General features: G+C 36.5%; 4 protein-coding genes and 1 pseudogene across 4 annotated transcripts in view; 3 read left to right on the top strand and 2 right to left on the bottom strand.

Moving 5' to 3' along the window:
• Window positions 1–3,053: 3,053 nt before the first annotated feature.
• On the top strand, window positions 3,054–12,839 carry LOC110715077 (alcohol-forming fatty acyl-CoA reductase-like). The gene is made up of 10 exons (XM_021893656.1): window positions 3,054–3,187; window positions 3,287–3,390; window positions 3,477–3,676; window positions 4,932–5,032; window positions 6,634–6,826; window positions 7,489–7,650; window positions 7,723–7,804; window positions 11,581–11,847; window positions 11,968–12,095; window positions 12,437–12,839. The coding sequence occupies exons 1-10, from the start codon at window positions 3,109–3,111 to the stop codon at window positions 12,585–12,587; spliced, it is 1,467 nt and encodes a 488-aa protein (XP_021749348.1). The 5' UTR covers window positions 3,054–3,108; the 3' UTR covers window positions 12,588–12,839.
• A 28,966-nt stretch (window positions 12,840–41,805) lies between these two features.
• On the bottom strand, window positions 41,806–42,309 carry LOC110715715 (protein FAR-RED IMPAIRED RESPONSE 1-like). The gene has a single exon (XM_021894318.1). The coding sequence runs from the start codon at window positions 42,307–42,309 to the stop codon at window positions 41,806–41,808; it is 504 nt and encodes a 167-aa protein (XP_021750010.1).
• A 1,111-nt stretch (window positions 42,310–43,420) lies between these two features.
• Window positions 43,421–44,011, bottom strand: LOC110715707 (protein FAR1-RELATED SEQUENCE 5-like). The gene is made up of 2 exons (XM_021894305.1): window positions 43,924–44,011; window positions 43,421–43,827 (listed from the first exon to the last, which is right to left on the bottom strand). The coding sequence occupies exons 1-2, from the start codon at window positions 44,009–44,011 to the stop codon at window positions 43,421–43,423; spliced, it is 495 nt and encodes a 164-aa protein (XP_021749997.1).
• A 34-nt stretch (window positions 44,012–44,045) lies between these two features.
• LOC110715695 lies at window positions 44,046–46,176 on the top strand (annotated as a pseudogene).
• Window positions 46,177–57,810: 11,634 nt separating this feature from the next.
• LOC110715071 overlaps window positions 57,811–60,948 on the top strand; it is a 9,230-nt gene continuing 6,092 nt past the window's right edge. The window contains exons 1-2 of the mRNA XM_021893649.1: window positions 57,811–58,198; window positions 59,562–59,628. The gene's annotated coding sequence lies outside the window, so the exon portion shown is untranslated. The remainder of the gene's footprint in view (window positions 58,199–59,561; window positions 59,629–60,948) is intronic.

Genomic DNA, 60,948 nt, shown 5'->3' with positions numbered 1-60,948 from the left:
AATGCACTAGATTGGTTGTTAACATTTTGATACCAAAAAAAAAAAAATTGATAAAAAAAAATAAAAAAAAAATTAATAAATAAAAAGATTGGTTGTTAACATTCTATGATAAACTAATAATTAAAAGCTTTAAGGCCTTAAGGTTGCCGTGAAGAAAGTGTGAAACTTGATGACTTGATCCGTTGTTAAAAATCTTTTTTTTTTTTGCAACAGTGTAAAAAATCATGGAGTATACTAGAACGAAAAAACTAAATCTGGGGATATGTCAAATTGTCAATGAGATGGTGGTCTTCAATGAATATTCATCTGGCGTCTGTCTTAATTAGGTTATGTTATTGGATCAACTCAACCAGAAGTTTAAGGTGATGGTTGAAACCCGTAAGTATGTATTATAATATAACGCGCCCCCTTACACGAGAGCTCGTTGGGCTTGAAGTGTGGATGTAGTATGGGTCATCCGCATACCCAGCGCGAAATATTCCACTTGAAAGTGATGGGTGGCCTAATGAGATTTGAGCCCGTGATCTTTGCGTCACGTTGGCTCTGAAACCATATTAGTGGACCAATTCAGCCAAAAAATTAAGCTGATGGTTGAAACTCGTAAGTATATTTTATACTATGACAGGTTAAAATCGATAAGTAAAGGTTTACTCCCTCCGTGTTTAAATAAAATGTTTCCCTTGTGCACATATGTCAATGGAATACTTTGATTGGTAATATCTTTAATTATCAATAAGTAAAAAAATATAACAATTAAATATGATTCATTCATTGGCGCAATTCCAACAAGTATTTACAAGACTATATTAATTCTTATATATAAATCGCAAACATTAGTCAAAGTGAATTAGATGAATCCGATCCCTACCTTTTAAAAAGTATGAGATAACTCTTATGAATAGTGTTTGGACAATTATACCCACTAAAATGTTTATTTAATTATTTATCCTCATTAAAGTTAATTGTCTTGTTTTGAAATTTTAAGAATAGTGTGCAGACATTTTTGCCCCTAAAAATATTTATTTACATATTTTCCCTCATTAATGTTACTAACTAAAGTTCTAAATTAAGGCAAACCGAAAGAGCTCCCCGAACATAGCCAGCCCCTCCCCCCTGACGGCGACCGGCGCCCAATGTTTTGGCCGGCGCCGGCGACCCCACCCCAATCTCTTTCCCCTACCAACGCAACCCACCCCCCCTATCCCTTTCTCGCTGCCCCAACCACCATCCCGAAACCGGAAAACAACCCTCCCTCCCCTTCCCCCCCACCGGAATCGGCCCCCCTCCCCTTCCCCCATCCTGAATCGACCCCACCATCCCTTCCCCCACCCAAAAACCGACACCCCTAACCTTAAACCAGAATTGCGAAGAAGCGTAGCCTGAAGACCAAAAACTGCAAACGTGACGTAGGGAAAGCATTGCCGAACATCACTATTATTATTATTATTATTATTATTATTATTATTATTATTATTATTATTAATAAATGATTATTAATATTATCAAAAGATGGAATCATACGAGTAATCTAGTACTCGCTCCATATTTAAAAAAAAAATGTTCCATTAGTTTGACTATTTTTTCTCTACAACGAGAATCCAAATGGGAGTAACATGAGTAATCTAGTACTCGCTCCATATTTTTTTGGTTTTTATTTTAATCCTAGATCATCAACCTAATATGATCATATGACAGTGGTGATATATATTTTTTATTTTACTGATATAATTATTAAGTTCATTAACTCATTGCATGAGAACTAGATTGAGATAATTTAACATAGATACTATTATACAAATAAAACTATATATAGAAAGTACAACTTTGTTTCTCAAATGCGGAGTATATTTCTATTATATATATACTTCTTATAATGTTTTTGTAATAAATCAATGATATCCTATGTCAAATGATCTTACATTTAAAGTAATTCAATTCGGGTGAAAAATATTTATCCTATAATAATTCAGTCGGTCGATCAACAATTTGATATTATTCAATTACACGGTTTGTACTATGGAGTATAGATATTTTGAACAAATTGTTTACATGTATACTTAATTGGATGCCAATTTAATTAGATGGCAAATGTTTTGAAATGCAATACTCACAATTTGATACATACCAAATATAACTTGTTTGCATTTTACAATCACGAGGTTGAAGAATCAAGCTTCACTAGATGGGGGACTTCGAACTGAGGATTATTTTACACTTCTCTTCACCTCATAATGTATATGTATGACTTAGCTTGCTAACTTAGAACAAAGTGCATTGACATAATGACATGTGAGATGTTTTGCGTCGGTATTACCCTATTCCTTAGCTTTTAAAAAAATAGTCACTATTTAAGACTTCATATTAGATTTCATCTATACATTTGTGTCTTTGAATGAAGCATAACTTAAAACATATTGAACTTTTTGACAAAAGTTGAGGTAATTTTTTTATTTTTTATTTTATTCCAAATGGGCAACATAGTGAAATTAATTAAGAAAATATTACGTTACTTTTTAACGAGTTTGATGAGAAATTGTTGAGCCCATAAGAAACCCACATGTGAGTGAAAGTGTTGTTTCACAGTGAAAGAGTATAAAAGTGAAAGTGAAGAGAAATATTGGGATGTGTATCCCACATTGAAGAAAAGATAAAGTCGTGTCCACTTTATAAGGCTAAGGGGCTACTCCCTTCATTGCCATATAATTTTGAGGTGAAACCTCTTTGGTCGTATAAAGTGGACACTAATAACGGGTGGGGCCAAACCCGTTTATCAGAAATCTATCAAAAACAGACGGATGTGACTATTCCTAACGATTTGGAACGTGGCATATCATCATATTAATATATACAATGTTTCAGCTAATAAAAAGTTTGGTCGTCACTGGTTTTGCTAGTTTATACTTTATATTGTTACTAAAATAAATGACCCTTTAAATAATTGTATTACGTGTTACTCCCTATTTTTATAATTGAAGAGTATGACCACTATTATACAGATGTAACACGTATTGTATAGGTTGAGCCATTTCAGCTAATTTTATAACTTCATTTGTAAATCAAACTTTAATTTTCTACTTTACTACTAATATCTGCATTGTTAGGTTGATCATGGATTTTGGGAGCATAACTGAGTTTTTAGCAAACAAAACTATTTTAATTACTGGTGCTACTGGCTTCATTGCTAAGAGTACGCACTCTTACTCCTGCTCTTTTAATAGCTACTCGTATTGATTGATCTATTTCTCTTTATTAAATAACGTGTTTGCACGACGATTTATTTATGTAGTTCTTTTGGAGAAGATACTTCGGGTTCAACCAAATGTGAATAAACTATACCTTCTTATAAGGGTTAGTGATGCTCAAGCACTCGAAGCTCGGCTTCAAGATGAGGTATGCCTATTACATACAAAGTTACATAATTAGTAGGTTATGTAACAACGTAGCTCATCATCATAACAATGTTGTTGTGGATGTAGGTGTTAGGAAAGGAGTTGTTCAAAGTACTAAGAGAAAAATGGGGATCAAGTTTCGAGTCTTTCGTGTCGGACAAAATAAGTGCAGTCGCCGGTGATACTTCGTACGAGAACTTAGGACTTACTGATGATCAAGTGAAAGAAATGTACAATGATATAGATATTGTTATCAACGTAGCTGCAACCACAAGATTTGACGAAAGGTAACACTCTACAATACTAAGACCATGCTCTTTTGTTTATTTATTATATCGTAAATTCCAATAGTTAGGAAATGTGCATGATAAAGCTGATAGATTTTCGTTATATTGCTCATGAACTAGTAGGGTTCGAGTAGCTCGTGAATAAGCTAAGGTCGTATACTATGTCTCGTCAAAAAAAAAAAAAAAAAAAAAAAAAAGTCGTATACTATGTTCATGGTACAAAAGTACGTAGTTATTGAATTTAATTAGAAGGAAACTGGAAAATTCATTTTTCATGAAAACGTTTTACATCATGTAAAATGGTGTATTAAAGGTTGGCAAAAATTTAATAATAAAAGTATTATTATTCTATAATAAGCTAATTACCTATTAAGTTATCTTTCTTAGCTTATTTATGTACGAAGTATGTACTAGTATTCCTTTTCATTGGCAAATGGAAAGTTAGCTCACCTCATGGTACAAAAGTACTTCGTTGTAGAATTTAGAAGGAGAGAAATTAAAGAGGATTGAAGGAATAATGCAAAAAAAAACGAAATACGTACTATATTATCTTTGAAAATATAAAATACTTCGTACATGGCATAAACAAGTTTGATAATTAACGAACTAAAATACATTTTGTATCCAACTACGTATTTTTCGTATTAGCAACATTTAGAATGATGACCTTAAACTATGGTTACAAAGTTATATTATTATATGAATATTGTAAAAGGTACAAGATACTAAACTTATTTTGGGATGGGAGAGAGTATTTTTTTTCTGAATAAATACTCCATAGGATTTTAGGGATAGAAATTTAACTACCGAACAATAATCATGCATATATAGGTTAATACTTAATTAATTAAATCTTACGAAAGATTAAGAAGTTTGAAGGCCCAAATGAAAAACGATGCCAACACTATACTCTAATAGTCTAAATAAGCCTTAGCCTTGGAACGAAATTCTTTATCTCTAAAAATGCTCGTTGTTCTATATTGTGCTTAGTATTATTCTTAATATCAACAAAAGTTATAGTAAACTCAAGTTATTAGAGACCGGGATTATCACCTTAACCTTGCGAATGTGTGACAAGCAATTGACAAAGCGTCAAAGCCATGCCAGCTGAGATGCTTTTACAAATATAGAAATTTCAAAAATTTCATGTTACATTTTTATGGACGACCTACTTAATATTTAAATATCTTGAGCTCGTGGGTCAGCTTGTCTAATCATCAACGCTATGATATATTATTGCTTTAAATTATTATAGGTACGACACTGCATTGGGTGTGAATACCCTTGGACCTAAGCATGTTATCAACTTTGCAAAGAATTGTATTAACATAAAGTTGCTCATCCATGTATCAACTGGTAAGACATTAAGTTTCTATCTTTGTACTGTATATAATTGTTCTAAGATTGAGTTCAAAGTCTATCTCAATCTCTAAACATGAATTTTATACCTAATGTTAACTATTCTATCTATGACTTGTAACACTACTACATTTTTGCTCTAATATAATGGTATAGAATTAGCTAATATAACAACTAATTTCCTACCGTTGTATTAGACTAGGCTAATACAACGGCTTATGCATCAAACAGGTCTAATACAACGGTTTTAGAAAACTGTGGCATTAGATGAGCTAATCAAACGGCTTGGGTAGCTAATCCAACGGATCCGCTTAGCTAATCCAACGGATCCAATTGTTGGGTAGCTAATCCAACGGATTCCCTAAGCTAATCCAACGGAGCACTTAAAAAAAAATATATATCTAATCCAACAGATCACTTATGTTTTGGGTCATATAAACCCTAAAACTAACACAACTCTCCTCACTCTCTCACTCTCTCTCTCTCTCGTATCTCTCCCATCTCTCTCCTCACTCTCTCAGTCTCATTTTCTCTCTCTCAGTCTCATTTTCTCTCTCGCCGCAACCCCAATATTCTCTCTCATTCTCTGCCTCGCCTCAACCCTCTCGTCTCTCTCGTTCTCTCTCTCGCCTCAACCCTCTCATCTCTCTCATTCTCTGCCTCTCCTCAAGCCTTGCTGCGCAAATCGACGACGTCTCTCTCTCCTCTATCTCTTGCTGCGCTGCTGCTGCTGTTGTTGGATTGTTTCGAGTTTATAAGGTATTTTCGGTTTTATTTTTGGATTGTTTCTTGTTTTCGTTTTTCAGATCTATTTTTTTTTATTGTTTCTTGTTTTTTTTTTCATTTTTCTGTTCTTTTTTTCAGATCTATTTTTCAGATTTTGTTTTTCATTTTTCTTGTGATCGTTTTTCAGATCTTTTTTTCTGATCTATTTTTTTTCGTTTTTCAGATTTTTATTTTCTGATCTATTTTTTTCGTTTTTCAGATCTTGTTTTCATTTATTCATTTATGGATTAATTTTTCATTCTAAATTTTAATTGTTGAATATACTGCTTTTGTTCCAAAAAATAAGTAACTAGTATATATATATATATATATATATATATATATATATATATATATATATATATATATATATAATGGCTAATACAATGGTAAAATAGTCTAATACAACGGTATGGACACTAATGCCGTTGGATTAGGTCCAATTTTAAAAAAACGGAGGTAACCTAATCCAACGGATTGTGCAATCCGTTGGATTAGGTTCCTTTTACCGTTGTATTAGACCTAATCCAACTCTAGCAAATGTGACGGTTGCTAACCGTTGTATTAGGTCTAATACAACCCTTTTAGGCACCTAATACAACGGATTGAGGGGTTGAATTAGATGTAAAATGCAGTAGTGTAAGTAATATTTGAAACTTTGATGACATTCTTGTCACACTGACTCTGACATTATGTCAAAAGTTCAACGTAGCTAAAAGTCTAAGCTGATGATTGTTTTTAGTTTAAAAATATATATTGACGAGTAGTAAGAAATTAGAATTATATTTATTTATTTATTTATTTATTTATTTCTTTATTTATTTATTTTTCAGCATATGTGTGTGGAGAGAAAGCGGGTATAATATCTGAAAAAGCACATGCCATGGGTGAAGCTTTAAATGGTGTGGTTGGTTTGGATATTGAAAATGAGAAGAAGATTGTTGCGAAAACTTTAAGCAATCTTAAAGCCAATGATGTTCCTGAGAAGGTTATTAGACAAACTATGAAGAACTTGGGAAGTCAAAGGTAAGAATTCTTTGAAATTAGTTCCTATGAACTAAAAACTTAAATTATAACCTTAAGGTCATAGGTTCGTATTAGATTGTGAAATCACATATAGAGAAGTGAAGTGAGTAGTTTTCTAATAATTTGTCTCCTAAGAAATCAACATGTATGATTGGACCAATAAGATGTTTGATTGTAATATTTTGTCATATAATTTAATATTTGTGGAACAACATTGGTTACAAATTTACTTTTGGTATGGTATTTTATTTTCGTTATTAGGTAGCTTGTAGATGGAAAAAATTATTTGAATATGGATTTTATATGTCATGCTTGAGTGTTAGAAAGGGAAACTAGAGATAAGCAAAATTGAGCAATTATATATGAGTAACAATTTAGTTGTAAGACCTTGTAACACGGCAAATCATATTCTTTTTTACAATTGGATTATTATATGTTATTTCCTTAGATTTTCATATAAACAAACTAAACATTTAAAGAAAAATGCAGAATTTGCATTTTTATTTCTTTACATCTCGACAGTGGTACTTTTATCCGCATTTAATTTCAATATAATGTTTGATTTACTAATTGAGAAAAATTAATAATATATAATTAATGCTTATTTAATGATTGCAGACTTCAGTCTAATATCGATACAGTACTAATTAATTCATTAATAGGGCAAAGTTGTATGGATGGCCAAATGCTTACGTATTTACAAAAGCAATGGGAGAGATGCTTGTCGGGCAGCTTAGAGGCAGCTTATCCGTGGTTATCATGAGGCCTACCATTGTGTGTAGCACATTAAAAGAACCATTCTCGGGTTGGGTTGAAGGTTGCAGGTATGCGTTAGCTTTCTAGTACAAGTAGATTATCAATGTGACATTTAAACTAAACCATTTAATGGCATGCAGGACTATTGATAGTATTGCTGTTATGTATGGAAAAGGATACCTAAGTTTGTTTTCCGGTGATGGTAGCTCGGTCTTGGACTTGGTTAGTGTTCATTAACTTGTCGAATTTGTACTTTACTTGCAAATTTCTTATACTTAAAAGTAGCATTTGAAATATTTTATTTTATTTAATTTGATGCATTATAAGCTATTTCATACAATGTGTTACGGAGTATATATAAATGTATCCTAATACAAATTCAAAATATTACTCCTTCCGTTTCATAATGTTAGTCCGGTAGTCCCATATACTATTTTGGACGTTTTAAAAAGATCTACCCATATTGAATATGTTCTATTTTTAACTTAATTTTTTTTTGGAATTAATTATTTGTGGATTGATGACATGACTCTAAGTAAGGAAATCTCTACCTTTAATTATGCAATTATGACTTATGTTTTCCCAAAAAAATATCAAAAAACTTAAATAAGGTAAACTAATTATGAATTATTTTGTACTTTACTGTTAGATTATAAATATTCTTCTTTTCTTATTTCATGTGATTGATTCCATATGAGACTAACATTATAAAACGGAGATAATATCAAATTTATATTACAACCAGTGGCGGATGCAAGCCATTTGAGTGGGGTCCCTTGACCCCACTTGAGCATAAAAAAAGATTATTTTATTTAATAAAATTATTATTTTATATATATATATATATATATATATATATATATATATATATATATATATATATATATATATATATATATATATATATCAAATGACCCCATTAAAATTAACCAAATGCATTTTGACCCCGTTAAATATTTTTTCAGGATCCGCCGCTAATTACAACAGTACTATCCATGTACTGAGCAATACTTTTTGAACAAAATTCAACTACTAATTCAAGTCATCATACAATATGTGGTCTACAAGAGATCATTTTTGTTGCTATAAATGCTTTAATTAAGCCTTTTCTTGTAATAGGAGTAGATTTGAAAAACTGCTTCTATGTGGAAGCTAACTAGACCTGGTCATCCGTAGGAAATAGTCTAACCACTAAGTGCGCGACCTGATTTCTATTTAATTTTAATCCCCACGTTTCGTTCAAAAAAAAAAACCAAAACAAAAAAACAAAAAAAAAACAAAACAAACTAGACCTAGCATAACCGGGCTTCGGAGAAAAAAAAAGTTGGCCCATCACGGGCCACGGGCCAAGCTCAAGTTATGATAAAAAAACTACTGACATAACTTGCATTTGGTCCAAAAATAGCGAGTTTATTAAATTTTGGACAGACCTAAATTATATTATAACATTAACTAAAAAAGAAAATTTTGATTGCCCAAAACAACCCAAAAAACAAGGCCTAGCCTAGAGTTCGAGCCCGGGTCGGGTAGGGTAATGGGCTTTGTTACTTGTGATCAGCTATAAGCTAAATTCTTGTCGTCTAGCACTCGAAACACGTTTACTAAAAGCGACTTCTATCTTACTCAAATTCACTTTTTGCCAAGATGCTCGTTCATATTTTCTGATTATATCGGCAAAAAGAATATTGTCATCAGCAAAAAATAGATGGGATACTCTTGGCGCCCCAACACAGACCCGCGCCCCACTAATCTTCTTCTCAAGGGCTGCTTTAGATAAAATAGTAGAGAAAGCATCAGCACATAGCAAAAATAAGAATGGGGATATTGGATCACCTTGTTGAAGCCCCTTAGGTGGAGTTATAGAGCCCAAAATTTCACCATTCACCTTAAAAGAGAATGAGACACTCCGAATACAATTCATAATTCTGCTAATCCACACATCACAAAAACCCAATCCAGAAAACACCACTCAACTCTACCGTATGCCTTACTCATGTCTAATTTTAGTGCCACTGAACCATCCCTTCCTTCCCCCTTTCTTTTCATAGAATGAAAAATTTCGAACACAATAAGAGCATTATCCGTTATCAATCGACCCAGCACAAAAGCACTCTGATTTACAGAGATAATAATATCATTCAGAAGTGGCTTTAACTTATTAGCCGAGACCTTAGATATAATTTTATAAATCACATTCCAACAACTAATTAATCGGCCTAAACTCTGTGATATCTGTAATTTTGGGTCATTATATTTTCGGAATCAAGACAATGCACGTTCTATTATTTTATCTATATATATATTAACATTCCCCTTCCACCAATTTTTCACAAGGGTAATAATATCGGGACCAACGATATGTCTAAATTTCTGAAAAAATAAAGCATGCATACCGTCAACACCAGAAGCCTTAAGTAAAATCTTTATTAAAAAAAAAAGAAAAGCAATTTTTTATTGGAAAATCATATCCATTCAAAAACTTTATGAATGTGTCCCATTTTTCTACGCAAGATCTACCTTAACTTTATTTGATTTTTGTGAATTTCTTTTCATCGTTTTAATATAATGAATTGATTTCACAACTATATCCAAGGTCATCCTACCAAGCTTAGGCCGACCAGATACTATCTTAAGATTTGGGCTAACAAAAATAAATAATGTGTGATTGCAATATGGATAATGATGAGGGTGAAGCATAGCCTAAATGGTTAAAGCTTCCTTCTTGGTTTCAAGCAATTCTGGGATCAATTCTCATTATCCGTTTTTGTGGCTCTCTAAACACCAAAACAACAGTATGAATAATGATATGTAGTCTTATATTTAAATATATATATTTTTTTTAATATAATGCTCTGTCAATAAAATACTGTGAATTGGTGTACTTCTTTATTAGCTTCTTATATATCCACTCTTTACTCCTTGGGACCATGTTCATCATTTTCCTTTTAATATTTAGAATTTATTTTCGAGATATCATTATATAATGATATTTTCTTTACTAGAACCAAAACTAAACCTAACTACTTTGTTTAAATTGTATTAAACATATTAGGGGTGGTTCTGAGCATGTGTAGGGTGGTCAATCGCATAAGGCCCCCTAAGTGAAACTACTATAAAAGGGCCCCGGTTTTTGAAACTTACTTATACAAAATAAAGAGAAAACTTGTTAATCAATAATTTATTCTTCAATTGTATCATTAAATTTATAAATTAGTAAAATATTTTTCCTCAAAGAAATGATTTTAAGGCCCAATTTAACAAATTTACACCAGACCTCTTTTAGTGTTAGCATTTATAGCCCCGCCTCTAAAACATATATCCTAATACAGCTTCAAATAAACTGATATCATCCTTTTGTTTAAATAGTGATGTCCTTATACTTATTAAGTTATTATTATAAACCAAATACATCAACAAAATCATCGTCATTATAAAGTTGGTATATACGCCAAATTTTTTTTTTAAAAAAAAAATCATTTTCAATTGATATAAATGGTAATTTATTCAGCCTTTTTATTGTAACATTGTGGAACACAAATAGCACTGTCCTTTAACAACCAAATGTGTTGGTCGAAGCATGAATTATTAATACAATTAAATTGTATTTGGAAAAAAAATAATCACATCTTTTCAAAAACATTAATACTCCATATATGATAGGCCCCATTTTTCTAAGCAAATATCTCTCAGTAACTTGAACTCCACAAACATTCCTACTACCTTTTCAAATTATTAATATATCAATTTAAGACTACAAACTCGTATTATTTAATCATTTAAAGTTTTAACTTATGTGAGAAGTAAACAAGGAATCACTTACTTGAAACATTTTCTTACTTTTACCTTCTCTTAAACTTTTAATTGAGTTAATCCTCTAATAAAAATCGATTTCCTTAATCTGATACTTCAACTAAAGCTCGTGTTATTTTTAGCTTTTATTACAAATAAAACTCGATAATATAGTGATAAGGATAATGACCCTAGCCTGTATTATGCAGATACCGGCAGATATGTTTGTGAATTCGATTATTGTGGCAATGAAGACTCACATAAATCAATCAAATTTGACTGTATACCAAGTTGGAAGCTCGTATAGGAATCCAATATCTTTTGATGAAGTGCATGATATTCTTTTTCGCTACTTCACTAAAAATCCATGGACAAACCGTGATGGTAACCTTGTCAAGATTAGGAGAAGTTTCGTGCTGAGCAACATATTCATATTTGAAATCATCTTCTCCTTATTGCACTTTATTGTGCAAATGGTTAGTTATTTTTCCCGTATGTTCCAATGTTTAAATCTATTAAGTAATTTTAATCATTTATACTTACCAAGCTACATTATGTTTAACTTTATTATATTGTTTATTAATATGTTTTTGTAGGCTTTAATTTTGGCTAGTCGAATGGGTGGTAGTAGCTTGCAACGTAGTTTGCTTAACTTCGACAAAGAGCTAAAAATAGCAATGAGGCTAGTGGAATTATACAAACCCTATGTATTTTTCAAGGGCATGTAAGTTGAACTCTGGCTCAACATATATTATATTACGTGTTACGCACAAATTACCAAAGACGTTAAAATTCATAATGAGTAATTTCCGCATAATAAGTAAAGGAAAATATTGGAAGGTTTAAAAAAATGGAAAAAAATGTTTTCCTCCGTTTCTATTAGACATTTTGGAGGGAAAATTACACTGAATTCGCTACATATCACTAGGGTTTTAAGTTTTTTGGTCTTTTGATTTCAAAAGACATGACATATTTCATAAAAAAGAATTTAAAAATTAATTTAAATACATTAGAATCATAAAATTATTTTAAAAGCTGACAACAAATAGGTTTTTTAATTTACAGTTTTGCAGATACAAATACGGAAAAGTTGCTTATTACTGCCCGGGAAAATGGTTTGGATGAAGATGCCTTCAACTTTGATCCCTTAAGCGTCAACTGGAAAGATTATTTCTTCAATATCCACCTCCCATCAATTGTTAAGAGCTTATTTTAGAACTACGTACGTTACGTTTGCAAGGCTATCTTCTTATTCTCGTTCGAATTGAACAAACTCGTTACATAATTTTTAGTTGTTACATGCTAATTATGTATTTGATTAATTATAATTTCTATTATAGATGTCATAATGGTTCAATAATGATGTCTATTTGTTTTTCAACGAAAAAGTGTGATGTTTATTCTTTTAGATTTGATCACTTGAAAATTTAAACTCATTCCACAAACATATTGGAACTACGTTTAGTAGTTTAAAGGTTATGAAAATGACTCGTGTTATTATGTAAAATGTTGTTAGATCACTCATATTTTGAGCATGTTTCATAAGGCCCACAAGGGTATTATTTTGCCTTAAAATAGATTCAACAAACCATTATCCCATCATCTAGTGTTTAATAAGAATGTCTAGGTAACAATAACATTTACTTGAGGGTAATGTTTTTCAATCACCCTCTTAGATCCAAACCTCCCCTTGTTTCGCAAAGAGGGTGATTTTGGGAACGCCCCAAGTCCCCGTATTAACTTTTTTGTATTAGATTTGTAAAACAATAAAAAAAAAAAAAAAAAAAAAATTCACCCTCTTAGCTTAAAATCAAGCATGGCAACTTCAAAAAATTTACCTCTTTGTTTTAAATTAAGCACGGCAATATAAAATAAACTCGCCTTGTTTGTTCAATTTGTTTTTTAAACACTAAATCAGAAACAGAAACAAATTAATCATATTTGTAGCCATTGATGTTAATACGTATTCAAAAGTATTATAATTTCTTGAAACCCAAAAATACTAAATACTAATATAGCTACGAAACCATTCATAAAATTCTAGCAAACCCAAAAGTATAACAATGTGTTGATTCCTTTGCATTCGTACGATTCTGGCAAATCTTATAGATTTGGGCTTAATCCATGTTCTAAGGCCAATATTGTTCAATGATGAAAATTGTTTAGGGTAAAAATACCCCTAAGACATGTGACCCTATAAAGGTTTGCCATGTGTCAAGCTTGCAACGATCGGCAAAGGCCCAATCCCTTTGCGACACGTGTCATTGGACCCTAATTGAGGTACATCTCTCCCTTACTATAAATAGTAAAGGCAGACCTCATTAATCAGGATCGAATCATTTTTCCACCAACCAACCAAACACAAATCCCCTTGCAAACACTCTCAAATCGAGAAGCATTTATTGTCTTATTTCCTCATTAAGAAAGAGACTAACTTAATCTTCGGAGGCGGAGCACCCCAGCCGGAGTATTCCGTTATTTGTGCAGGTACAGGCGAAGGAAGGAGCATACTAGGAAATTGTAACTCTTCCGTAGGACACATTAAAAACCCCCAAACATCTGGCGCCGTCTGTGGGGAGAGTACTTTCCAGATGACTTCAGAACCGGTACCGCCGGGTAAAGGTAGTCAACCTGCTGATGAGGCTGAGGTCCACTCGGACCAAGATACAGCCGACAATCATGAGATTGAGACTTACACAGCTGCTGATGGTTCTTTTAGAACCAAGCATACTCGTTCCAAAGACAAAAGGGAAAGGGCAGAGCAGCAGGCAAGGCCAAACCATCCCACCAGGGGACCGCTTGGGTTAACTCCTGCTTCAGAAGGGGCCACCCTAGTCTCCAGGGATCAACTCATGAACATGATGATGAGTTTCAAAGGGGAGATTAAAGGCCTTCTAGATAACACAACCGGCCCCTGTAAGGGTCAGACGGAAGAAAGGCGTCTTGGAAAAAAGACGGCCAGAACAGTAAAGGGTAGAGCATCTACCCCGCATCCGAAGTCAAATGTGTCGGCTAGGCCCATTGATTTCACAAAGATACACACTCCCATGGATGGAGTCAGAAAGCCCGTCCGGCACATACAGCCGGATGGAACAAAGAAAGTCTACTCTGATGCTCGGACGCTCATTCAGGATAAAAAGACTCAGCAGCGCTCCGAGTCGGCATCAACGTCGACCTTTCGAGACAGCTTCAATGCCACATCAGGGAGGCACTCGAGAACACACAATGACAGCCGGACGAGCGAGGTTTCTGCTCGATTCGGCCCTCATATCATCCAACCGGCATTGCATGGGACACCATACACGCCCTTTGGATCTTCCTATGCACAACCAGGTGTTTTTGGGGGGCAGCAGCAGTCGCCTGTCCAGCCTATGGACTGGAAGCTTCGGCTGCTCAACCTTGGGGAATAACCAACGACGTTTTCCAGGGAAATCACCAAGATGACCCAGCCGGCAAAAATTAAAAACGTGTTGGTAGGTGCCTATGATGGTACCACCAACCCGGAAGATCACCTCATGGCATACACCAACCTGATGTATTTGCAGGGTTTGGATGACGCCTCATGGTGTAGGTGCTTCCTGGCAACGTTGAAAGGGATTGCTCAACGTTGGTTTAGCAACCTCCCAGCCGGATGCATCAATAATTTCAGGACGTTGGCCTACTGGTTTACATCCAACTTTTCTATGAATATCCCTGCCAAGAAAACAAGCCTTGATCTAGGGAAAATCCAGCAGGGAGATAAGGAAGGGCTCCGGTCATATGTCAGGCGGTTTAACCTGATGAGGATCCAAATCCATGGATTGTCTGATGACGTTGCCTACACCGATTTCTTTAAAGGCTTAAAAGACGGATCAACTTTTAAGTTTGACTTGGTTAGGAAGAGGGTCTCTACTCTTCACGAGGCGCTTATGAAGGCGGAGGCTTACATTCAGGCAATGGAATTATGTGCTGTGAAACTTCTAACGGATTACAAAAGACCCGACAAAAAAGAGAATCGGCCTACCCAGTCGGCCAAAAAGGAAGAAAATAAGAGAAAGGGGGTATGGGCAGTAGACTCATCCGGACAACCTTTCCAGAAAAGAAAGAGGTCGGATCCGTATGTGCCAAAGTACGAATTCAACAAGGATTGTGCCTCCATTCTCAAAGAAGTAAAGGACCGGTTGAATCTTGAAAAACCGGCTCCCATGAAGAGTCCTGTAAGCGCCCGGGATAAGAGCAAATATTGCCTTTTTCATGAAGAAATTGTCCATGACACTGAGGGTTGCTTTAGCCTCAGGCGGCTCTTTGACCGGTTTGCTAACGAGGGGGCTCTCAAGTCCTATCTATCCAAGTAAAAGGGTGCTCCCAAACAAGTAAAAGGACCACCCCCGAAGACGCCGGCTACTCAATCGGATACGGATGAGGATACCATCCTGACCATAGCCGGTGGATTTGCGGGAGGTGGGCCTACCATCCGGGGCACAAAGGATAACATTCGGAAACTGGTCAACTCAGTGGATGAGGGCCAGTCGTCTGGATATTCATTTCCGGAAGTTAACATCTCCGAGAAAGATAGAGGAGTGGTCAGGCGGCCTCATGATGACCCCATAATCATCGAGTGCAAAATCGCCAATCAAAGAGTTGGCCGGATCTTGATTGATACCGGGAGCTCATCTAACCTCATAAGCTACCGGTGCTTGGAAAAACTCAAGTACAAGCCCAGTAGCATGCATCCGGCCTCATACCCTCTTGTTGGTTTTGGGGGAGGAGTACTACATCCGGTGGGCATGATTGATCTACCCATCCGGTTCGGAGAAAAGCAAAAGGGGCGGCACATGGTTGTCAAGTTTCTTGTTGTAGGAGAGCTGACTGCCTACAACTTGATTATTGGCCGCCCAACCCTTAACATCTCAAAAGCAGTCATCATCCCATCCCTAATGTTGATCAAGTTCGAAAGGGATGATGGCACAGTCGGTTCCTTGAGTGGGGACCAAAAGATGGCGAGAGAGTGTTACCTCTCGGACATCAAACCAACGCTTGACACAGACGGTCAAGAGAAAGAAATAGTTGAACTTGACGACTGTGATCAAAGCTCACCGGCTACTAAGCCAGCCGGTAAAAAGAGGAAGGCGAACCAACTGGCGCCTATAAAGGAGAAACAATAGAAATCACTGTCAGGCGAGAGGCCAGACGGCCTTCGCCCCCAGCCGGCTGGAGAAATGATTGACATTATCCTTGAAGGCAGTCGGCCAGACAGAACCGTCAAGATTGGAACGGTTGCTTTTGAAAGCTTGGGACCTGACTTGCTCCTTTTGCTGAAGGAGTTCAAAGATGTGTTTGCCTTTGAAGTAGAAGAGATGCCGGGTGTAAGCCCGGATCTCGCTGTTCATAAACTCGTTGTGGATCCTAAGAAGAAGCCGGTCAGGCAAAAGAAAAGGAACCATGGCGAGGAAAGGTCCCAGGCGGCAGCAACCGAGGTCAAGAAGCTCTTAGATGCTGGGTTCATCCGGCAATGCTACTACCCGGATTGGGTAGCCAATGTTGTCCTTGTGAAAAAGCCGAATGGAACCTGGCGGATGTGCGTAGATTACACAGACTTAAACAGAGCTTGTCCAAAAGATAGCTACCCGCTTCCAAAGATAGATCATTTGGTAGACTCTACAGCCGGCCATGCCTTGATGAGTTTTATGGATGCCTACTCCGGCTTCCATTAGATACCCTTGTGGAAGAAAGACCAAGAGAAGACTGCTTTCGTCACAGATCAAGGGCTATACTGCTACACGGTGATGCCGTTTGGGTTGAAGAATGCGTCTGCCACTTTCCAACAAATGATGAACTCGATGTTTTATGATCAGATTGGAAGGAATGTGGAGGCGTACATCGATGACATGATAGTCAAGTCAAAACTACAGGCGGATCATCTAGTTGACCTCCGAGAAACCTTCACCACCCTCAGGCGGCATAAAGTCATGTTAAACCCGAAAAAATGCGTCTTTGGAGTTGAGTCTGGGAAGTTTCTCGGATTTTTGATTGATCAGAGAGGCATAGAGGCCAATCCGGACAAAGTACAAGCGCTGATTGACATGCAGTCGCCTCGTACCGTCAGGGAGGCTCAAAAGCTTACCGGTTGCCTGGCGGCATTGGGGAGATTCCTCAGTCGGTCAGGTGACAAGTGCCTATATTTATTTCAAGCAATAAAAAAGAGGTCAAGGTTTGAATGGGGCGAAGAGGCTGAGGCGGCATTTCAAAGGTTGAAGCAACACTTGCATTCTTTGCCAAGATTAGTGAGTCCCCTACCTCAGGAGGCTCTCTACATGTACTTGGCCGTCTCAGATCATTCCTTAAGTGCCGTTCTCCTTGCTGAGAGAGACGACAACCAGCTCCCGGTCTACTTTATAAGCCACGTCCTCCGGAATGCTGAACTTCGCTATCCCATGATTGAAAAATTCGGTCTGGCTTTGTTCAAAGCAGTCAAGCGGTTGAAACCTTAATTCCTGGCTCATCCGGTTACCGTCTACACTGACCAGCCGCTCAAAAGGCCTATGACCACTTTAGAGTCATCCGGAAGAATGATTAAATGGGCTGTGGAAATCCAAAGTCTAGAAATCACTTTCGAACCTAGGCGGGCAGTGAAGGGTCAGGTGTTTGCTAATTTCATTGTTGAAATAACAAGGCCGATACAGCCGGATAAAACTGATCAAGTTTGGAAAGTTTATGTAGACGGGAGCTCTACTGTGAATGGTTGTGGGGCAGGCGTAATTTGTCATTCTCCAGAGGGGGACAAATACGAATATGCTCTACGATTCAAATTTCAAGCTTCAAATAATGAAGCTGAATATGAGGCCCTGCTAGCCGGTATCCGCATGTGTAAGGCAGCCGGGGCAAGGAAAGTTGTCGCCTGTTCTGATTCCCAACTCATTGTTAGCCAGTACAATAGTGACTATGAGGCCACCCATCCGGTGATGATTAAGTATCTTCAGGCGGTCAAAGAGGAGACTTGGGCATTTGATGAATTCAATCTAAGTCAAGTACCCAGGTCCGAGAATAATTAGGCGGATGCACTATCAAAACTGGCATCATCCGCCACATGTGATACGCCTAGGTCAGTCTTCTGGGAAGTCATGGAAAAGAAAAGCATTGAACATGATCCCATTGGAGTTCTAGATCGAAGCTCCACTTGGATGGACCCCATCCGGGATCACTTGGTAGACGGCACTCTACCGGGTGTCTCATCAGAGGCAGCTGCTCTTAAAAGACGAGCATTAAGCTTCGTAATGCACAAAGGTGAACTCTTCCGGAAGGGTTACCTGCAGCCACTATTTAAATGTGTAACCCCAGAAAGGGGAAAGGAAATACTGGAAGATCTGCATGCCGGCTTCTGTGGATCGCACATTGGCGGGAAGACCCTTGCCAAAAGAGCCAGGCGGCAAGGATACTTTTGGCCCACTCTCGAGGCAGATGCATTAGATCTGGTAAAAAGATGTGACAAGTGCCAGAAGTTTGGCCGGCTGATCAGACAACCGACCACTGATTTAACAGCTATTCACAACCCTATTCCCTTTGCCAAATGGGGCATGGATATTTTGGGGCCATACACTCTTGCCCTAGGCGGCAAAAGATAAATTTTAGTGGCTGTTGATTACTTCACCAAGTGGGTTGAGGCCGAGGCAGTAAAAAGCATCAAAACTAAGGACGTCATCTACTTCATCTGGAGAAATGTCATCACCCGGTTCGGTGTACCTATGTCAATGGTCTTTGACAATGGCCCCCAGTTCGAAACGCCTTTCCTAAAGAATTGGTTGCAAGAAAAAGGGATTTCCCATTACTTTGCATCCGTTGGCCATCCTCAAGCAAACGGTCAAGTTGAAGCTTTTAACAAGCTCATCTCAGACGGCATAAAGAAAAAGATTGAAAACGCAGGCGGTCTTTGGGCAGAGGAATTGACTCATGTTCTTTGGTCTATCAGAACCACTGAGAAGGGGTCAACCAGCGAAACTCCATTTCTTATGGCATATGGCACAGAGGCGGTGCTTCCCGTTGAATTATATGAGCCAACATTTCGAATCATGCTATATGATGAAGAGACAAATTGGGAAGCCATGCGCCTGGCTTTGGATACCCTTCCTGAAAGAAGGGGCAATGCCGCCTTACGTCATGAAATCTACCGTCTGCGAATGACGAGGGCCTACAACAAAAGGGTGCGCAAACGCCCCCTCAAAGTTGGAGATTTTGCTTTACGAAAGCTTGAGGCAACCGGTAGGGCAAACGAACAAGGGAAACTGACCCCAAACTGGGAAGGACCCTACTGGATTTTTGAAGAAGTTAGAAACGGCACATACCGCCTGGAAACCCCAGACGGAATGCGGCTGCCTTGTACCTGCAATGTAGATAACTTGAAAAAGTACTACTTCTAAGGAATTTGTAATTTTTTGTAAATAGTATTGAAATGTGAAAGCATATAATTCCATTCATACAACTGTATTAGCATATGTCTAGTGCAAAATCATAGACGGAAGAACACTTGTTAAAAACCACTGCTCTAAAAAGAGCAGTCATCCGGCGACACCCATCCGGGTGAAATCGTTGAAGAGATCAGCTCCCTTCCGGGTGGTACATTGTTCTAGCGATCAAATAACTCAAACGACATTTTCTTAAAAGAAACTTGCAGCCGTTAGAAATGATCCTTCGCATCTAGGATTCATCCGGCAAGGACCCAAAAGTGGTCCATCCGGCAAAATGAAAATCCTAGTGGGTTAATGCAACCGGGTATTATCTAAAAGCCACGCAAACGGTTTTACAACCCATCCGGCTACCAATGAAACGGCTGCCTGTTTACCGTTGGGGTAAACAGTTGGCCATTTCAGGGGCATTTTATTGCACCATCCGGAGTAGGAGTAGATCAACCATTGATCACCCATCCGGCTGCCAATGAAACGGCTGCCTGTTTACTGTTGGGGTAAAAAGTTGGCCATTTCAGGGGCATTTTATTACACCATCCGGAGTAGGAGTAGATCAACCATTGATCACCCATCCGGCTGCCAATGAAACGGCTTCCTGTTTACCGTTGGAGTAAACAGTTGGCCATTTCAGGGACATTTTATTGCACCATCCGGAGTAGGAGTAGATCAACCATTGATCACCCATCCGGCTGCCTGTTTACCGTTGGAGTAAACAGTTGGCCATTTTAGAGGCATATCATGGTACCATCACTTCATCCAGCAATGCAAAAAAAAAAAAAAAAAATTAGAACGGCTAATCATGTAAACCAGATAAGTAGTGGAAACTTGTAAAACTTGTAAAAATGCATATATAAAAAAAATGCAAATAGTAGAATAGCAAAACCGACTGCGTCAGTTAGTAGATTGAAAATTTATACATAGAAATGTTAAACGGACCCCCGTCCGGGAAAGTTACAATCAAAGATACTCGGCTCGCAGGCCGGAAAAGAAGATAGAAAATATTTATGGTTGTTGTTGTTGAGGTTGTTATTGTTATTGAGCTTGCTGCTGTTGAGGCTCCAGCTGCTGAGTTGGATCGACTAGAACTTCGGCCGACTGCTCCACCGCTTTCTGATCCTCCACTTGCGCTTCTTAATTAGCCCCATCCGGCTGAATCGCATTGTTGCGCTCAACCCATTCGTCAAAAGCGGGAGGAGGGTCAGTCCCGAGTACCTTTTCCTCATAAACCTCAGAGGCATACTGGTATCGAAGATTCCAGTATTCGTACTCAAAATCCGGATGGATCAGGTTCCAAGCGAGCTTCATACGCTCTTCGCAGCCGGCCTCATTTTTTGCAATCAGGCGGAGTTGTTCCTGTTCCAGCTCTTTCTTATGAGCCGCCTGATTGTTTGCAAGTTCAGTTACCAGCCGACTGTTGTCCTTCCGAAGATTGACATTTTCCTTTTCAGCATTCTCTAGGGCTTTAAGGTCAGTTTGAAGATTTTTGACTTGGAGCTCAAGCTCATCAACTCTCTTCAAGGCCACCTCCCCAGCTTCAGCCGCCTTCTTCAGCAGTTCCTCCTGTTGCAACTTCCTTTGTTCAGTTACCAAGTCATATGAAATGGCATTGAATTGGCAAACGTCAATAAGCTCTGATGCGCGCTTCTGAGCGTCTCTTACCTCCTCCTTCTTCTTACGAAGAGGGACACTAAGCCCATCAACTCTCAGCAGCGTCTGCGATATCAGCCGGGAAAAGTGTTAGGAAAGATAAAAAACAAAGTACTTGCATCCGGTAAAAATGATTATTGCTTGAACATAGGCCATCCGGTTTTTGTACCTCTGCAAGAAGAGAAGTGATCCAGTCAAGATTGACCGTGTGCATAGCCGGCACAGCTTCTCTCTCAGACCGAGTGATGGTCTTGACCATCCTCTTAGCATATTGCTAGTAGTTTGGACGGCTGGAGGTTGTATCTGCAAGCATAGAATCATCTTTAAGGTATTGAGCATATGCCTCGCCAATATCTAGGTGGTGTCCAGAAGAATCCCCGGATTGACTTGCTTGGGTTTTTACTCTCATATGCCCAAGCGGCCAGGGGGGATCAAAGACAGAAGTTTTACCTTTTTTGGACTGTGGGGTCAAAGCCCCCCCAACCGCTAAAGAACCGGAGCCCGTCTGAGTACAAGCATCCGGTCTTGCTGACTCCACCACCATTTCAAAGTGGGGAGTGAATTGCAGGCTCTTCCCTGCTGTTGCTGGCCTGTCCTTGTCAGGCGTCTTCTGTTTCTGACCAGCAGCCGGGGCAGGAGCCGCCACCCTAGGTAATTTGGCGACTGGCTTGGGAATATTCCCAGCCGGACGTTTTTGCATACTCGCTAAAGAGCGAGGTATGACTTAGCTCCCGGGCTGAAAACAGTCACAATAGGATGCATCCGGTAAAAACCTTTGTAACAAGGTAAAAGGTACATCTGGCAAAAGAATAATAAACTGTAAACAGAAAGATGGTTAAGGAAAGACTACCCCAGCATTTTTGGCGGCCATCGCCGCCTTCTTCTCTTCCAGCTGCTTCTTCCTCAAGAGAATGGCAGAAGTAGCCGGTGTCTTCTCTGGTGGCACCATTCTTTTTGCTTCTTCTGCAAAACAAGAAAATAAAATATGGTTAGAGATCATACAAAGAATACCCATCCGGGAAAGACTTGATCAATCAGTGAACCTACCCTTGTTAAACATAGTGATTAATTTACAAAGGGACAAAAAACCCTCATCCTTAAACCAATCCGGATGGGGCACCCAAAATTGGGGAACTATGATCTCACCCCCGTCATCTAGTGGGGCGGTTGTCTTCAGAAAGAGACCCTTCTGCATTATTTGGTCCCATGCCTCTCCCGGTACTCTAGGGAGAGTGCATTTTCTTCCTAGCAAGGCCGGGTGCTTATTGTATCTACGCAGCCGGCGGTTAAGTTGGGGGGAGGGGGAAGAGACGGCATAAAATTTACTCTTCCAATTACTCCATTTGGACGGCTTGTCCAAAGTCATCATATACTCCGAAAGCGTGGTGAGAGTGTACCACGCATTCCACCCACCCGGCGCTCTGCTTAAATAATGCATATGCGCAAATGCTTGCCAGCTTGGCTTGACACCCATGAATTAGGGGTCAACTGCCATACACCTAAGTCATACCCCTTTAGTATGGCTTTTATGCAGTGATGGAGGGGGAACCGGAGGCCGGCTGTAAATGCCGCCTCGTAGCAGCCGAAGTAGTTGTCGGCATTGTCCACGTCGTCGGTCCAAACGACGCTTGCCTCTACAGGTGGGACAATTACTTCCCATTCCTCTCCAACCGGCTTCTTCTTTAGAAAAGCAGGGAGTGTGGCGTTTAAAGTGACCACATCCCTGGCGAACATGGTCATATCAGTTGGGTTGCCCTTAGCCAACCATTTGTAGGCCTCTTCATCAATGAGAGCCGCCTCTTCAGAGGACTCTTCATTAGGGCCAGGGCCGGACTCCTCATTATCAGCTGATCCCTCTCCGGATTCCTCAGCGTTGGAACCAGAGCTATCCAAGATACTGTCACCCGGTGTGCTAGGTGTATTCGGAGAATTTTGCGGAATCTCTTTATTAGGACCCATCTCAGCCGGTTCCTCGGCTTGTTCTTGATTTATAGGGTCAGCCGGATCAACGGCTGCATCGTCAGACTGGTAGTCAGGGTCGATTGTCGTCACTCTGATCCGAGCCATTCTGTCCTGCACATGAACAGAGACGGTCGGATTCGATGTAGGTGAAGGTTGTTCCAAGCACCCCCAGACGGCAATCCCATTCCTAGACTCAGTCGTTCCTGGTGACCAGCTGACCACAGTCGTAGGCTTTACCGTGTGTTTATTGGTGGAGTCCATATCCTAATACTATGCAACCGGAAATAAAAGAAAGTGATAAGTATGGGATGCAGGCGGTACCTTTGAAATGAGAAAGTTGAGAGTTGGCTTGAAGTCACCTCAGATGGGGAACTCCGCAAAAGTGTTTAAAGCAGAAAAAGACAAAGTAAATACTTAGCCGGTTATTCATTAACTCGCCCAAAAACACCCCAGACGGTGTTCAATGAGATGGGGTCAGAAGTACCCCAAACGGTGTAAGGCTAGATGGGGGTTCTTTACAAACATTTGTAATGGCTAGCTAGAATATTGTAAAGCTCTCTATGATACCCTAGACGGTATTCAGTGAGTTAGGTCAAAGGTACCCCAGACGGTTTAAGACCGTATGGGGGGTTATGACTTGCATTATTGTAAAACTTAGCTAGATTAATTGCAGTTCACTGAATAATACCCCAGGCGGTATTCAGTGAGCAAGGTTAGCAGTACCCCCAAACGATATAAAACCGGATGGGGGGGTTTGTGATTGGAATGGGCAAAAGTAGTAAAGAGAATTGTAAGGCTCACTCCATGATACCCCAGACGGTATCAGGAAAGTTGGTCAGAGATACCCCATCCGGTAAAGATGCCGAATGTAGGTGCTACAAGAAGCATTTAGGGTCAACCATACCTGAAACGGTAAAATACCGGATGAGGATATAGTAAGACTTGCTTCATAAAGGCGTGTTCAAACAATACCCAGACGGTGAGTCACCGAATGGGGGTACATCGAACGCATCTTTAAATTTGAAAAGGTCGCGTAAAGACAAGAATGATGACCTAACCGGCTTTAAAACCAGTTGGGGTTTTTGAATTCATTTCTTGACAAAACAAATACCCAGGCGGTGTAATACCGGATGGGGATGCTTTAAAGCCTTGTTACTTTTTTTTTTTTAAAAAAAAAGGCCTGCTCAAACAATACTCAGACGGTGAGTCACCAGATGGGGGTGCATTGAACGCGTCTTAAAATTTGAAAGGTCATGAAAAACAAGGATGATGACCTAACCGGCTTTAAAACCGGTTGGGGTTTTTGAAATCACTTATAGGTGAAAGCTCAGAAGTACCCCAGACGGAGTTTACACCAGATGGGTATTCTGAATGCCTGGTTATTTAAAGGACAAGTCTATTTAAGAATGGATCAGAGATCCCCCAGACGGTGTTAAACCGGATGGGGGTGTTTAGAATGCATAATTCTTAAAGTTGAAGACCCCTCAGACGGAGCTATGCCGGCTGAGGGAGAGAATTCAACACTGGGATTGGGTTAAAAGCCCCCCAGGCGGCATGCAACCCGGATGGGGTAAAACGTTCAAAGTCCTCAAAAACGGAAGTTAAAAGCAGAAGGAAAAGAACAGCCGATACCTTAGAGATTGGAGAAATAATACTCAACCGGTCGCCGGATGTGCTTGATTCGAAAATGCCGGATGCAAGAAAACTGAGGAAATTATGCAGCCGGTATCAGAGCTCTTAGAAATTTTTTGAAAAGTTATGCAAAGTGTGGAGGAGAGAGAGAGAGTGTCTCTCATACATATAGAAGGAGTAGAAGGCGAAAGGATGCCTTTTGCCCTAAAAACTTGAAATTTGAAAAAAGGAGGGAAGAAGACGAACCGTCTCCTCCCATGCGTCTGAAACTTGTCACAGGTGACACGTGGACATGCCACGTCACACCTGTGTGGGGCAGATGTTTAGGGTAAAAATACCCCTAAGACATGTGGCCCTATAAAGGTTTGCCACGTGTCAAGCTTGCAACAATCAGCAAAGGCCCAATCCCTTTGCGACACGTGTCATTGTACCCTAATTGAGGTACATCTCTCCCCTACTATAAATAGTAAAGGCATACCTCATTAATCAGGATCGAATCATTTTTCCACCAACCAACCAAACACAAATCCCCTTGCAAACGCTCTCAAATCGAGAAGCATTTATTGTCTTATTTCTTCATTAAGAAAGAGACTAACTTAATCTTCGAAGGCGGAACACCCCAGCCCCAGCTGAAGTATTCCGTTATTTGTGCAGGTACACGCGAAGGAAGGAGCATACTAGGAAATCGTAACTCTCCCGTAGGACACATTAAAAACCCGCAAAGAAAAATACCCCTCCTATAATCCAGCTCATCGTCCTTAATCATCACATAGTTACTCTACATTACGAATTTACCCCTAATCTATATCATGCGAGTTTCTTTAAAAAAAGGAAAATGCACTAAGCTAGGTCTTTCATGTTACTCTCTCCGTTTCGTAATAGTTGCAACGCTTTCGTTTTACATCCGTTTTATAATAATAGCACTATTCTATTTTTTTCACTCTACCACTAATCGCACTTGAATTGCACAATTATTTTTTTTATTATTTTTTTAATATTTCTCTCTTCTACCAATCCCTTTTTCACTACCTTCTTATTTTATTATCTCTCTATTACTAACAATTTATTATATCTCCACTAACTATACTTTATATTCAATTTCTTTGTGGCCTAGTCAGCCAAGGACAGATCTAGGAATTTAATATAGACCGGGCTGGATCTCTAATGCATATTCAATTATTTATAAGTAAACTTTTAGAATTCTACAACAAAGAATAAGAAAGATTATACGTACATATTTAAAGTTACTTAAGCCAATAAAGAGAACACACACACACACACACACACAATTGAGATCCCGTGAGAACCTAGTTGAATAATAGGAATTAGAAACTCATATGGATCGTTCATTGAGCTTCATCTGACGGCCTATAGTTCACCCGCTTAATTAAGGGTATTTCCGTAATTTTAGTCAATGAATGACCTTTGTTCTAATTTTTTTCGCTTCTTTTTTTTTCGCTCTCTTCTTCTTAGTTTCTCTCTCTTTTCTCGAAAGCTTTCAACGGCGATAGATTGTTTAATTTCGTTGTTCGATTTTTCGGATTTCGCTACTTGATATCTTCAATTTAGTTCCAATTCTTCGAGTTCTGTTAATCGATCATTCTGAAAAGGTAAATTTTACAAATTATTTTATTTTTTTTTTATAATTTTTTTAAATTTTCAATATAATTAGGGTTTTTGCTTTGTTTTTGTTCGACTTTCTTTTTCGATTTCTATTCGATTGTTTTTGTTTACTCAATTTGATTATTATTGTATTTTATTTGGTTAGAGTTTTTGTTTCTTATTCTATTTTGTTGCCTTTTAATTGATTTCTGTTTTAGTTTTTTTTTTATTATTATTATTTTTAATGTTCACCTAAATCTGATTAAGGCCGGAGGATTGAGGTGTTAAACAAGTGGGATTTTGTTTTCATGTGTTGTTACTTTTGAGCTTGAATTATTTACTTTTGAGTTTAAATTTTTTTACTTGTGAGTTGATTGTAATGATTGAGTTTTGTACTTTGTTGCAATTGAAGGGAAGTGGTTGAGTGCTGCTGCCTTGCCAAGGCTGAGACTTTTAAATTCTGTCTAAAGGTGTGTGTATCTTGAATTGTAATTTGTTCTTAATTAAAAAAAAAACCTTAATCAATGTTGTGATTAAATTGGAAAAAAAAGTAGAAAATAAAATTTGGATTCATCCTTTAATTGTTATCATTTTTATTGGGTTGTTCATCTTTAAGTACTAGTATTTTTTTGGGTGAATTACTGTTGTCATTTCACATGTAATGTATATGGTATAAGCAGCAATTGGCATATGAGTATGCAAGAAGAGGAGCATGCCTAATGATAGCAGAGAGAAGAGAGCAAAGCCTCCGAAATGTAGCTTATATGTGCCTTGACCTTGGTTCACCAGAGTCCACTACAATTACTACCGATGCTTCAATTGTTGATGATTGCAAAAGAATTGTTGATTTCGCCATATCACAATTCGGAAAGGGTAAGTTGTACTAGCTATTAATGCTTTACACATATCTTACACTCCTAGCAACCGGATCGAGGAAATAATATAAATTCTCAATGCACCCTTATAAGTTGTCCTTCCAAGGCTGCTGCTGCGGCTGTTGCCCTGCCAAGGTTGTTGCTACGGCTGCTTCCATGCCATGGCTTGCTTCTTCCCTGCCATGGTTTAGTATGATGTGTGATTGCGGAAAGGTTGTGGGTGTGAGTTCAGAGTAAAGGTTCGACAACTACGGAGTCGTGACGGTTGGGAAGTGATTGGTTACTCTAAATGGGGGTATCACAACCATGAGATGATAGTATATGAAGAGGGTCATCGACAGCTGAGCGGCTTAAGTCCTTCTGCGAAACTAGTTGTGAAAGAAATGAGTGATGCTCAAGTCAAGCTTGCTAAAATATTAGCATCTGTGTTAGAGAAATTTCCAGAAAACCATCCAAACCGAAGACACATCTACAACGTCAGACAGCAACTCAGGTTTGAACGGTCAGAGGGAAGGAACCCTATACAGCAACTGCTACACCAGGCACAATCACGTGGTTACCTGTTCTGGTTTGATTCTGATGAAGATACAGCGGAGGTGACTCATCTTTTCCTTGTGCATCCTGATTGTGCTGATATGATCAAGTCTTGGCCATTTGTGATTTTGATCGACTCAACGTACAAGACAAATAAGTACAAGTTCCCACTGGTTGAGATCATGGGGATGACTCCAACAAACCAGAACTTTCTGATTGGTCATGCAATCATGAAGGATGAGACGGCTCCAAGTTATTATTGGGTCTTGGAGAAGCTGAGAAACTACATCGGGCCTAATGTTCATCCAGCAGCCATCGTCAGTGACTGTGAGGGAGGTCTCTTTGCCCCCATTAGGGAGTTGTTTCCAGAGTCGAAGAACTTGTTGTGCACATGGCACATCAACAACTACGTGAAAGTGAAAGCTTACAACCTTTTCAACAAGAATTTGGAAATGGAAGAGAGATTTGTGAATGGTAAGTGGTGGAAGATCCTACAGGCTACCACAGAGGCAGTGTACGAGCGAGAATTAGCTAACTTCAGGGATTCGTACCAGTGGTGTCTGGCACTGGTGGACTATGTGATGCAGCAATAGGTCCCTCACAGGGAAAAGTTTGTCAAATATTGGACAAACCAAGTACTTCATTTCGGGAACACTACAACATGTAGAGTTGAGAGCGCTCATAGAGCTACCAAGGACTGGATTGATTCTTCGACCGCTGCTTTGGATACACTGTTCAATAGACTTAACAAGTCAATTGAAACTCAGAAGAACGACATCAGGAACTCTCTAGAGGACTCCAGATGACGACATGGTACGATGTATAGCCATTTCATATTTAAGATTCTCCATGGTCGTGTGTCGCACTACTGCTTGGAGTTGATTCTGACTGAGCTGAACAGGATGAGGGACTTGGCTGACGAAGTGTATGCTCGGTGCGGGTGTGTTATTTCAGTAACTCATGGATTACCTTGGGCATGCACCATTCACCGCGTTATTACAGAAGAAAGGGCGTCGTTACATGTTGATCAGGTTCATTCATTCTGGCGGACGCTTGTTATTAGTGAGCATGCAGATACTCAAACGGTCGACCGTGAACAGGAGGAGTTGGAGCAGTTTCGTTCGATGTACGACCGAGTGTCCACTAGTCATCCTTCTATTATTCGTGACGCTACTCATGTACTTCATGACATGTTCCACACGTCTACCTTAGATTTTGAGGAACCCGAAGGTGACCGTCCTCGAGGTCGCCAACGGCGGAACAGGAGTGCGTTTGAGTACATTCGTGGTCTTGGTCGTGGTCGGACATCGTCATCTAGTCGTAGTCAATCTTCATCGTCTGTGAATATGCCCCTGAGAACTGGTACGGTTGGTTTTTTACATTGCACATTGTTTATAAGGTTACTTCTGCCTTCTTAACTGTGTTTAATTATATGGTGAATAGGAAGAAACGATGTTGATCAGTTTTCGTACAAGGACAGGATACCTAACATCATCATGCCGTACTTGGAAGGGTGGAATGATGTAGTCGGAGATGGTAACTGCGGATTCCGGGTCGTGGCTGATGTTTTTCAAATGGGCGAAGACAACTACGGTTTGGTGCGTCAGTTGATGTACAGCGAAATTGCCTCTAACCGAAATGTTTTTCGTCATGTGTACCAGGATGACTTGGATGGCGCTCTGCGGCGTATCCGGTGGGGAGGTGGACCTTGCGGTCAAAATCATTATTTTGACGCGCCCCTATATCTGTTTGCCGTTGCAAACATTTACAAGTGCACAGTCATGCATTTCGGGCTGGGATTGCATAGTCAAGCTTATTATCCTTGTACCACGGTTCTCCCTTGGCGTTCGCGTGAGACTGTCACTACACCGGTCAGAGAGGTAGCTATTGCGTTTCTTGGGTCGTCATACAGACATTTCATCCGACTAGACATGTCATCCGATTTTCCTGTGCCACCGATTATACCTCGGTGGTACACCATTCGCACAGCGAGCGTAGAGGGTTGGGATGCGCTATATCATGACCGGATCCACGAATGGAACACCCTAACTGCATTTTAGTTTTTCATGTTTACATTGTTTCTATGTAACCCTATTTGTACGTTGCTCTTTTAATGAGAACATTAATTATATATATTGTATTGCTTACTACATTTATATGTTGCATGGGTAAGTTGCGCGGATCCACGAACAGTTATGTCAAAATTTAAAAACAGCAATGATAATATGTCAAAGTTGAAAGCTAAAACAACAATCTAAAATGTTACAAACTTAAAACGTAATGTCCAATTTAAAAAAATTAAAACGATATTATTTAAAGTGCTCTATAAATAAAATGCCAAAACCATCAGTAATCCCTCTTCGACGCCGACTCCCAATGCGCAAGGGTCTGTTCCAAACTATCAACAGCAGGTCTCACTGTTGCACTCATGTTGTCCTTCTCCAGAGAGAGTTTCTGTACGTCTTGCATTATCTTTCCCATCCACTGCATACAACAAAAAATAAAACATGAAATACAATAACAAAATATAAAACTTAATTAAAAAACAACGATAAATATTTTATGAGACATACCGCTTCCATGGCAGTAGGCGGTGGCATATAATCATCATCGCTGTGGTCGAGATCTGCGATCAACCTCGGGTGCGAATACCGGTTGAACCATTCTAGGTAGTAGTGGTCACACATGGGAGGAACCCCAGATGGCGGCCTCTGCAACTCCGCAGTCTATAAGCGGGACACCATCGGAAACTGGTCCCACGTCCCAGTCATGATATCCGGCCAATGCACGACGTAGTCCCTCGACAATGCAGATCGGACCGCCTTCATCGGGCATGACGGGGGAGGAGGGACAACTTGGACAAATCCAAGCTGGTGAAGACAACGCTGGGCCATGTACGCCTCCACGATCTCACGATACTGAATGAGTCCCGTGTACAGGGTCTTGGGTACCCTAACACTAGGGTTTGGGCCGAAAGGCATCCAGTTCACCTGCACATAGTTTTAAAACATAATAACATGAATATAATAAGTGCATATAATAAATTGTAGAAATAATTTATAAACGTTACCTCTAAGGGGGACATCCTGTCAAGCAATAACCGTATCGATCCGAGGCGGTCAACAGACTTCTTCTCCGAGCGCGGACTCCACGCACAAGCACGCGGCATCCCCTCATCAATAGGAACCGGGTCACGATGTGGTCGCAATGCAGGAAAGTACTCGTATATCCAGGTCTGCAATAAAGTCAGACACCCAGTGATACCTGCCGCGTCAGCCCGACTCGCAAATCCTAGTTGGCGATACAAATACGCCAACGTAGCCGATCCCCAAGAAAACTGGCCTACACTGTCGGGGTCACACGCCTCTACTATGTCGCGTGGCCTGAGCTTGTTTCCGCCGCTCTTATCCGGAAACAAGGTACATCCGAGGAGTAGAAAACATAAGCAGCCAGCTGTGCGTCGTGCGTCCTACGTGCACTAGGGTACAAACACCTCTGCAACACGGATGCGATCTTCACACCGCCATGTTCCCAAACACCAAGCGCCTCGGTGTACAGTGCAGCCCTGTCCACCGCCAACAACTCCGCCAGCAAATCTTCCTGATCCGCATCAGCCACAGCACAAAGTCGTTTACCCTCAACACGAATCCCCAGAATGGCCTCGACGTCATGTAACATGATCGTCATCTCACCGAACGGAAGGTGGAAAGAGTTTGTATCCGGCTGCCATCGCTCAACGAAAGCCGTGATCAGCGTAGTGTCAATCTTATCGTGCATGGTGGCAGGAACATGATTCACCCCATTGCCCTCCAATCGCTCGAACATCTCGCTCTCCGCCGGCCAAGCCTCAGCCCATGTACGCAAAAAGCTACAAGTCTTTTCCTGGGTATGACATTTCAACAACCCCGTAACTGAAGGTCTCTCCTTGTCCTCCCAAATACGGGTAGCTATGTGTCCTAGAAAGCTAGGAATCACACTCCCGTCTACAGGCCCACCGGGCACCTCACTCCTAACAACCCAAGAATCATTAACGACCCTCGACTGTTTCCTGCTTGCCCCAGACACAGTGGACGCAGATGATGTGCCAGATCTACTAACAAACCTACCACCCCTACCCTTATGCACCTCTACCATATGTGTCTCGTACATGTCATCAACCCTCTGACTGAATGGACCGTAATCATCATACGGTCCACTCCCATCGTCTACATCCTCACCCTCATATGCATCCTCCCCCTGCTCCTCCTGGTTACCCTCCTCAGCATCATCATCGTCATCGTCATCCTCATCCCGACGGTGGATCCATTCTCTACGAGCCGAGGCCGAAATACCACGGGATCTAACATGTCTATACCCCGACCTCTCCACTGAATAGCTTCTACTAAGAAGCTCTACATTCTTCCTCGCACCATGACGGCCCAGTGAATTCTACAAAAAATTAAAAAATATATAAACATACAAAAGTTTTTTTAAAAAATAAATAACTACCTACACATACAAAATACCAACACTTCCAACATATCGTCATGTTTATAAACATAAAATTAATAAATAAATAAATAGGACACAAAACAAAAATTTTAAATTATTTCAAATAATTAAACATAGAAAAATATTATACGGCATACACAAATACACACATAATACCCTAATGCATACACAAATACACACATAATACCCAAAAATATATTACAAAATTTCTGATTTCCAAAAAAAAAAAATTATTTCAAATAATTAAACATAAAAAATAAAAAACAAATATATTACACATACACAAATACACACATAATACCCTAATGTATTACACATTTAAAAAAAAAAAAACAATTACACATTAACACAAACAATTTCCACATACTACATCAATTAAGGCATTAAAAATGTTTAAACATCAAACATAAAAAAAATTAAACATTAACACAAAAAATAAATCTGATTTTATAAAAAATATATATACTAGATTTATAAAAATAAACACATAAAGTTAATAAATATTGAAAAAAAAAACACATTAACAAAAAAAAATTAGACATAAATCAAAATTATTTTATATAAAACTAAATTTCTCATTTTGCAAAAAAAAAAAAAAGGAAAAAAAAAAAAGACAGGTGGGGCGCCTAGCCAGGACGCCCACCCACTGGCGGTGGCGCCAGTTCCGGCAGCCATAGCTAGTGGGCAGGCGCCTGAACTGGACGCCCACCCATAGGCACAGGCGCCAGATCTGGCCACCACAACCTATGGTCTGGCGTCTGGTTTGGACGCCTCTCCGGTGGCTAAGCTTCCAAGCCTGACGCCACGCCACGCGCCACCTTCGCCCGTTTTTTTTTTTAATTTTTTTTTAAATAATTACCTTGCCATCAGGTCGCCGCCTTTCCTTCGCCGTCGCCGCCACCACCTCTTTTCCTTGCCGCCTCGACATTGTCGTAATTAATTTTTTTTAGAGAGGTAGATTTTCTAATTTTTTTAGAGAGATGTAGAGAGTGTTTTTTTTAAAAAGTAAAGGGCAATAAAGTCTTCAATACATATTTGTGGGCTTTATGTGGAGATTTGCGAGCGATGTTTAGCGATTCACAATAAAAAATGCATTCCAAACTTTTGTCCGGATTACTAAGTTTAATCCATAAATAAGTTATACTACTAATCTAAGAATAGAAAGTAGCCAACTTATACACTTACTGAACGAAGGTTGGCTCGCGATTGGAGAAGGTCCTCTGGTGCTGGTTCAATCGCCGATTTGATGGAGGACACTGCCGTATCGCCGACTTGACAGGGAGTTAGTGGTGGAGAGTGGAGAGAGAAAAAGTTAGGATTTGTACTAGAGGAAAAGAGAAATTATCTGACTTTGAGACTTGAGAAGTGGGTTGGGCCGAATTGTGTTATACTATTATTAGAAATTTTAGTTTTTTTTTAGAAAATAATAAAACGGGTAGGGTGATAGAGGGAGGACCAAATCAGGGCGGGGGAAGGGGAGGAAGGCCGGAATTGAGACGAGGGAAGGGGAGGATCGAAATTGGGACGGGGAAGGGGAGGGGGAGGGGACCGGAATCGGGACGGGGAAGGGGAGGAGGGCCGGAATCAAGATGGGGAAGGGGAGGGGGATGGGATCGGGACGAGGAAGGGGTTTTCTAGGGTCAGGGGATGATTTTAGGGGGTTCATGAGGGAGCGAGATCGAGGCCGCGCTAGAGCGGGGAGTGAAAGGTGCGGCCAGAGCCGGGGAGCAAGAGGGTCGGGTTGGCGGGGGTGGGCGGTGGGGAGGATGGCTGGGCTGGTGGGGTTGTTTTTTTTAATTTATTAATTAAATTTTTTTATTTTTGTGATATGGGCTTGGCTCAGCTAACGCCTGTTTTAAAGCCCACTTGAGTCTAATTTTTGCCCATAGGCTAACATATCAAGCTTGTACTTGCCTTTTGTACTTATATTTTTTTCTTGTCATACACTTTCAATTGTTTTTAATAATATTTACTTTCATTTGGCCTTCATAGTACACATTTTTTCTTTGTCTCTGACCTTTCTTTTATGTTTATAGCTTTGTCATTTTTTATTTTTGTTTGTATTATGTATTTATATGTAGAAGTATTGGTTAAAGCTATGGATGTTGTTTTTTGGTCTAATAATAATAGCATAGTAAATACTCACTTCGTTTCGTAATAATTGCAACACTAAGTATATCATTGCAAAAAGTTTTAGGAAAATTATAAGGCATACTACACTGACAGATCTAGGGGGTGGCTAGCCGGGCCACGGCCTGCCCCATGATCCAGAAAACTTATAATACTTCTTGCGCCTACAATTATGTGCAACAAAGGGGTATTACTTGTGAGATATAAAATATTCCTTTGTTGCACATAATTGTGGGCGGAGGAAGTACAATTAAGTTGCTACTATATTTGTTGAAGATAATTTGGATGAGTTGGTTGCATTCAGGGGCGGACCTATTCATGTGCACAGTGGTGCACGTGACTCACCAGTAAAAAATAAAATAAAAAAATGATGTTCAATTTTTTTTTTTTTAATTACCAAAGAGACTTGTTATTATATATAATAGGTCTCTTTGATGCTGATATTGTTTTTATTTTTTTAAATATCAAAGAGACCGGTTGCTGTCAGTGTTTTTTTTTTAAAAAAATATCAAAGAGACCGGTCTCTTTGATGCTGCTATTGCATTTTCATGAGTATTGCGCTGCTTTCTTTTATAATTAAAGAGACCGGTTATATTTAATAACTGGTCTCTTAAGTCATCTCACTTTTTTTTTAAATAATTTTTGCTTACATTTATATCCTATACGTGTGCAACCAATTTTAATATTTCCCCTCAATCTTATCAATTAAGTAAAAAATCGTAAAATTAATGTAATAATTTTTTATTATCATTTGTTTGTAACATGTTATTTGTAGTACTTTCGACTTCTAAGATTGAAATTTTAAGTACTATTTGGTTGTAGTATGGATTTTTGTATCCTATTTTAGGATTTTAATCAATTTGGTGAAATATAATTTTTTTTATTCGTAATATAATTTTTGGATTGAAATTAATTATGAACAAGATATGGAAAAAAAAAATTGTACTTTCACAAGTGATCAATAATTGATGCTGACTCACCATATTGGAAATCCTGGATCCGCCACTGGTTGCATCATTGAATACGTAATGTCTGGGTTAAGGGATCGAGACCTATCGCCCACAATTTTTGATTTTTTTTTAAATACAGTAATTTTTTTAGACTCCGGATTGCTATTTCCATTTATTGCTCAATGAGTCAATGCTTCCTTTTTCTTTTTGTTATTTGTTTATATATATATATATATATATATATATATATATATATATATATATATATATATATATATATATATATAGGGAGTGGATCATGTGAAAACAAGTGTTAAGCTGAAAACTAAAAACAAGCGATCTTGACCATTGAATTTCATCTAATGGATTAAATTAGATCTGGTGTATTTAAGTGTTTTGTTACCTAATTTATGACATTATCTCTCCTTTATTTTTACTCTATTTTTCTCTCTTCTCCATCTCACGATCTCTATCTCCCTCCTTCTCTCTCCTTCCCAAATCAAAATCAATGTTGAAAATCATCAAATTACAGAGAAATTTGGTTCAATCTTCATCGATTTCGTCGTTATCTTTGGAAATCCAGCTGCAATTTCTTCGGTTCTTCATCAATTTATCAATCAACAATCTATTATGTGAATTAGTCATTTTTCATAATTTGAGTAGATTTCAGATTTTTAATTTTCGATTTTATTTGGCAGTTTTATCAATTTTTTTTTCTGCGATTTTGTTCAATTTCCAGTGCAATTTTGCGACTTTTGCTCATCAATTTTTTTGACTTTTTTTCATCAATTATTTTCAATTTTGTTTGATTTTGCGATTTCCTGTTCGATTTTGTACAATTTTGTTCGATTTCTTGTTTTACTAATTGATTAACTTTAGTTTCTTCCTTAATTTCATTGATTTGTTCGGTTCAATCGAGTTTTTCCACCATTGTTAACTAATTTGAAGTTCAACTTGTTGATTTGATTGATTTTTGCAGTGGAAGAAGAAGCGTATGAGGAGATTAAAGAGGAAGCGCCGAAAGATGAGACAGAGATCTAAGTAGAAGAAGATCTACAGCTTTCATGATTTTTTCAGTGTTGTTAAAGCTTTTTTCTGGCACCCATGGCGAATTAACGTAACGGCGGCGCCACCATCACCTCCACCACAGCAACCCCAGCATCAGCCGCCTTCTCGTCGATTTCTTCGCGCTGTTACCTCCATCGTCGGCGTCTTCTTCCTCTGCTTCTTTGCTCTCTCGCTTCTCGCTTCTCGCTTCTCGTCCTTCTCGCCTCCTTCACCATGGTCGCTCTCGCAGCTCATCTTCCATCTCTTCGGTATTCTCTCTCTTTTGCTTTCTCTCTCCTCTGACACTGCAACAATTTTTTTGGTTAATTTGTGTTTTTTTGGCTTTGTTTAGGCTGACGATGCTTCCGTCGGAGTTTCGATCTCTTCCGTTTCTGTTAGGGCTTCCGATGATTATTTTTGGTTTATTTGAATTCAATTTTGTGATTTTTAAGTGTTGCTTGGATCTGATTTTTTTTATTTTGTTGTTTTCTGAAATGTAGGATATTGGAGGAAAATCAAAACATGATATTTGAAGGTCTAGAGATTCTGAATTTTTCTACAGGATGTGGCAATGCCAGCAGTAAATGAGTCAAAATTGATATAATTACCTTATTTTTGTATATAGTGACCTTAATGTAAATGTGGTCAAAATAGATATAGTTACCCTGTTTTTGTATATAGTGACCTCTAAGTACATGTGGTCAAAATTGATATAGTTACCTTAATTTTTAATATAGTCACCTCAATGTAAATGTTATCAAAATTGATATAGTTACTTCATTTTTGTATATAGTGACCTTTAGGTAAATGTTGTCAAAATTGATAAAGTTACATTATTTTCATACATAGTTACCTTTATATAAACGTTGTCAAATTGGATAAAATTGTGTTATTTTTTATGTTGTTACCTCTAAACCATTGAGTATGTTTAAAAGATGGAAAGATCATTTGGCTTTTAAACTGTTAGATCTTGTTAGTAATAATGGATGGTTGAGATTTTCTGTTTTTAGTTTTCACCATAAGCCCTGTTTTCATCTAATATACTATAAACATGCTTTGATTCTTCTTTTGTTTATAAACATTTACAGATCTGAATGAAAGTTTGGAAGAAGATGCCACTATTATATAAGAAAAATAAATTTCTTATACAAGAAAAAGGTAATTAATTTAATGTTCTAAAGTTTACTTAGTATGTTTTAAAGTCTGTTCTAAAGTTTTCCATTATGGTCTAAAGATTATCATATATATATTCAAAAGCTTATTTTTGTAACCTAATGTTTGTCCATTATATTTTATGTTCATCTTAGCACTTTATATTTGCACTCTATGTTATTTAACTTATGAATCTAATCATTTATATTTGATTTTAAAGAAAAGTTGTTGAAAATTTTGAAGCGGAAGTAAGCAAAATTAGAGAAACATGTTAAAAGTCAAAATATTGGCTAAACAACGTAGCAAGCTTCCATTATGGCTTCAACCACCTCGAAAATTGAAAAAAAAGGAAGAATAAGAAGAAAGAGACAAAAGAGAAGAAGATGATGATTATGAGGATAACGAGGATGATGATGAAGATGATAAGAGTGATGTTGATGATGAGATGGATGAACCAAAGTTGGAGGAAAAAGATGATGAAAGAGAGGAGGTGGAAGATGATAGTAAAAAGGTTCTAAATTATTTGTTGATGTTCTAAATTATATGCTTATGTTATATATTGCATGTTTATTTTCTACATTTCATGCTTATGTTCTAAAGTAAATGATTTAAAAGATATGTTTATGCTCTAAAATCAGTTTATTATGTTCTAATCTATATGCTTATATTTTAAATTGTTTGCTTATGTGTGTAACTTTATTTTTGTAAGCTACATGCTTACGTTCCAAAGTTTATGTTTTAAATGATATGCTTATGTTCTTAACTTTATTTTTTTAATAATAAACTATATGCTTATGTTTTAAAGTACATGTTTTTAACAGTAAACTTATGTTCTAAACTTGATACATGTGTTCTAAACTATATCCTTATGTTCTACTTTATGCCGATGTTCTAAAGTTTATGTACTAAATCAAATATTTTTCTCCTATTTTGTAATTCTTATATTCTGAATTGATTGCTTATGTTCTAAAATTTTTTCAGAGTGTTTCGAAAAAAAAAAGTGAAAAGTAAGAAAAGAAAGATTGAAAAAAAAAGAGGATGATGAGGATGTCGAAGTTATCAGAGAGGAAAAGAATCTAAACAAGAGGACACCTTATCAAAGAGTTCCTCCTACGAAATTTATGAAAACGGTGTTGAAAGATCTTTCTAATAAGCATAAACAAGCAATTAAGAAAATTAGATTTGGTGATTTTTTGGAATTGGATGTACCAACTCATGCCGATTCTTAGTAAGCACTAGCATTAATATTTTATTATTTTTTATTTTTATGTTATATATATTTATTGTGTTTTAAATCTTATTATAATGTTCTAAAATACTTATGTTCTAAATTAGTTTTAGATTATGTTCTAAAGTATTTTTGGTGTCTCTCAAAGTGTAAGTATCTTTCGGCTATTCAGTTACTATATCATTATTAAGGTAGCTGTTCATTATAAAAGATTCATAGATTAATCTCACTATGTAATGAAAAGGTCACTATGTAATTCAAGTAATCACATTTAAAAATAATAACTCTACCTTCTATTTATTTAATATTATTAATGTTTGATAGATCTTTTTTAGGCTGTTTTACTCGAAGTTGCAAACAAAGATAGTAACATACAAGAAATTGACAAGCTATTTGACATTTGGTCAAGATGGTTGTTCATTCCTTGCAATGATTTTGATCTTGCAAATGTTGAGTTGGTAATATATTTCAAATGTTGACAATCATTTTTCAACTAAGTACTTTTATATTAAGTTTTTCAAGCATAATAGTTCTTTATTTATTGCAGATTTTTGTTCCTATACTCTTGAATGAGCACTTCTTCCTAATTGTTGTGAATTTGAAGGAAGAAAAGCTTCAGTTCATTGATAATATGAGTTATGATACGAAGTACATGAGTGAGGTTGAGAAGTCCTCTGATGTTCTGGTAAAAATATGATGTTTTGGATTTTATTTATATTTTTCTATTTAGGATATGATGTATGGAACCTAAAGTATTATTATATTTTGCCTAGAGTGATATGATGAGTACTTTTCTTGATCAACGCCTTCCTCAAAGTAATGAATCAGTGAAGAACATGGTTGAGTACCCTTTGGAGTCACCTTCTCTAAATTGGAAGTCTGGAAAACAGAAATAATGATAATGACATTTATATTATGGTCAGCATGCTTTACTTTGATGGAGGTGATGTGTTCAACTGCGATGTTTTGAGAATGGTTATTATTCTCATTTTTTTATTTGGCTTTCAATTTTTAATATATTAACTATTTCCTCCATGGAATTTAACTAGCTTTTTTAATTCTAATTTTTGTTTTAAATTAATATATTAGGTTTCAATTAGACGGGTAATGAGAGCTCAAATTGCAGCTACTCTGGTATTGTCTGATATGAACACTATCAGAGATGAAGTTCATAAAAAGCTATCTGAATTCAAATCAATAAGGAGTCAAGTTCTTAAAAAGATGTTTTTGATCGGAGGAAGAAGAAAACAAAGCAAGGTAAAAAGGAAAAGAGTGTATAGGCAGACTAACAAATATGTGGATGAAGTTTTTTGCTTAGAATTAGGAAATCTAATGTAATGATCTAGTTTGCATCAACTAATGCATAGTCAAAAGAATTTGTATAAGTTTTAATGTAGAACAATATGATATGATTCCAGTTCATACGAAGGTTTTGAATTGGTGGTATTGGTAGTTTTTTTGATATGTAATCCTTAATTGACATTCAAGAAAGTTTAGTAAAATATATATTAGTTATAAATTGGGTGCCTATGTTATAAAAAATGGTATCTATGTTATTTATAAAGGTATCTATGCTATTTAAATGGTTTCTATATTATAAGGTCACTATGCATTAAAAGGTATCTATGTTATTTAAAAGGTTTCTATATTATAAAGTCACTATGTATTTAAAATGTTATTAGTTCAATGTGTTATATATAATTAAGTTATAATGCAAAATTATCACCATATTCATTATTCTATTTTGTATACATATGTGACAAGTTTTCAAGGACCTATAATAAATATGTACCTAAAAATGCCTAACTTTTTTTATCTCTTAAAAAGAGAAAAAAAGAACTTGAAAAAGGATATTATATGAATTTTTATAGTCACTATGTAAGTAAAATGGCATTATATGAGTTAAAAGTTGCCAATTACTATGCGATGCAAAAGGATCACTATGAGATGCAAGAGCGTTACTATGTGATTAAAAATAATTCTATAATAATTTGTCTCTATTTAAATAAAAAGGTCACTATGTAAGGTAAAAGTGTCGTATTTATATTAATTTTTTTTAAGCTATTCAATTAGTATATCAATTTAAAGAACGAGCCCCTCTTTCCCTAACTTTTTATTGGCTTAATCCATGTGGGTTAGGAGAGCTGAGGGGGGCTTAAAAGAATTGTGAAAATGTGAGTATTTTTTATAATGGTTCCTATATCATAATAAAGGTCATTATATCACTAAAAAGGTGGTTCCCACGGAACAAGGTTCCAATACGATGAAAAAAAGTCACTATGACATTAAAAACACATGCTATAATATAAATTTAAGTTATCATATGCCACTAAATCACTACATCAAAATAACAATATAAAGGTCAACAAAAAGTTTAATAATAAAAGGTCACCCTATCAATAAAATTTTATCAATAAAAGGTCCCTGTTTAATATATGTGCAACAAAAACAATCACTGTATCAATAAAAAAGGAACTATAGCACTATGTTCTTTCTCTCCTCTCATCTCCTCTATTTCAACACTAGGCCGTCAGTACCTGATGTTGCTTCTTGTAAATATGAAGTCGTTTTGCAGCCTTTCTACTCTTCTTTGAAATCCTGAAATCATGTACATGAACATATATAAAATAAAAATCTAGTAGGAAGTAAGCATAGTACAAAATTTATTTATTTTTTTCTAAAAAAATACCTCATTCAAGTTGGATTCTTTTTTTTGCGGAAAATTCCGACTATCATGGTTTGTTCTCTAAACACAAGTTCTACAAAGTCTATCTTTCCTTTGGCTTTCCTCAATAGCAATCTCTTTGTTAGATTTTTTCCTTTTCCCACTACCACTACCTTTGTTGGAAGACTTGTTTGGAGGAAGAATATCAACAACAATGTCATTAGATCCAACAAATAATTCAATGTGCTTATTTTTTGCCCCACGTTTATCAATTGGACTTTCAGAATCCAAGTCTTTCATCTCATTTTCAAAAGATATTAGCTTAGACAACAATGACTCAAGGCATTCAACTTTCTCCTCACAAAGACTTACACATGAAAAAAACATGTACCATAAATCACCAACTAGCTTTTGCTTCTTATCCTTCTCTGCCCCATCAAGCAAGTTGTTTAAGCCAAAAATTGGTTTTTTCATAGCTTCTTTAGTCCAACGATGCAAAATATATTGCCTTGGAATCTCAATTAAGAACTTTCCTTTCATGACAAAGAGAATGTGACGACTTAATATTCCAACAAATTCGAACATTTTACAAGAGCATGAAGCATCATTAGAACACAAAACATATGTGACATGATAGCTTTTTTTCGTTGTGTTGTCAACAATTCTATATTGCTCAATCCTTTCTTATTCTTTGATGGTAACACTACTTATACCACAATTGTACAAAGCATGCTTGAATTCCTTTTGGAATATGTAAAATATATTATGAGTGTAAACTAATGCAGCATGCTTTTCCAAGTGTAGGGGGGTGACAAGTTGGGGATGAAGTAGCTTTTAACTTGTCTTGTGTGTGCCTTTGAGCATCGATTGCAGATTCATAGCGAAACCATAACTCAACCAATAACAAATGGTGATTAGTGAAATTAGTGAAAAAGCTATTTTCACACTCTGATCTTTAAGTTTACCTTAAAATCCCACCCATAAAAAGGTCACGAAAGTAGGAAAGAATCCTCATATTCCTTATATTATACATATTTTTAAACCAATCTTCATTCACTAAACTGCCAACCAATTTCAAATTCTTCAGGTTCAAGGTCTCTATTCCACACAACATAGTTTATGACGAAAGTCAGTTTCTAAGCATAATTTGGGCCCAACCTTTTGTGACACTTTTTTCTTAATGTGCCACATACAAAACCTATGTTTTTCCTTATCAAGAACTTTTTCAATTGCCACTTTCCTTGCGGGGTCTTGATCTGTTACGATACAGGTAGGCTGACAATTATTCATTGCCTTTAAGAAAGTTTCAAATAACCATTCAAAGGATTCAATATCCTCCTTTGCAAGTAAGCCTATCCCAAAAGTCACACACTTACCATGGTGATCAACACCCGTAAATGGGGCAAAAACCATAGAGTATTTGTTAGTGTCAAATGTAATCATATCACAGAACAACAAATAATTTTTTCTACTAATTGCATCTGCCCAAAATACTCTTGTCAAACGTTGATGTTCATCCATACAATGCTCAAAGAAAAAGGCACCTTCACTGTTTTCAACATTTTCTTTCAAATTGTTTATAAACATCAAAGCATCTTTCTCTTGTATGTAAGCTTTCAAATCTCGATTAAAGTTCTTGAAATCATTCAATGTTGCACCTATATTATCATAGCTACCAAGATGTTCTTTCATCAACTTATAAGACTTTGTTTGGACCAATGTTCAATTTAGAGTTGTCAAAAATAAATTTTTTCTGGCCAAGTTTAAGGTTTCCAACATTTGCCAAAAAATTCATTCTGTTGGTAGAAGCAAGATTGTGGCTATGAGATTCATGAAAGACAAAAACCATCCATTTTCCATCTGAACGTTCCCTAAACCCAATCATTGCATTACATCCAACACGATTTATGGTTATTTTTCTAGCTTTAGGCTTTTCATCTTTCTTAGCAACTCTTGCTTTAGTTTCACCATCCTTCGTAAACCCTTGTTTATTACAATATAAATATTTCAAGTAGACTTTATCACTATCCTTAATTCTCTTTCCAGTACTTAGTCTTACCACAAACCCACCAAATCTAGCATATTGCTTATAAAAATCAACACCTTTAAGTAAGGAATCAAAAGGTACCAAATGTAGGCTTTAGTTCAGGGGGACAACACGTTATGACTTTTTTGTTCCTCTAGGAGTGTAACACACACTTGGGCCCTTTAGTGACGGCAAATTTTCAGAAACATTGGTAGTTGTAGATGTATTTGAGCAACTAACTTCTTCTGATTCCTCTTCCATTATCTGCATATAATATCAAATAATATGGTTTAAAATGGGTACTGTAATAAACTAAATATGATCCATTCCATGGTGCAACTAATTGAGCACCAACAAAACAATGTACAATATATGGTTATGGTATCATAAAAAGAGTTACTATATATATGGTATTGAGCAAGGTGTTAGTCATTCAAGCAAATACACAAACGCCTTATGTGCAACAATTTCTCCTAGTGTCTAATATCATATATCTAGGAAAAAAACTTCAATACAAAAAAATAAAATATTTATATTGCAAATATATTGGTTGAATCGTTACAAAAACGAAAAAAGAGCATAGAAAAAGAAAAGAAAAACTTCATTTGAAACTAAAAAACAGAGCAAATAAAGTCATTCAAGCAAAATCACAAACACCTTATGTGCAACAATAGAAACCTTCACAGATGAAATGATTGAAACTTGTAACAAAAAAAATCAAGGAAATAATATCAAAATAGCATATTTGTATGAAAAAAGAACATAATATAAACTTAAATTTATGAAAAACGAATAAAAATCAAACATGATACATAGATAGTGATTTCAGCAACATTGATAGTGAAACGAATTGGATGAAAAAAAATACCTCAGAATCCATTCGTCAATGTGATTTAACAGTTCGTGATTCTTAATTGAAAGTTTTTCGTGAAAATTTTGATAATTAATCAATGAATTTTTCAGAAAAAAATTGGGGGAAAAGGGTTAGTTTCAGGGGAGAAGAAGCTTAAGTAAATCCCTTTGAAATTTCTAGGTTGTATTTCAACCGTCAAATTATCTCATTAATCATTAACGGTTGAGATTTGTTGTTTTTAGTTTTCACCATGGAGTTAAAGGAATTGTTGATGCTGGTGTTACAACAATTCCTTCCATATTCATTCACCCAATTTCTAAACGACCATTACCTCAAAACACCAACACTTCTAATGTTGAAGATGCTAGGTTTTAATTTCCAATCATTGATCTTTTTGCGAGCAAAAATGATTTGGATATAAGAAGAAGGTTGTCGATAAGATTCGAGAAGCCTCAGAGACATGGGGATTTTTTCAAGTGATAAATCATGGGATTCCAGAGATAGTTATGGAGGATACATTGAAAGGAGTAAAAGAATTTTTTGAGCTTGATGATGAGGTTAAGAAAGGTTAATAGCAATGCTGATCTTTACTCCGAACCTGCAACTAATTGGAGAGACACTTTTGGTTGTATGATGATTCCTAATCCTCCTCGTCTCGATGAATTGCCTCCCCCTTGCAGGTTTGTCTCTTTTAATATATCGCTTTACTTTTTGTATCTAGAATTAGTTATCACATTATTTCATATTCTAGAGAAACGACAATTTTTTTTTTAAAAAAAAAAAAATCATTTAATATCATCCTTAAGCTCTTTCATCAATTTTTAAGTAGAAGCAAATTAGAAAATTTTTAAGTAGAAGCAAAGTAGTAAATTTTAATTACGTAATCCTCATTAATTAGAATTTGATAATGAAACTGTAGGGAGATACTACCGGAGTATACCAGTCAATTGATGAAACTTGGAAAAGTGTTGTTTGGGCTTCTTTCAGAGTCACTTGGGCTGCAACAAACCCATTTATACGACATGGGTTGTTCCGAAGGCCTAAACGTTTCAGGTCATTATTATCCGGCTTGTCCACAACCCGAATTGACAATGGGTACTGCAAAATATACTAATAGTGTTTTCTTAACTATTTTGTTACAAGATCAAATTGGTGGTCTCCAAGTTCTTCATCGAGACCATTGGATTGATGTTCCACCTACTCCTGGAGCTTTGGTCATTAATATAGGAGATCACTTACAGGTAAATAAGTTAAAAACATAATTTAAGATTGCAAGCTAAGTAATTGAGCTACGAGTTTAATGCATAGTATTTAATTTCAGTTGGTATCAAACGACAAATTCAAAAGTGTGGAACACAGAGTACTAGCTAGCTATAAAGGACCAAGAATATCAGTGGCATCCTTTTTCACCACATTTTTTTAAGAGACTTCTACAAGGTTTGGGCCTATTAAAGAATTACTATCCGATACAAATCCTCCAAAGTATCGTGAGATCAAAGTGCAAGAGTATAATACCTACTCCCTAAAAAAAGGACTTGATGGCACCTCGACCCTTCCACATTTCAGGCTTTAATTTATAGTTAAATTTGTGCACGTGCATACTCCCTTTGTCTTTTCAAGAGAGATTGAGATATGTTTTACTTTACTACATACATTTTATGTGAGCCCTTTTGAATTTTCAAAGTTCAATTGATTAATTTAACTTGTTGAACTTAGTTATATTTAATGATATTTAGTAGGATTACGCGGTTTTACCATGGCTCCTTAAGCGTGGATTTTACGTGTAAGCTTACAATTAATGTCAAATTTCATGGGTGAATAAGGGGGTCAGTGGGCTTCCAACTTGTTTCATGAAGTTTGTATTTAGATTTTAAATTAATATTGATTTATTGTGGTACAAGTTATAGAAAATTGTTGAGTATTTAACTATTTATACATGGTTTTAAATAATGTTATGGAGTTTGCCTTTCATTTCATATGTTTCCTAGTTATTGGCCCAAGCAATATCTTTAGTTTTTAATTATGATTTGAAATGATGTAAGTCGAGTGGCATGTTTTATCCTTTTTTTACCTTTTATTGGCAAAAGAAGGACTAGAACGCCTAGCTTTGCGTGCACTAAATTATCTATGTTAGCATGCTTCAGTTTTCGAGCTGTGAAAATTGCTCTATTAGGAAAATAAATATGGGTGTCGATCAACTGTTCAGTAATTAATAACACTTTTTGGGAGTTAAGTACAATAACAGGACCTTACTTTTCTATTTTTTCACCTTTAAGTACCTCCCACTTTTTTTTTTCACTTTTAAGAACCTGAAATCACTTTTCCGATAAAAATTAACCAACTTAAACCCAAGTGTAGTTAAATGTGGGTCCTAGTTTGCATAAATAATGATGATATGGAGGGGTTCTCAGGCTCTAGCAACTAAAGTCCACAAAACCTCTAGCAAGGGCACAAAGGGAATTTCACGTGTATATTTTTTTTTCAAAAAAGTAAAATAGGAAAAAAAAAGAAAAGAAAAGAATGTCACGTGCTGAAGAAATAAGAATAACAAAAATGGGATTTCCTCATTGTTAGCGCCAAGAAGACGAGTTATAAACTAGCTGAAAAAGGCCTTGCATAACGCTGAATTCCCGTGAGAAAGTTCTTAAAAGGGGTCGCAGGACTCCGGCTGGGGGGAGAGTAGCCGTCAATGGAGGAGGTTGATGTTCAAGGCGTCAAGCGTCCACTAGATCTTGTAAGTTGTTGTGTTTCATAGAATTACAATTCAGGATTTTATATTTAGAATTTGTAGTTGATTTAGATCTGCAAAATTACGAGTTAATGTTACTTAAATATGACTGAATGTGATTTAATTGGGGGTGAATGTGCTGTAATTGTTAAATGCTATTAGTGTGAGTGAATTTGTGTTGCATTATTTTGTTGGTTGGTAAATGTTACTTTTTAAGAATTGACTGAAGATTGTTAAGGTCTATATATGTAATTGCTTTATTTGAAGTCTAGTATCTCCATTGGAGATGTGATGGGAAACCCGATTGACATTGCTCCAATATGTATTTGTTGTTGGAACACTTTTGCAATGTGTTGGTATTTTATTTCTAGTACAAATTACGTGGTATGTTATTACTGTATGTTGGCATTTTGTTATTATAATTTATTTATTGTTTGAAAAGGAGTGAATTAGTTACATGTAATGTCTGCAGAACATTGAGGTGGTAGAAAAAGTAAATTTAGATAATGATGGTGATTGTTGTTTGGATGATGACGAGTTGGGTGATGATGATGTGGAGTTTGAGGTATTGATTGGATCGGAGAAGACGGTGAAGAGGATGATTGTATTATTACTAATTTTAATGAAGTTGTTGAAGAGGATGAGTGTATGATTACTGGTGTAATGATGAGCGAGTACGTGTAGGGGAAAATGTTGTGGATGAGGATGGTGGCTGCCATAACAAGAAAGTGGATGCACCTGCAGTTGGAATGGTGTTTTCCGCTTGGGAAGAAGTGTATAGTTACACTAGGCTAAAATTGCTAATCAACACCGATTCAAAACCCCCATTTCGCACTGGTTTTGAACCAGTTCTGATTTGAGGGATGCCAAATCCCAAGACTTTTCGCATCTGTTCAAAATTGTGAAAACTTATTTTTCGCACGGTTCTTGATGCGAACCGGTGCAAAAAGTCCCCAAAAATATTTTAAAAAACACTTTTAGCACCGGTTCTTGCTGTGAACCGGTGCGAAAAGTGGCAAAAAAAATTAAAAAAAAAACTTTTAGCACCCGTTCTATTCCAAAACCGGTGCCAAAAATGCCAAAAAAAAATAATTTTTTTTTTGCATTTTTTTTTACTTAAATTGTACCAAATACTTATATATAATCATAATATACATAAAAAACATATATTTTCTTCAATAACTTGTAATATTACACTTTAAAAAACTGAAAAAAAAAATTAAAAAAAAAAAAAAAACATATAAATTCGTTGATGGCAAACCATATGAGAAGGCCATTAGCAGCATAAGGGCAGTCTTCAATCACCAGTTTCACTCCACAGGATGCTATGGGATCCTCTTCTGCCATTCCCCAGGAAAATCATACAGCTATCAGTACAGCACCCAACTGTCCTCAACACATAGGTTCAGTTTGGTTGTATGAGACATATATTTGGTAAACTAAGGTTCAAAGAATGAAAGGAGGCAAAGGTGCATGAAGCAAGTGGAAATAAGATAGCAGTCATGTCAGTAATAGTTCACCTTCGAAGTAGATCAGCTGGCAGTGCCTCCTTTTAGCGCAAAGCTCCTCTTGAGAAATGGCATCATCAAAAGGAACATCTTCACTGTCACCATCATTGTTATACCGCAAGACAGGTTGCGGACTTTGTGTTTAAAACATGAAAAAATACACTTATATGCAGTGTAAATGGAAGCAGCTATTGCCAAATTGGCCGAAAGCTTGATAATAATTGAAAGCAGAAAAATTTAGCACATAAGATGCTTAACCAATTTTGTATGAACAGAAAGTTCTGATAAAACTCAAGCTTAGACAAATTTAAATCTCATTCACAACATGAAGACCGCCTCATTTCCCTTTCCACTTGGATCCCTCGAGACAATGGCCAAACTTTTGGACACGGTAAGCTCACCTAATACAAAAATGAGGAAGGCAAAAGGGAAAAGGAAAAGAGTCTAGCTTCCTTAAGCATACAACAGCAACAAGTATACAGAAATGATAGTACAACTAAAAGTTTACCTTCTGCAATCCAAATACAAACAACCCTTGCGTGAATCTAATACAACATATAGCAATACAACATAACAGAATGCTTAACCGCTTTACCACAACACTAATAGCTCTTGAAATTCACAGAAAAACTATAAACATGAAAAAACAAGTGCTCTAGTACACCTTTGCTAAAACACCATATTTGACCAACAAAGCTATATTCCCATCAAACACAATCCTTTGCAACACTAAATCATATTTCCACAACCAATAGAAAATCACATTGAGAGAGAGAGAGAGAGAGAGAGAGAGAGAGAGAGAGAGCTATATAACAAGTAGACTAAATTACATTGAGGACTAATCTACTCTCTTGAGTGAAATCCTGAGGTTAAAGGATTTGTTATTATATAACCACCCAAAGAGAACACTCCATTCTTGCATTATATTATCTCTAATCACTTTTTAATAAATTCTAATATCCCCTCAACATCTTACAAATATTCTCTTCTCTTTTTAATGGAATTAGCGGCTAATGAAATGAGATTTAGCTTGGGTATGAATTTATAGTGACTACTTGACCTATAGAAGATATTTTTTTAGATATATTGAAAACTAGGTTAAATTCTATGCATTCATGATTATTTAAATCTACTGTTAAAGAATAATAATTATTAAAGTCTTAGTATTTCATGTTTATTCTTTATAAATTTATTTATGGTCGTATATTTTTCATTGATTTTTTTTAATGTAAAGAGTAGGATTAGTTGAATTCAAAATATTTTAATTTGAATTAAATTTTAAGTCACAAAATAATGGTACAAATATATAAAAAAAAAGAATAATTTATGAATCCATAAGGGGTTTTTTTTCATCCAAAAACTTCTCAAACTGTGTTACCTCAACGGACAAACCGGAGCAAATCACAGTGAGAAGTTGTACGATGAAAGTGAGTCCCTTCATCATGTGGATTATCCTAGTGTAACTGATGTGTAACTAATCATCAACCCCTAACATAGTCAAAACTTCTGTCTAAAAGTCTCAACAACCATTTCACATGATTGGAATCTAATGGCAAATAGTGTTGACTAGAAATTGGGATGAAAATCTCATTTTTTGGACACACATCATTGATGCAAACAAATTGTATACCCCCATTATACAGAGCAAATTGTATTCACTTAAGGTTATATATACCCTATTAATCATCAAGTAAATCATTCTCAAATCACCATCATTATCATAACCATTTGCATAACAATCTTATAGCCATCAAGTACATCAAGGACAAATCACCAACATTATCATAATCCTTAATACAACAATCTTATAGCCATCAAGTAAATCTTCTCAAATCACCAACATTATCATAGTCATTAACACAACAATCTTATAGCCATCAAGTAAATCATTCTCAAATCACCAACATTTTCTCAATCATCAACATAAGCATATTCATCAACATAACAATCTAATAATCATAATCATCATCATAAGCATAAGCATAAGCATAATCATAATCAATATCATAACTATCTCATAATCATAATCAATATCATAATCATAATCTCAATCAATATCATAGACTTATATAATCAACATAACTATCTCATAATCATAATCAATATCATAATCATAATCACACTCCCAACACCAAAAGTGAACTCCACATCACCAAACGCAACCAAGCATATATAATACCCCCGACCAGCAACAGATCACAGTTGCTGGCATCCAAATATATTTTCCAATACAACTAACCTAAATAAGATAAAATTGAAATAATTCAATAAAAACTAAAAATGGAGAGAGAAGACTTAGCTATGTGGTTCACAAGAATCATGCACTTGCATATCCAAGGGCACAAATATAAACCAGAGAGGCCTGAATGTCGCATGATGCTTTTAAGAGCCATCAGCTAAAAAAGAATTAATAGTCTCCATCTTCTGATGATGGGTCTTTAGAGCCTCAGCCTGCTGCTCTCAAAGTTTTCATCCTCCTCTATCTGTTTCTGCCACAAATATTAAATATAAACATTACGAGTTTATGTGAAATGAAAGCTAATACATGACTATTCATATGAAATGAAAGGCCAATTCCACTCGATTCATAGAAAACAGTTTCTCTTATTTGGGAAAGGAAGTTGAAAATGAAATAAAAAGGCGGAGTCTGAAAGAACACTTGTCGAATAAAATGTTAACGACTTGTTTTTACATTATAAGAGCTTAAATCAACCTGCATTACCCTCCTTCGCCAGACCAAGTTTCGATAAAGATTAACACCACTTTTCATGGAAATCAATATGAAAAGTTTATTGAAAATCATATAAAGCATGCCATTAGAAAACAGAACATTATGCCCAAAATAAAGCATAACTCATTAACTCTAATGATAAAAATTGCCAATACCACCAAGCCACATAAGAGTATACAAAATCAAGACACAAACCAACTTCCCCAAGCGTCACTTAATCCAACTTTACCTCAAGATTTTGGGAAAACAACAGCATTTTCAACATCCAATTATAATATCTAATGAAATGAACTAATTAGGGAAATGGGTACTTGAAGATTGTGCTCTACAGCTGGAAACCTAATTATGAAAGCCTGTGAGTGAGTGATTGGCATTGCAGTGCTTGTATTGTTAACAACATCAAATTAAACAAATGCATTACCAAGCATTTAGCAGATGGATTATTCATTACAAAATCAAACCCTAAAAAAATTCCGAATTCAATTCAAGTATGCAAATTAAAAATTAAACTATTGGAAATTAGCAAATAAATCTCAAAAACCGTAATTCAAACAATAGATTAAATCACACCAAAACAACAAATCAAAAGAACTGAATATAAGAGACTAAAAAAGAGGAACATGAAACGATTGTCGACGGCTTTCAAATCAATGACTTGAACAACAAGATCTGGATGATCTTCAGAAGAATCAGGAGATGGGTTTGCAATAATCTTCGAAATCACATCTTGGTTACAGTGGCGGAGAAGGAGATCAAAGAAAAAGGGGGGAACTGACGATAAACCCTAGAAAAAGAAGGTCGTACCGTCGTGACAAGGAGGTCGTTGTAGTGGAGGTAGAGCCCTGCGCGCTTCAATGACAAACCCTAGATTACCATAACCCTAAAATTACTAAATTGAAAAGCAAATCAAAGACAAACCCTAGATTGCGAAGGAATTTGATAGATTAAGAAGACCACAGAAAAAATCTTACCTCGAAGCTGCTTCAATAGAGGTGAAAAAGCTCAGAATTCGTTTCAATGGAGAATAAAGAGCACGAGTTCAATGTAGGAGAGATATGGAGAGAGAAGGAGGTGCGGCTGCTTCAATGGAGTGAGAAAGCTCAATGGAGAGGGTGAAAATTCGGAGGTGGTGGAAGAGAAGGCGCGAACGAGGGAAAAAAGAAGATGGAAAAGCAGGGGGAAAGAAAGAAAGAAGAAGATATACGTACATAGCCCGAGTTTTTTTTTTAATTCGCACCGGTTTGAACTGGTGCTAAAACACTATTTCCCATCGGTTTGGTCTGAACCGGTGCAAAATCCCTTTCTCCCTTTTTTTCCCTTTTTTTAATTCGCACCGGTTTAATAGGAACCGGTGCAAAAAGTCTTTTTCCCAATCCCGCCCATTTCTTGTACCATCGGTTTTCAAGAACCGGTGCGAAAAGTGCGGTGCCTATTTCATTTTTTCTACTAGTGTTACTATAGGGAGTATGGGAAGCAGGAAGGTTTTTGGTGTGGTGTGTGCTGGTGGCAGGATGTCTAATAAGGATGGGTCATCGTCAAAAACTGTCTGCAATTATGTGTGGAAGTGTGAGTCCTATGGCACAACAAAGTATAGGAGGGTAGTAAATGGCAAGAAGGTGGTTGTGACACACGACCCTTTGCTGAAAAGTAAGTCTAAGAAGTGTGACTGTCCTGTTAGTTTTATGCGTCAACGAATGAGTTTGGTGAATGGAAGGTGGTTAATGTAAATAACAGTCATAACCACACGGTGAAACCCTAAGACTCAAATCACATTTCAATGTACAAAAAAGATAAAATAACCAAGGCGGTGGAGAAGAGAATTGACAATGATTATGGGGCCAGGTCTTCTATTCCTCATATTTACAATAATCTAGCACACCAGAGAAATGGATATGAAAATATAGGGGTTTAAAAATAAAAGACATGTATAACATTGTGACTAGGAAGACACGGTTGATGTTGAAATACGGAGATGCGATGGCTATGCTTGATTATTTCCAGAAAATGATTGAAGATAACCAAAATTTTTACCATATGCATCGGGCTGACGAGTTGGGGAGGTTGAAGGATATCATGTGGGTTAATGCGCGTAGTAGAGTTGCGTATCGGGATTTTGGTGATGTGGTTTGTTTTGATTCAACCTACATTCCCTTTTATAATTTTGTAGGTGTTAACCATCACGATCAAAGTGTGCTATTAGGTTGTGCGTTGGTGTCTCATGAGGATGCTGACACATTTGTGTGGTTGTTTAAGACTTGGCTCGCTTGTAGGGGGGAACCCCGGCTACCATCATGACTGACCAAGATGCAGCAATGGGAAAGGCAATCGCTGAGTTATTTCCAATGCCCACTAAGTATCACCAGTGGTGCATGTGGCATATCATGCAAAAATTTGCACACAAGCTTGGATCTTTATCCAAATATCAAGAGCTGAAGGAGGTGCTTAAGAATGTTATATACGACAGTTGACTCCGGAGGAGTTTGAGGCATCTTGGATGGGTGTCATGGAGGAGTACAAGCTGAAGGAAAAAGAATGTTACTCTTGGTTGGAAGGTTAGTTATGTAGTTATTTTTTATGTTAATCTTGGTTGGAAGGTTAGTTATGTGTTATTTTTTATGTGTTCAATTTCAGCTCCGACGTTTACTTGTGTAATTGTTTACTGTTTGGAGAAAAATATTATCAGGTTTGTTTAAGGAGCGTAAGATGTGGATCCCGGCTTATCTAAAACATGTTTTTTGGGCCGGAATGCAAACAACCCAGAGAGTGGAAAGCATGAACAGCTTCTTTGATAAGTATGTAAGGAAGAGCACGAGGCTATTCCAGTTTGCTCCCAGATATTGCAAGGCTATGGAGAGCAGGGCCAAGGATGAGCAGGAGGCTGATGCAAACACCGGACGGTTTGTTCGCCCTTTAATGTCTGACTTAGCTATGGAGCATCAGTTCCAGATAGTGTACACGGATGTAAAGTTTTAGGAAGTTCAGGTTTGATGCCAGAGGCTGATTTATTTGACTCCTCTCTCCAGAAGTAACATATCGGACAATTTAGTTGAACATGTGATGGAGGACCAAGTATGGATGTGGTCTAAGTTTCTCAAGAGAGAGATTCCTATTCGAGATAAGAAACGCACTGTGGTGGTTTCAATCTGTTTGTATATGTCGTTTGCAGAGTGTGATTGCATGCACTTTGAATGCCATGGGATACCTAGTTGTCACATTGTGAAGGCGTTGGATCTGCATTTGGTGAAAGAGGTCCCAAAAAAAGAATATTTTCTTGACAGGTGGCAGAAAGATATTCATCGAAAGCATACCATGGTAAAGGTTGCATACGATGATCCCTCTAAAACAGAAGAGGTGCAACGGTATGATAAGGCAATGGTTGCTTTGGAACCTGTTGTACTTAGAGGCAGTATATCTGAAGAGTTGATTAAGGTCCTGATGGAACAAATTCGGGTAATGGCACAGTGATTGGATGAGAAGGAAGGTAAACTGGTTGGAAGGGAGTCTATGGTGGGGGGAAAAAACACTGAGCAAGCTGAACAACAGAATGAACTGCCAACCACCCCTTGTTTTGTTAACAAGGCGCGGGGGTAGCAAATGACAAATGCACTCCAGTTGGATGTGAAACCTCTGTGACCCCATCATCAACCCCATTTCAAACCCTATCATTAACTCCGAAGTATCGTGGCTTAAAGCCAGCTGCATTCCATCCCATAACAACACCTCCAGGTCTATTATCATCTCCGAATGCTTGTAAATCATAACTAGGAGGTAGTTGTTCCCATAACCACTTGATTAATGAAGCTGGAGAGAGGCTCTCTGTAATTATAATGACTGCTGGGTTGAAGTAATCATCGATTTTCAAGAAATTGTTTACGAAAGACGACCGCCTAGTTAAGCCTCTGGCATTCTAGAACATAATGTGGTCTTCAATTTCAAAAGGGTCTCTATTCTCTGCTAACACTGAACTAGAAATGACCTTAATGGCAAAATACCTTCTCTTTGTCTTGCTTAGTTCAAGTGATTCCATCTTGATGTACAGGTCATAAACCTTGGAGTCCATAACCATTACGTGGAGCGTAATCGTGAATGATCCTATGAACATATAGGCGGGCGCCTGAGGTAACGTGTAACAAGGAGTCAACTCTGGCCGAAATATGGGCTCTAGATCAAATAAGGGGAGTAAGAATTTAGGACCCAGAGTATCCTCCACACTCTGAGCGAATTAAATCACCAGTTAAAAAAAGCGACAAGTTTTCCCGTATAATCAGCTAGGTCCTCCATGTGTGGTACATGGGAAGGAGTGACCTTATCATCACTTGTCTTTATGAACTTGGCCCTCGTACCAAACAACCTTATCAAATCCTTCACCTCCCTTGTCGCTACCATTTCATCACGGACAATTTCATGTGGAATGGAGTCATCTAATATAGCAGCTGTTTCGTCAACATAATACTTACAATCTGTGTAGTTGAGCTCCGATTTATTTGGCCTGATTATTTGGAAGTAGCAGCAATTTTTCGGGTGCAATTTAAGAGAGAGGAATTTGTTGTTATCAATTTGTCGTGCGGAAAGACAGTGGGTAATGGACATGGTGGTCCTCTCTCTTTTGGCCATTCTTACTTTTCACAGTGTGGTTGAGATGATTTTTTACAGTGCGGTGGTGGAAGGTTAGAATGATCGATCTACTTGACTATATCATTTACAATACAATATGTGACATATTAGCTCAATAAAACATAAGTTGATGAAGACAGGAAATGCATAACAACATCAGTGGTTAACTTTGGTATAAAGTATATACCAAACAATGGATACTATATACAAATTTAGTTATTTTAGCAATAGTTGGTATATAAGCCAAATAATTTGGGATATGTTTTGTAAGACAGCTGAAATGAGAAATACGTACTACTGATTAGACCGTGACATTGATGTGTACTTACGAATTTATGGGCGGGAATTTTCCCTCCTAATTCAAACCCCATATTAATTTTTGAACTAAATTGAACACAAGAAAACTAAAATTTAAAGGGGATATTTCTGATTTACTTGTGTGCCCAAAAAACTTGAAAAGGGTTTAAGGCAATTATATGCTTATGCTTAATAAATAGACAAAAATTAGTGTTAATGAATAGACAAAAAAAAAATTAAAAATTTGATGATTGTTATTAAACACGTAGTTTACAATACATAATTGTAAAAAAATTGTCCACTAATGATTAAAAAACACAAAATGAATTTCACTAATGAAATTAACTACTTAAAATAAACAATTAATCATGTAATTATGTGTTTGTAAAACTTATAGTGGAGTGAAACATAGCTATGCGATTGAAATGAAAGAAAGAGTGATTTCAAGTTTGTATTTCATTTGATTATAGTCCTGATTGTTTGGATAAGTGTATTATTTTGGTACAATACAAATACAAAAAGTTTGTTACGCTGTCCCATTACGGATAATGTAGCGGTCGTTGGTATAAAATGTACAGAACTTGGTATATATGGTTCTCAGTCGCAATGTTGTACTGTACAACAAAAATCGTACTTGATTGTACGATTGATTTGACCCGGTGACAGTGACAGTTAGCTGGCTGGATTTTGCCGTCCTAAGTCAAAGCCACACTCATTTTTAAATCCTTTAAACCTTAATATGGTAATTTATCATGAATTAAGTAATGAAATCATTCTACGTAATTAGGAAATTGGAGTTATAGGTTTAAACACGTTGCGCCATGTAGTCATTTGTTGAAAAATATGTAGTAATGATCAAAATTTTTGCATTATCAAAAATTCTAAAATTTTTAAACTCGACGTTTGAAGAAAATGTTTACAAACAAATGAACATAATAATTAAACTTTGCATTACTAAAAATGAACGTCATTTTTGCATTAATTTTGATAAGTAAACTTTGCAATTTGCAGAACTACCTGCGTGACAATTACAAAAAGATATAATAATATTAAAATAAATTATATAATTTACATTATTGGATGATTAACTTTCGAAGCATATATTACGTCACTACTACATTTAAAGGCTTATAGTAACGGAAATAATGTAACACTCTTTTAAGTCGTTACATAAAAGGAGTGTATTGTAATGGGTCTACATTTTGTTAACTAGAAAGTATGATATTGTAACGAAATTATGCCATGTGCTACATTAGCATCACATACGTCACAATAGCTATGTACCTATTGTAACAGGCCCTTAAATAGGTATAAAAATAATGAAAATTCAATAAATAAGTAGATGAGGCGCTAAAAAGGTGCGGGCCTTCCAAAATTTAGTAATCTAGAAATCCAATCCCTCACATTTTTCCTAGATATTCTCGGTCTCTACTCCCAAATCCTAACCCTAACTCTTAGAAGCTTCTACTTTCCATAATTTCAAGCTTTCATTTTCTCTGTAATTCCAAAATTGAGTTATAATTCTACTTGGGTATGAGTAATTGAAGTTAATAGTTGAGAAAATCTTCCAAACACCAATCAATAAATCCCTCTTTTTCTTTCACTTCACTGGTATTTTGACTCCAATTCACTAGAATTGTGGGTAACATTCAACTTATTTGATAGAGTACTCTTCATCTACTAGATTTTACTTATTCAACAGCTTCATTTAACAGAGGTAAGATTCAAGATATTTTTTTCCTATTTTAATGAATAGTTTTTTTTATATATACAATTTAGATCTAAGTTTATATGTAGTAAGTTGTTAAAGATGAAATTGGGTGTTTAAAAATAAAAAAAATAAAATAAAAGATGAAATTGGTACTACATGTAGTCATATAGAATCGTTGATTTGTTTTTTTTTTGGTGTAAAATCGGTTAAATATATATGATGAACTACAATTATATGGGTAATTTGATGTTGTTGACTTTTTTGTGTTGGATGGAGTGATTTTGCTACGTATATTCTTTCTTTGTGAGTTGTAGAGTTGGTGAATTGATTTTTAGTGTGTATGTCTTTATTTGTGCAAATCTATTTGTGTATATTTATCTATATGCAGCATCCCCCACACTTTTTATAGAATAATAGTGTGAAAAATTATAAGAAAGGTGTAAAGTAATTATATTTTGCTATTAGATGCCTTGTATGATATCCTCATCTAATTTGTCAAACATGAATGTGTCAATGAATAGAGCTTGAAGTACTTCAGAACCCACTGGTTAAGATAAAGTTTATATAATATTTGTGCCCATGCAAGTCTTTTACCAAGGCAGAAAATAGTATATGAGATACTTTGATACAGAAAAAATGCATAATATAACAAATCTCTGAAGTGTCTTTGATACGTAGGTGCTCTGTAATAATAATATATCAGATTTCTGAAGTGATACGTTGGTGCTCTGTATATAATATTTGTGTCAATGCTAGTCTTTTTACCAAGACAGAAATTATTATATAATATACCAAACATTGATACGTCGGTGTGTGCTCTGTAATAATAATGTGTATGTATGTGTGTCTCTGAAGTTAATAATAGTGAAATATATTTTGAGTTGTGAGGGTATATATGTTTAAAAAAGTGCAATTAAATCCATATGTTAATGACAATCTATACTCCTTTTAATCTTAAATTATACTTTTGGGCTACACTTGTAATTATAGCAATAAATAGTTTGTTCTAGTAAATTATTCTAACAACTTTTATCCTTGCTTGTGATGATAGAGTAATTAAAGATCATGATAATTTTTTTGTAAATTTTTTAATAGTTAGTTCTTGTTTAAAGTTAATGGTTTTGACACGATAATCTACATTATAATAAGGAATAGAACTTGTATTTTCGGTTCTATAACAATATTCTATTTTGAATTTCAATTTATCATTGTCTTTTAATTGTTTTATAATTGGATAATCATGTTTTTGATAAGAAAACTCAATTGGATGCTTGTATGTTGATGATGTTTTTTGTTTTTTTTTTATTTTTTTTGAAACTTGCTTGTATATTGGTCTAGTGGCATTGTAAATGGTTTAATTTTTTGAAAGGTGCTTGGACAAATTTATCAACTATACAAGAACTCTACAACGCTTCTAATTAAGGCCAATTTTTCAGGTATATATATTTTTCTTTAATTTTTATCCTACTCTATTAAAGTGCTTATAAACTTGTTTATATATAATAGACAATATTGATGTGTTTATAAACTTATTTATATTCCCAAGGTGGATTGGTTGCAATACATTATCTTTAAATCTGAAATTATTTATTTCAATGTTATTTTTCATTATAACCTTAGTTTAATTAGATCCTATTGTACTTTGGTATTAAGATTGCTTATAATAGTGTATTTATATATGTATAAAATTACATAAATTTGATTTAAATTCACACTTGTAACCAAATATGAAAAAAAAATTGATTAAAATTCACTCTTGAAAATACATGTAATAGTGAAGATTTATGTGATGTTGTAACTCTAGGTCATGGGTAGTGAAAAACAAGAGTGGTGGAAATTTTCTAAGTGGTCTAATGAGTATGAAAATGGCGTTGATGACTACTTAGACAAGGATTTTGCAACTGAATCACAAGGAGATCAAATTTTTTGCCCATGTAACAAGTGTTGCCATCCATACTGGTATCATAAACATGTGGTGAGGGATCATATCATTTGTAAGGGTTTTGTATCTAGATTAGAGAACCACAACTCTAAGTCAAAGAACAATGAACAAATGCCAACATTTGATAATGGTGTTCATCCACATTTTAATGATAATATGGATGGTTTGATGCATGACACTTTTAGCTTTGGTCTTGATAAGGAAACCCAAGAGTTTTACAAGTTAATTGAAGAGGGCCAACAAGAATTATATCCTGGTTGCAAGACTTTTTCTAAACATGCCTTTACAATTCGATTGTTTCTTTTTAAGTGTGACCATAAATTAAATAATGTTACATTTATTGAATTATTAGGGTTGTTTAGGTCTTTGATACCAGATACAAAGTTTCCATCTTCTTTCAATGAAGCTTAAAATGATTTAAGAGTGTTAGGCCTTGATTATATTAAGATAGATGCGTGTCCAAATGATTGTGTACTATATTGGGAGGAGCATGTAGATGCTACCTATTGTCCAGTTTGTAATACTTCTAGATGGAAATCTGAAAGCACAAGTACAACAACAGAAGCATCTCGTATGATTCCTGCCAAGATTTTGAGGAACTTTCCCATTAAAAAAAGGTTACAAAGATTGTATATATGTCCAGAAACTGCTCATTACATGACGTGGCATGAAAATGGGCGGTTAAAAGATGGTATGTTGAGACATCTGGCAGATAGCGAGGCTTCACAGGATTTCAATTCTATGTACCCATGCTTTGTTAAAGATCCTCGTAATGTAAGGTTGGGGTTAGCAACCGATGGTTTTAACCCATTTA

Source organism: Chenopodium quinoa, unplaced genomic scaffold (assembly GCF_001683475.1).
Source record: "Chenopodium quinoa cultivar QQ74 unplaced genomic scaffold, ASM168347v1, whole genome shotgun sequence".
Classification (NCBI taxonomy): domain Eukaryota; kingdom Viridiplantae; phylum Streptophyta; class Magnoliopsida; order Caryophyllales; family Amaranthaceae; genus Chenopodium; species Chenopodium quinoa.
This window is presented reverse-complemented; position numbering and strand designations above follow the sequence as displayed.

Excerpts from the sequence above, each read along its gene's own strand:
- LOC110715707 (XM_021894305.1), bottom strand. The coding sequence starts at position 44,011 with ATGGAAGAGGAATCAGAAGAAGTTAGTTGCTCAAATACATCTACAACT. Across the intron at positions 43,828-43,923 it reads GCCGTCACTAAAGGGCCCAA|GTGTTGATTTTTATAAGCAA; the intron begins GTGTGTGTTACA and ends CCTTACTTAAAG.
- LOC110715715 (XM_021894318.1), bottom strand. The coding sequence starts at position 42,309 with ATGTTCGAATTTGTTGGAATATTAAGTCGTCACATTCTCTTTGTCATG.
- LOC110715077 (XM_021893656.1), top strand. The coding sequence starts at position 3,109 with ATGGATTTTGGGAGCATAACTGAGTTTTTAGCAAACAAAACTATTTTA. Across the intron at positions 7,805-11,580 it reads GTAGCTCGGTCTTGGACTTG|ATACCGGCAGATATGTTTGT; the intron begins GTTAGTGTTCAT and ends TGTATTATGCAG. Across the intron at positions 12,096-12,436 it reads TATGTATTTTTCAAGGGCAT|TTTTGCAGATACAAATACGG; the intron begins GTAAGTTGAACT and ends TTTAATTTACAG.